This window comes from Oncorhynchus masou, chromosome 31 (assembly GCF_036934945.1).
Source record: "Oncorhynchus masou masou isolate Uvic2021 chromosome 31, UVic_Omas_1.1, whole genome shotgun sequence".
In the NCBI taxonomy this organism is placed as follows: Eukaryota; Metazoa; Chordata; class Actinopteri; order Salmoniformes; family Salmonidae; genus Oncorhynchus; species Oncorhynchus masou.
The window spans coordinates 22,433,183-22,505,271 of NC_088242.1; the positions used below are offsets into that span (position 1 = coordinate 22,433,183).

The 72,089-nt window shown below is 42.8% G+C and overlaps 1 protein-coding gene across 1 annotated transcript; it reads right to left on the reverse strand.

The window, feature by feature from the left end:
• Positions 1–939: 939 nt before the first annotated feature.
• si:ch211-216b21.2 (heparan sulfate glucosamine 3-O-sulfotransferase 3A1) lies at positions 940–53,575 on the reverse strand. Its single transcript, XM_064950379.1, has 2 exons — positions 52,446–53,575; positions 940–3,000 (listed from the first exon to the last, which is right to left on the reverse strand). Exons 1-2 carry the CDS (start codon positions 53,090–53,092, stop codon positions 2,379–2,381), a joined length of 1,269 nt encoding a protein of 422 aa, XP_064806451.1. The 5' UTR covers positions 53,093–53,575; the 3' UTR covers positions 940–2,378.
• Positions 53,576–72,089: the final 18,514 nt, after the last annotated feature.

A 72,089-nucleotide genomic window follows, 5' to 3' on the forward strand; every position in this document is an offset into this window, starting at 1 on the left:
AGTGTTTCTGAATAAGCTCACATAATAAGTTAACTAGCCTACACAAGTTAATTACCCAACATAAAATTCATATCAGTCAAAAGTCTGCGGTGTGTGTGTATGTGTATGTGCGTGTGGCTGGAGGCCAGCGTAAGCTATGGAGAGAGGGGGGAGTGTGGCGGGGGTACCTGTACCAGACAGGGGGAGACAGGCCAGGGCAGACAGGGAACAGCCCGCCGGGTGGGATCCAAGCAGCAGTGCAGCAGGCAACGGGAGTAGGTGTCACACCCACTTGGGCTGAGCTTTTACTTCGGGAGGCTGAGTAGGAGAGTAGGTGTTCAACCTTACCAGGCAGGTACGTGGTAGAGCAAATAAAAACATCTGAAGCGAAAAGCTTGGTGCAAAACCGTCGTAAAGTTGGCGTGAGTTTTGATATTCGCCAGACATTCGGGCCATCTAACATCACTAGCTCGCGAATGATTCCCTGAGATGTGGATATTCTACACAACATAGTAGGGAGGTTCCCAGTCATTACAATTACCTTACCTACCTCGTAACTCACCACATACACCACTCATTATTGTTTCGCCTCACGCAAGTCAACAAAGTCAGGTTTTTCTAAAATCTGTTAAGCCTCATTTATGCCCTCTGTATGTATGTACACAATGCAGGAACTCAATTGGCTTCACAAAATGGCAATCATGCATGCCTACTTGTGTCAAGTTAATAACTGAATGGCTAATCACGTACTCTATTTTGCTATGAATCTATGAAGGATCGCCATTTTGGGTAGCTCGTTGTTGTTCTTGTACTTTGAAGCTACAGTACAATACTCTAACACTGCAACCTCATAGGAATAAATCTGCATGTACTTTAGTCCATTGAATACCTGTTTTAAAGCATAAGAACAGGCAGAATGGTGATGATAAAAAGGATTTCACAAATGTCACTCACCAGATGTTTATATAACTGTTATCTTTTATTAATAGTGTGCTTAATCAATCCAACATGAATTCAAATTAAATAGACACAATCATAACAGTATGTATGTATGATAAAGACGGATGGCAGATTGCATAAAACCTAAGGTTTATGTTTCCCACTGAACTCCTATAGAAAACACTGACCATGATTAAGTGTCCCTTTGAGACACATCTGCTTTGAGAAAAGAGAGGATCTTTTGGAAGCTTACAATACAACCAGGCAGATATAAATCAGAAACACAACTTCACCATTGTGCTATAGCTCTTCTTAACACAGAGAGAGAGACCACCATCCACGGATGCCTCCGAGGCAAGGAAGGCAGACTGACATCAACTGTATTCAGTTCACAAGGAGGCATGTCGAAGAGGAAATTTGAGGAATCATTTGGATAGGCCCACTGGAGGTCTCGTTATAACATTAGTTGAGGAGTTTCTGTTGATGATACAACAGCTGACTGATTATCCATCCAAATGGCACCCTAATCCCTATGGGCCCTGGTCAAAAGTAGTGCACTATATAGGGAATAGGGTGCCATTGGACACATCCAGTAAGTGCTATCTTTGCTCTGTCTCTTGCGCTACACTGTAATTCAATTAACTCCATTAAATTAATGTGGGGAAACTACCCTCGGAATAACAAACCCTCACAGGATTGGAATTGCAAGCTCAGCGGGAAAGGGTGTCGTAACCGCATCAATGTAATGTAAAGAATATACAAATTAAAATGAATAACTTGACAAAGCAAAAAATATGTTGTACAGTATAAAACAAATGTAACTCTCTAGAGGCATATACAACATAATATGAAATAATATTATCAGTGATGAAAGTTATTCAAAATATGTATATTATATACTGCATGTGTACATCATCTTAAATAAATAACATGTATTTATTTTTTCAATATTTTCTAGAAAAAATGCAAAGCAGCTAGGTTTGCTTTAAAGTATGGCATAGAACCACTCAGACAAGACTGTATATCCAACGTCTCTCTGTGCCATTTCAAATAACATTTCAGTAACACGACTGCATATTTGTCTTCTGCAGCACTGGATGGTTCCAAACAGAAAACACTTCACTCTGATAGTGCTGGTAAAACCTTGTAGAGATGTAGAGACAGTACCTACAGTATCTTTCTGTATTGGAACCACCACATGAGGGTCAATCCAGCTCTATGCATTTTATTCAACCAGCATCTTGTAGGCTGCTGATACTGGTTTTGAGGCAGTTCAGATAGAGGAATACGTAACACAGTGAAACATATTGCATATCTGGCTTACCAGTAAGAGCAGATTAGGCTACTTTCTTCTCTCTCATTGACAAATATAGGCTTAGTATTGTGGATGTCACACAGTAATTTGGTAGTGTCAATAGTCCTCAGTGTTCTCCACTGACCATCCAGTACTTGAGGCCCAGTCAATCGTCCCAACCAAATATCTGTCCTGTCATCTGGTAGAACTTCATGTTGAAAGGTCTGTAGAAGTCCCGTAGCCTCTGCACCACCTCAGGGTGGATGTTGGGGTGGGTCCGCCCTTTGGTTTTGCCCAGGCAGTGGGGTTTGCTGCTGCCCTCAGCCTTCTTGAGGCAGGGGAAGCCCTTGGTCTGGTTGAAGTAGAAGTGTTTGTCTGTGATGATCCTCTTGAGTCCCAGGAAGTCCTGCACCCGGCCCAGCTCTCCGGCCGGGTCGCTGATCAGACGCTCTCCGCTCACAAACAGGATCTGACCCATGGGGAAGTACTGCAGCCAGTTGTCCAGGTGCTTGGCATAGATGCCGATCTGGATGGCGCTCCAGGATGTGTCGATGAGCCCTGTAGTCCTGTTTTTGAAGGTCAGGCTCTCGAAGGTGGGAATGTCAGGCTTCTTGGACAGCGTCTGCGTGTAGTCAGAGATGGCCCTGGTGACGGGGTCCCGCACCACCACAATAAGCTTGGTGTCCCGGGACATGGCGGAGATCCGGGCCGGGGCCTCTCTGGTCACAAAGTAGCTGGGGGTCTTCTCCATGGTGATCTGGCCCTCCAGGGTCTTGGGCATCAGCTCCCTGAGGAGAGGAGTGTAGAAGAAATGGATAGGATAAGAAGCAAATTAATGACGACATATAAACTTTGACAATACATAATAATAATAATACAGCTCAAAACACACCAAATGTGAGACTGAGAAAATACAAAACACATGTAACACTTTATTCCTTAGCAGGCGGCTATAGTATGTTGGCCAGCTTTACTACTATCCAGAGAAGCAAGGGTGGAATGTACAGCATCACATCAGCACCTACACTCAACCACTTCTCCGAGAGTATTGACAGTTGTGTAGAGCGAGGGAATGGATGTCTCTCCAAGTGTTTCCTAATGCAGCCAAAGGGCTACGGAAACCCAGAGATCTTCAGAGAAAATAAAAAATACTTTGTAATGATAGAGTAACTATCTTTGATCGCAAATGTCATTGTTGTGAATTGATAAACAGGCTGTTCATAAAATCCAAGCTTTATCATCTTCCTTAAATAATTCAGCGCATGCCTAGTTAAATAGAGGTTAAATCAAATAAAACAATTCAGCAGTAGGCTATCTCGACACAGAGCGCACCCCGAGTATAGCGTTGTCAAATCATACAAACATTGTATCGTCAGTCATAACCTCCTTCAACGAATGACAGAATATCTGCTATATTTGGCAAAATCGAGTTGATGATCTATACAGATAGCAGATCAGCTCATGAAAAACAAGGATATGAAGAGAGGAAATAGTTTAAGGCATCTTAAACTATACCAACTGTTTAAAAAAATCCATATCTACTGTACTATCATCCCGTTTGTTGACCACACATTCTCTACCGAAGCTCTCATATGGGCAGCAAATTGGCCTAAGAGACATCGCAGAGAATCGTGGGACACGTTATACCGGTATTTTGACATGCATAGGCGAGAGACATGCTTTGATAATGCATTGCAAACTATGGATTACAGAATAAAGTTAGGAATTTTCAAGCGAGACAGGAGTCAGGATTTTGGATTTCAGTGGGAATGGGACTGGATATAGAAATAGCTCTAGGAAAGGAAAGTTGAATTCTCCCTCATGCCTCTCTGAGTTGTTAACACAACAGATTGAATGTCTGTGACAGAGATGCCTATGTAGTGAATTGTGCGAAGGCCTATCAAATGTGTGACTGTCTGAAGAGTCACAATGACTGCTCAAAGAGGCACACACGTTTATAGTCTATACTCTAGGTTTCCTTGCAGGTTTTATTAATTGCATTTGGGTCGTGTGTGCAGTTGTTCAGTGTCAATTACACGTGTGCTTTGAATTAATGGTGACTTTGTGTGAAGTAAATATGAAGTAAATATGCTAGGCTAAATGCTTCTATGCAAACAACCTGTTCGGATAATGTTATAACATTTTGGCTAATCTGCTGCTGTGCATGTTATGTATTTTGTGGAATTGCAATAGTGCGACATTGGAGGAAAACATTTGAAGGGCCTAATTTCCCAGGTTCTGTCATTTCATTTGACAGTCCCGTGATCCGGTTACCCATGTTAATCCCAATAGCGCACTGTACCGCTTGTAAAAAAACAACAACAACATATTAAACCTATGTTAACAACATTTCCTCAGCAGGAAAAAACGATCCTTCTTTTGTGAAAATCCGCAGTGGAACAATATGCTTATAAAGCTTACCTGGATCAGAATTTGGAACGACATCTAATAGAGTATTTTAGAACCACGATTTGATTCATTGCTGTCTGGATATAGCCACATGTTATTATTCATTAGATATTGAGAAATTACAAGTGTTAGAATTGGAACGCATAACATTTTGATAATTGTTAATTTTTTGTTTCAATATCACATTTATTGGACACTTAATTTGGAAAAGAGAAATCATATGTGCGGCAGGATAGCCTCGTGGTTTGAGTGTTGGCCTAGTAACTGAAAGGTTGTAAGTTCAAATCCCCGAGCTGACAAGGTACAAATCTGTTGTTCTGCCCCTGAACAGGCAGTTAACCCACTGTTCTTAGGTGGTCATTGAAAATAAGAATTTGTTCTTAACTGACTTGCCTGGTTAAATAAAGGTAAAACAGAAACATAGTAATCAAAGCAGTCAGAAAGGCACATTTTCCTAAATGTGTTGGACTATAGGGGTGTGTCCAAATGGCACCCTATTCCATCATTTGGAACACATTTTCAGAAATTAAATCCCTGTGATAAAAGAATATCCATCAATTTCACCTCAAATATTTATAGCAAAAAAGTTCAACTGGGCAGGCAGCTCAGCCATAATATTTGGTTTAACGTTTTCTTTGGCAAAAATGTCATCTGTGCGGGCGCGTTTTTCACTGAGAACTGACACACACACAAACACACTGAGGCGAGAAACAGGCTAATCTTTTCGGTCATGACACCCCACCTTTCCTGCCTCTCCCCCTCTCCCCGATGCCCTGAGTTCCTTCAGGACAGTGACCTGAACCAAAGCAGATAAAAGCAGCCCATGAATCATTAACGTCTCCTTCTCCCCGACATTTACAGCCTCTGCAGAATACAGCTTTAAAATTCACCAAAGTACAGAATGCACACTTCAATTATTTATCCTAGCTCTCTCTATCTCTCTGCTGGTGCAATTCTGCTTAAAGCCCAGTGTATGTGTGTATGTGTGTGTGTGCTGACAAAGTCGCCTACCCGCGCTGCTCCCATGGCAGACGCAGTTTACTGGCCGTGACAGAACTACTGAGCTGTATGAGGGGAGGGAGGAGGGCTCAGCCTCTCTCAGGTCCCCTGGCTGGTCAGAATGGGGAGGAGGGGAGTAGGAGAGGAGGAGAGGGATAATGAGAGGAGAGGAGGACAGAATGAGGGTTATGCTACTCATCTTTTCAATCTCAGGCTCTTTATAAAGCGACAAATAGCAGCAAATAGGCCTCAGCTACCACCATGTTGAACAAAATAAAAAATACACAGCTGTCCACTGCCAACAAACTTGTCCTTTTCATAATGAGATGGGCACCACCGTCTTTCTGCCTCACGAATACGCAGGTAAACAATCATGCTCCGTTTAACCTCCTTGCAGCTAAATGAGACAAGAGGCATCTGAGGTGCAACTAGAGATATGTGTTTCTCAGAGGGAGAGGGCTTCTGAGAGACGCCAACTGTCAGACTGCGTACTGGATGAATTTACTACGCAATGCTTCTCTCCAAGATTTTCTTCTTGCACTTATACTGGAAAAGTAGATATACAGTACCAGTCAAATATTTGGACACACCTACTCATTCAAGAGTTTTTCTTTATTTTTACTATTTTCTACATTGTAGAATAATAGTAAAGACATATAAACTATGAAATAACACATATGAAATCATGTAGTAACCAAAAAAGTGTTAAACAAATCAAAATATGTTGAGATTCTTCAAAGTAGCCACCCTTTGATAACAGAGGTGCAGTTAATTGCCGATTTCTGAGGCTGGTAACTCTAATGAACTCTAATAACTCTGGGCCTTTCTTTCCTGTTGCGGTCCTCATGAGAGCCAGTTGTATCATAGCACTTGATGGTTTTTGCGACAGCACTTGAAGAAACTTTCAAAGTTCTTGAAATTTTCCAGAATGACTGACCTTCATGTCTTAAAGTAATGATGGACTGTTATTTCTTTTTGCTTATTTGAGCTGTTTTTGCCACAATATGCACTTGGTCTTTTACCAAATAGGGCTATTTCTGCATGCCGCCTCTACCTTGCCATAACACAACTGAATGTCTCAAATGCATTGAAAAGGAAAGAAATTCCACAAATTAACTTTTAACAAGGCACACCTGTTAATAGAAATGCATTCCAGGTGACTACCTCATGAAGCTGGTTGAGATAATGCCAAGAGTGTGCTATCATCAAGGCAAAGGGTGGCTATTTTGAAGAATATCAAATATATTTGATTTGTTTCTACATGATTTCATATGTATTATTTCATAGTTGTTATGTCTTTACTATTATCCTACAATGTAGAAAATAGTACAAATAAAGAAAAACTCTGGAATGAGTAGTTGTGTTCAAACTTTTGACTGGTACTGTATATGTAAATATCAAGTCTGAAAACAGAGGATTTGGTTTCACACAAAACATTACCACCTTCAATTTGGGCAATGTCTTCCACCTAAATGTGTTTAAAATTTTCTGCCAAGATCTATACAGATGTAGGAACTTAATTTGAGCCAGTTTGCTAAATCAGGAAAATAATCCTGCAGCAAAAGGAAATGTGAATTATTATGTGGATTATAATTAATGGACATTTTTGTAGTTCAAACATTAGTTCAAAAATTTTAAAGCTACAATATGTCACTTTTTGGATGACCTGACCAAATTCACAGAGAACTGTGTATTATAGATCTGTCATTCTCATTGAAAACAAGTCTAAGAAGTGGTAGATCAGTTCTATGTGCACTATTTCTTTGCTTCACATTCTTAAGTTTTGTTTTTGTGTTTTTAACTTTTGTTTTTGTACACCAGCTTCAAACAGCTGAAAATACAATATTTTTTTTATGGAAAATATATTTCACAGCGGTTTAGATGGTGCAATGATTCTTCACATGATACTTGCTTGTTTTGTCACAAACTGAAATTAGGAAAACTATTCGAATTTTAGCAACCAGGAACTGGTGTAGAGATTTCTGCATAGTGCATCTTTAAAGTGGAAATCAATGGTTTATGGTGCCTCTTCTGCCTTTCTAGGCCCAGCACAGAAGTACAGGGGTGCAGATGCATCCAGGAAAAGAGCCTGAGCATCCTGAGTGACTCTAACCTGGCAACCTCATGTCACAAGGTCAGGGCTACCATGGTGACAGACAGAGAGACAGGAAGTGGGTTGATAAGGCAAGAAGTAAGCCAACACGAGAAGGAAGTGTTTGATGGGGGTAGGGGGCTACAAGGCTCTCCTGTGTTCTGACATTCGCACTGCACCCCCAACATTGACTGACACCTGACCCCAGTCCTCTCAGTGTCAATGTGAGGCAGCACACCTACAGCTGTATCAGGGGGGGATAAGGGGGAAAGGAGGAGGGGCTAAACTGCAGGGAACAAGCTTTCTTTCCATTCACATTATCTCTGGTCCATCTCCTTTACAGGCAGGGCTATCACCCTGGTTTATGGTCTGCTCCCCTCGGAGGTGCAGAGTACAGGAATGAGACTGTGGTTCATTGAGGTTATCCACCAGCTCCTCAACTGAAGCATCAGATATAGGCACCCTGAGCCCAAATAGCCCTGGTCAACAGTAGTGCACAGTGTAATATAAAGGGAATAAAAGGGAATTTGGAATGCAACCTTTGTGGTGATTACAGTAAGAATAGTATAGGTCCCCTAACAAATATAGTCATGTGAACAGACACCTATTAGCCATAACCATGTTCCTCTTCTTCTACAAAGCAGATCTTTCCAGATGTTTCGATGAATATTTTAGAGTAAGGAGGATTTATATTTTAAATAGACTCTGCAATTCTAAAGAAATAAAGACATCTCTAAATGTATTCCTAGGGAGTGCAGACTGAGGGTTGAGTGGGGAGAGAGTGTGAAGTTGAACCCAGATAGATCCATTCACAGGTCTGGGAGGACAATAAATCAAATCAAATCAAATTGTATTGGTCACATACACATGGTTAGCAAGTGTTAATGCGAGTGTAGCGAAATGCTTGTGCTTCTAGTTCCGACAGTGCAGTAGTATCTAACAAGTCATCTAACAAATTCACAACAACTACCTTATACACACAAATGTAAAGGGATGAATAAGAATATTTACATACACATATGGATGGGCGATGGCCGTGCGGCATAGGCAAGATGCAGTAGATGGTATAGAATACAGTATATACATATGAGATGAGTAATGTAGGAAATGTAGACATTATTAAAGTGGCGTTTTTTTAAATGACTAGTGATACCTTTATTAAACCAATTTATTACATTTATTAAAGTGGCCAGAGATTTGAGTCTGTATGTTGGCAGCAGCCACTCTGTGTTAGTGATGGCTGTCTAATAGTCTGATGGCCTTGAGATAGAAGCTCTTTTTCAGTCTCTCGGTCCCAGCCTTGATGCCTTTTGCCCCCGGTGATGCGTTGTGCAGACCGCACTACCTACTAGAGAGCCTTGCGGTTGTGGGCGGAGCAGTTGCCGTACCAGGTGGTGAAACAGCCGAACAGGATGCTCTCGATTGTGCATCTGTAAAAGTTAGGAGACAAGCCAAATTTCTTCAGCCTCCTGAGGTTGAAGAGGCTCTGTCTGTGTGGGTGGACCATTTCAGTTTGTCCGCGATGTGTATGCCGAGGAACTTAAAACTTTCCACTTTCTTCACTACTGTCCCGTCGATGTGGAGGGGGGGGGTGCTCCCTCTGCTGTTTCCTGAAGTCCACGATCATCTCTTTTGTTTTGTTGACGATGAGTGAGAGGGTAACTTACAAACATCACACTCCAAGGGCCCTCACCTCCTTCCTGTAGGCCGTCTCGTCGTGGTTGGTAATCAAGCCACGCAGTCATGGCCCAGGAGCAACAAACCGCCCTTGCTGTCTCTGCCTGGCCAGTTCCCCTCTGTCCACTGGGATTCTCTGCCTCAAACCTTATTACAGGATCTGAGTCACTGGCTTACTGGTGCTCTTCCATGCCGTCCCTAGGAGGGGTGCGTCACTTGAGTGGGTTGAATCACTGACGTGATTTTCCTGTCTGCGTTGGCGTAACCCCTTGGGTTCGTGCTGTGAGGAGATCTTAATGGGCAATACTCAGCCTTTTCTCAGGATGGTAAGTTGGTGGTTGAAGATATCCCTCTAGTGGTGTGGGGGCTGTACTTTGGCAAAGTGGGTGGGGTTATATCCTGACTGTTTGGCCCTGTCCGGAGGTATCGTCTGATGGGGCCACAGTGTCTCCCGACCCCTCCTGTCTCAGCCTCCGGTATTTAAAATGCAATAGTTTGTGTTGGGAGGCTAGGGTGAGTCTGCTATATTTCTCTGAGTATTTATTCGTCTTATCTGGTGTCCTGTGTGAATTTAAGTTTACTCTATCTAATTATCTCTCTCTTGCTCTCTTTTCTCTCTATTTTTCTCTTTTTTTCTCTCTGTCTCTCTCTCTTGGAGGACCTGAGACCTAGCACCATGCCTCAGGACTACCTGGCCTGATGACTTCTTGCTGTCGCCAGTCCACCTGGTCGTGCTGCTGCTCCAGTTTCAACTGTTCTGCCTGCGGCTATGGAATCCTGACCTGTTCACTGGACGTACTACCTGTCCCAGACCTGCTGTTTTCAACTCTCTAGAGACAGCAGGAGCGGTAGAGATACTCTGAATGATCGTCTATGAAAAGCCAACTGACATTTACTCCTGAGGTTCTGATCTGTTGCACCCTCTACAACCAAATCAAATCAAATTTATTTATATAGCCCTTCGTACATCAGCTGATATCTCAGAGTGCTGTACAGAAACCCAGCCTAAAACCCCAAACAGCAAGCAAGGAGTTTTTCCTAGCCACCGTGCTTCTACACCTGCATTGCTTGCTATTTGGGGTTTTAGGCTGGGTATCTGTACAGCACTTTGTAACATCAGCAGATGTAAGAAGGGCTTTTTAAATACTTTTGATTGATGGGTGAACAGGGAGTACAAGAGAGGGCTGAGAACGCACCCTTGTGGGGCCCCAGTGTTGAGGATCAGCGGGGTGGAGATGTTGTTTCCTACCCTCACCACTTGGGGGCGGCCTGTCAGAAAGTCTAGGACCCAGTTGCACAGGGTGCGGTCGAGACCCAGGGTCTGAGGACGCGGCTAGGGATGCCATCTGGGCCGGCAGCTTTGCGAGGGTTAACACGTTTAAATGTTTTACTCATGTTGGCAACGGTAGAGGAGAGACCAGGGAAGAGAGCAGAGAGCGGCTCTGATTTATGTGGACTATACAAGAGTATTTATTTCCATTCCAACAGGAACCGCATGCAGTTCTTTCTAATGAAACTTTATTGTCAGCTTAGGTGATGTAACGAACGAGGCACCTTCCAAGTGCCTGAGATTTACTGTGCTTCCACAGCGCTGCTTTGATGTCTTCTTCGCGCTGCTAGAATAGGACTACTCATACACACTGATGCATGACATACAGGCAGCAGGTTTCAGCTCGTGAAACAATGTGACTACAGAGCAGAACTGAATAAAGATATACATTATGTAAGCCTAACCTTTTTTTCTATTTCAATTTTGATGCTAAAACTAACATAGATATAGCGGAAAGTGGAAAGCAAATTGACGATTTATGGTGTCGCCCGAAGATCCGAAAAGTTAAATGACAAAGGTTGAGGGGTAAATTTATGAGAGTGCAAACAAATAACCAACATCGTTTTTATGGAGAAGGTACAGTATGTGCAACAGAACATGGTATAAACTGTACTCTGAGAGAATACACTCATATGGTTCTACTAACTAGGCAATGTAGCCTGCCAACACTCATTGGGGGGACCATTCCCTGTTATATCAGTCAATGAGTCCTTTGTAAGGTTGTCTATAAAAAGAGCACTTTGGCACAAGGAGTCTGATGCATCACGGCTTTCGTTTCCCCAATCCAATATAACAAAACTAGCAAGTGAGCAAATCCCTCTGCTTTATCCCATATGAATCAGAAAGGTGCTGGAGAATGAAAGGGTCTGGGGTTGGACTGGGACTAATATTTGGCCCAAATGAATGTGTGTCTGGGGACCTGTGAAGAAGGGGATCCCTCATTTACTTCTACAGATGTAGGATCTTACTTTGATTATTCTTTTGTTGCTGAGATTGACATAAATTCATTGAAAACCTGCTCTAACACAGTTATATTAACAGTATTACAGTTTCTCTGAGCCTCATTTTGACCAGCTAATAGCCTAACCACCAATATTATGGACTTTATTTAACCTTTATTTAACTTGGCAAGTCAGTTAAGAACAACTTTTTTTTTTTTTACAATGACAGCATACCCCGGATGACGCTGGGCCAATTGTGCGCAGCCCTATGGCTGGATGAGATTCAGCCTGGATTCAAACCAGGGACTGTAGTGACGCCTCTTGCACTGAGATGCAGTGCCTTAGACTGCTGCACCACTAGGAAGCCCTAAATGTTCAAAACCTGTAGGATTATTTTGCTGCGACAATACAGGTCAAATTAAGATCCTATATCTGTACATGTATGTCAATGGAGGTACATTATAATGGCCAAAAGGCTAGTGAAGTGGGCATCCAGGTCCACTTCTCCCCATGTAAAAGCCTTTGATTAATTATTCCCATCCAGTGTGGAGGAGGCTGACAGCCAGCCAAGCATGCTGTACATCCACTCATCCACTCCCAGAGTGTTTCCCACCCGGCCGCCGTGGCTGGTGTTGTGACCAGATAATCATCTGGTAATTGGCTGAATATTTCTGCTGTCTGCAGGGAGGGAAGAGGAGGGGAAGCGCTTGGCTCTATGTCCGCAGCTCTGCTCAGCAGCCATTTTCCAGGTCACTGGTCTCGAGCTGAGGTCAGGAGGGGGATGAAGCTGGGGAGGGGGGGGGGCAGTGATTTAGAGAATTGACTGCTGTGTGTGCTGGTATGTCTGCCTGCTCCTGTTCTCTGGGCTTGCTACTTTACAGCTCTGTCAACCCCTCTGGTAACAATGTAGCACCTCAACCGGCCCTGGGGCCAGCAAACGCCCCAGGCACTGGGACTGGGCTGGGCTGGGCTGGCATAGGAGATGTGAGAGGGGAGTTAATGTAGTAGGCTATGGTTTGAGATGGAGAAACAACTGTTTGTAGTCCACTGAAACATCAGGGATTCCAACTGTAATCTCTAACGAGTGACAAAATAAAAGGACAGGTGAGCTAGCTATATAATAGAATTACTCCCTGTTTCATTCCATCCCATGGTTATTTTTATATACTGTAGCTGCACTTAGTGGCAGTGGTTGGTGTAGAAAGTAAACTATGGTACTGGGTAACGGTTGTCACCAACAGCTCCGGTGGTGAGAGATCCAGCCATTTATCATGGTGGTTGGGGTCGGGGGATTACAGGTGTGAGACTAACCCCAAATCCTGCTCTCCGTTTGGGCTTAGTGTCCCTCCTCCTGCCCCTGTCAGCTCCAGAGCTCCATGCCCCGGGGATCTGTCTGTTCACCTGCTCTTTATTCCCATAGCGTATTTATAATCTCCCCTGTCCATTCCCCTCCTCTACTACTAACCCTCCTGTGATCTATATCTCAAAATCCCCCTGACTGTGTTACAAAGTCCACCCTATTCACTATATGGGCCCACAGGATTCTGGTCAAAAGTAGTGCACTATATAGGAAATAGGACTCAAACCTTAGCTTCCCCTCCCTCCCGGGGTCTACATTGCCATGCAGTGTAGCTGTCCAAGCCACATAGCTATTACTGATGTCCCCTCTGCCCTTTGGTAAACAACTTGAGGAAATTGTACGTCATTAAAGACAAATTAATTATCTCATTAGATTGCATTAGAGAGATATATTCTGCAGGCAGATCTGCTTCAAGTTGTGACACCTTGATTGTGGGTGGCTCAGTTCTACCAGATACGGTCCTTATATTGCTCATTTGAAATCAAATGTATTTTTTCAAGTGACTGATAGGCACTTTGAGGAAAACCAAATAATGTGTTGAAAGCGTTCCACAGGAATGCTGGCCGATGTTGACTCCAATGCTTCCCACATTTGTGTCAAGTTGGCTGGATGTCCTTTGGGTGGTGGACCATTCTTGATACACGAGGGAAACTATTGAGCGTGAAAAACCCAGCAGCATTGCGGTTCTTGACACAAGACGGTGCGCCTGCCAGCTGCTACCATACCCCATTCAAAGGCACTTAAATCTTTTGTCTTGCCCATTCATCAAGTTGGCATATTTATGACATTTTGGCCTTACCCAGAACTCCTTTAAAACTCCATAATGTTTCATCAGTAGGTGCACTGCCATAATACCGTAGTATCCCTTTAAAAAAATTGACAAATCCCCCCCCATTTCTTTTTTCATATACATGTTTATATTTTGCAATATTCATAAATTGTTTAAAACAATGGTATTGAAATCAAAATACTACTAATATTACAGAGCAAGCTTTAAAGCTTAACATGACCCAATGTTTTGCTTTGTAGCACCTACAGATTATACATTATGGAGTCTTAAAGGAGGCCCGGGTAAGATCAAAATGTCATAAATATGCCAACTTTGATTATTTCTCAATTATGCTTTTAGATGTAAATGTCAACTATATGTCAAAAATCCTTCCTCCAAAGGACCATTCTATGGATTCAGTTTAGTAAAAATATTTTGTTTGTTTTGTATGGAATCACTCACATGGGAATTGTGGGGGGGTTGGAGTGATGCATGGGAATTTTAAGAGGTCGGAAGTCATTTTGGATAGTGACACAATTACTAGATAAGAGACTCATCTCTTCCTGGGGAAAAAAGGGAGGACAGGACCTCCGTTAGTCTTTCCTCTGAGAAAACGACAACAAGGTTTTGATAAAAAACTATGTGGGGTCATGAAGGGATACCAGCAAGACTAGTGGGATAAAATATCAACATATTGGACAGCAATAACTGCTGAGATAACTGGTAAAGGGAAACAAATTGGTACAAATGTAGGATCTTAATTTGATCACTCTTTTGTTGCTGAGACTTTTCCTGCACCACAGGAAATGCAGATTAGCTTCATGATTTAGATAAATTCACTGAAAACCCACACTAACACACGGTTATATTAAAACTATTGCACTAACCGGCGATCAAGCGACATTATGGACTAAATGTTCAAATCCTATTTTGCGATCATATAGATCAAATGACCTGTAAGATGTAGGAAGAAACAGTCTGAGCACAGTCAAGGCAACGTCCTTCACTTCAAAGCTACAGCTGAACAAGCTCGGTTGTAGAACATACATTTTTTTTTAAACTGTTGTTAATCCCTTTGGGCTGGCTGTCTGACTACCAAATGAGCAAAAAAGAAACAGCTCCGTTTGCTCAGTTTGTCACCAAATTTAGAGGCATAACATAAACACACACACACTCCAAGGCTCAAAGTACCTTCTGGTGTCTATTCCCTCAATAATGTAAACTACTGCAGTAATCTAATAAAAAGCCAAGTGAAGCATAGGTTGCAAAACTGACATAATATATTTTTATATATTTAACTAGGCAAGTCAGTTAAGAACAAATTCTTATTTACAATGACGGCCTAAAGTGGGTTACCTGCCTTGTTCGGTGGAAAAACAACAATCTTACATTGTCAGCTCTGGGATTTGATCTAGCAACCTTTTGGTTACTTGCCCAACACTCTTACCACTAGGCTACCTGCCACCCCTATTCAGAGCACACCAGAGCAGAGAAAAGCACCATTGGAAAATCACCATTGTCAAATGGATTTCTGATTTTCTGCACCAGTTTAGCTAAACCTTCTGGGGTTGGGTTTTGTCTGGCTACCACCTGAAATAGAAGCAAGGAAAAATAAAACAAAATGTCCCACCCTAACTCAAAATATTAGAAAAGTCATAAACTGTGGAGGGATATGGAAGAAAATAGAACCCTATCTGTCCTTGAGCGGGGTGTTAGAATAATACCATGCATTGAAACAAAAACAGCCAACACTTAGTCATTTTTTTCTCAATTCATGTGCAAATACATTTCCCCACTCGGCGCTCTTGGTGCTGGTGAGAGCTGAGTGCTTTTTTGTCCCCTTTTCCTTCTTCCATATCAACTACCACCATGCGGTTTAGTAAATATTTTATAGTTAGCTTTGCAGTATGTTCTTCTAAATTCATCAACAGTGTTTTAAGCAGACCACTTTTCCTGGTGCTGAGTGTAAGTCCCCAGTTCATTGCGTAAGGGTGAAAATAAGGCTTATCTTTGCAGAAACCTGCTAGTGAATTGTTACTCACTATAACTGTTATAGGATGAGAGACAGACTGAGGTGGGGAGAAATAGAACCTACATTATACACTAGAGCCATCCCATTAAAAAACTGTTAGACATTGAACAATGGAAGAGAGCAGAGTCCACATTCCAAATTGCACCTTATTCTCTTTCTAGTGCACTTTTTTTTGGACCAGGGCTCTTGGTAGGGCTTTTGATAGGTCTCTGGTCAAAAGTTGTGCACTACATAGCGAATAGGGTGCCATTTAGGACGCAGAGGGAATAGAGGATAGAAGAGTCCCCCCAAGTTTAGTTCCTGTGGAGCGGGTCGAGAGTTTCAAGTTCCTTGGTGTCCACATCACCAACGAACTATCATGGTCCAAACACACCAAGACAGTTGTGAAGAGGGCACGACAACACCTTTTCCACATCAGAAAAACTGAAAAATAGTTAGCATGGATCCCCAGATCCTCAAAAAGTTCTAAAGCTGCACCATCGAGAGCATCCTGACCGGTTGCATCACCGCCTGGTATGGCAACTGCTCGGCATCTGACCATAATGTGCTACAGAAGGTAGTGCGTACGGCCCAGTACATCACTGTGGTACATAAACTTAGGTTGGAGTCATTAAAACTCGTTTTTCAACCACTCCACAAATTTCTTGTTAACAAACTATAGTTTTGGCAAGTCGGTTAGGACACCTACTTTGTGCATGACCAGTAATTTTTCCAACAATTGTTTAAAGACAGATTGTTTCACTTATAATTCACTGTATCACAATTCCAGTGGGTCAGAAGTTTACATGGCTTTAGAAGCTTCTGATAGGCTAATTGACATGATTTGAGTCAATTGGAGGTGTACCTGTTTATATATTTCAAGGCCTACCTTCAAACTCAGTGCCTCTTTGCTTGAAATCATAGGAAAAGCAATAAGAAATCAGCCAAGACCCCAGAGAAAAATGGTCAAAAGTCTGGTTCGTCCTTGGGAGCAATTTCCAAATGCCTGAAGGTAAACGTGCATCTGTACAAACAATAGTACGCAAGTATTAACACCATGGGACAATGCAGCCGTCATACCGCTCAGGAAGGAGACGCGTTTTGTCTCCTAGAGATGAACGTACTTCGTTGCGAAAAAGTGCAAATCAATTGCAAAACAACAGCAAAGGACCCTGTGAAGATGCTGGAGTAAACAGGTACAAAAGTATCTATATCCACAGTAAAACAAGTCCTATAATGACATAACCTGAAACGCCGCTCAGCAAGGAAGAAGTCACTGCTCAAAAACCGCCATAAAAAAATCCAGACTACTGTTTGCAACTGCACATGGGGACAAAGATTGTACTTTTTGGAGAAATGTCCTCTGATCTGATGAAACAAAAATAGAACTGTTTTGCCATAATGACCATCATTATGTTTGGAGGAAAAAGGGGGAGGCTTGCAAGCCGAAGAACACCTTCACAACCGTGAAGCACAGGAGTGGCAGCATCATGTTTTGGGGGTGCTTTGCTGCAGGACGGACGCTTCATGAGCGAGGAAAAGTATGTGGATATATTGAAGCAACATTTCAAGACATCAGTCAGGAAGTTAAAGCTTGGTTAAATTAAAGTAAAGTGGTGATCCTAACTGACCTAAGACAGTGAATTATTTACTAGGATTAACTGTCAGGAATTGTGAAAAACTGAGTTTAAATGTATTTGGCTAAGGTGTATGTAAACTTCTGACTTCAACTGTATATAATAGGCGGTGCCAGAGGAAAGCCCAAAACATTGTCAAAGACTCCAGTCACCCAAGTCATAGACTGTTTTCTCTGCTACCGCATGGCAACCAGTACCGGATCGCCACATCTAGGACCTAAGGGCTCCTTAACAGCTTCTACCCCCAAGCCATAAGACTGCTGAAAATCTATTCAAATTGCCACCGGACTATTTACATTGACACATTTGTTTTGTACACTGCTGCTACTCACTGTTTATTATCTATGCATAGTCACTTCACCCGTACCTACATGTACAAATGACCTCAACTAACCTGTACCCCCGCACACTGACTCGGTACCAGTGCCCCCTGTATATAGCCTCGTTATTGTTATTCTTATTGTGTTACTTGTTATTATTTTTTTACTTGATTTTTTTTGGTAAATATTTTCTTAACTCTTCTTGAACTGTACTGTTGGTTAAGGACTTGTAAGTAAGCATTTTACGGTAAGGTCTACACTTGTTGTATTTGGCGCATGTGACAAATAAAGTTATGTTTGATTTGTTTCCATTTGACTGGAGTTCAGCATCCACTGTAGAGAGACAGTAAACTTGCCTAATGCACTGTCCAAGTCAACCGAGGTCTCACACTGATCATTCTCTCCTCTCTCTCTCTCTCCTCTCTCTCATGGGGAAGCTGAACTAGGCTACAGTACATGAACTGAAAGAGCATTCAACTGAGTTCAGTGTGACTGAGGACTGACAAGTTCAATCCAGGTTTCATTTCTTTCAACTGTGACCCCACAACACCCTGAAAAACAAGCGGAACAAACAGGGATTGATTTAATGGATGTGTATAATATCTGGGTCTGTAGTGTATGTTTTTAGCAGGTTCTAAGACATGGGATGGACACACGCACACACGCACGCACACACGCACGCACGCACCCCCACACACACAACTTTTTAATAGTGCTCTGACCCACTTGTTCAGAGTTGTGGGGAGTTTAAGATGGTTGAGTGGAGGGAGGCAGCGGTACAGAGCTATGGGGATCAACTTCAGTAACAGCACTACTCTTCTGTCTGTTTCTTTCCGCCAAGTCAGTTTTTAGGGTCTCAGCGGCTTGAGAAAGATAAGACACCTAAAATGGAGGCTTAATGGCCAAGCTCATTTTCAAGGTATTGTATTTCCCCAGCGTCAGCTTCTAGGTGCTTCTTGTGCTCAATTAAAATATAAGACGTCACTCTATGCATAGTCAGGTCTAAAATGACTGGCACTGTTGATAAAGATGAGCAAAAAATGATGTATAAAATAAATATTACAAATACTGAGCTATATTTTATGGTAAAAAGTAATCATATATTTTATACTAATTGTCACGCCCTGGCTTTAATTATCTTTGTTTTCTTTATTATTTTGGTGAGGCCAGGGTGTGACATGGGTGATTTATGTGTTTTGTCTTGTCTAGGGGTTTTTGTAGATTTATGGGGTTGTGTTCAGTTTCGGTGTCGAGGTAAGTCTATGGTTGCCTGGATTGGTTCTCAATCAGAGGCAGGTGTTTATTGTTGTCTCTGATTGGGAACCATATTGAGGCAGCCATATTCTTTGGGTATTTTGTGGGTGATTGTTTCCTGTCTTTGTGTTTTATGCACCAGTTAGCACTGTTATGGTTTTCACGTTTATTGTTTTGCAGTTTGTTCATGTTTGAGTTTTCTTATTAAAACCTCTTGAAACTCCCCATCCCGGATCCGGGATTGTGACTAAGCCTCAGGCTCATTAGCATAACGCAACGTTAACGATTTCTGAAAATCGCAAATAAAATTAAAATAATGCGTTTGCTCTCAAGCTTAGCCTTTTCTTAACAACACTGTCATCTCAGATTTTCAAAATATGCTTTTGAACCATAGAAATTGACTAATTTGTGTAAGAGTATGCAAAGCTAGCATAGCATTTTGTGTAGCATGTAGCACGCAACATTTTCACAAAAGCCAGATAACCAAATAAATAAAATCATTTACCTTTGAAGAGCTTCTGATGTTTTCAATGAGGAGACTCCCAGCCACATACCAAATGCGCAGTGTTTCCTGAAAGCGTCTGTGTGTAGGAGAAATCGTTCCGTTTTCTACATTGCGCCTGGCTACCGAAACGAACCGAAAATGCAGTCACCTACAACGTGAAACTTTTTCCGGATTAACTACATAATATCGACCGAAACATGGCAAACGTTGTTTGGAATCAATCCTCAAGGTGTTTTTTCACATATCTCTTCATTGACATGCAGTTCATGGAAGCTTGCTTCTCTCTCTGTGCCCCATGGAAAAATACTGGCAGGTGACTTTTGCGCACCAATTTCGGCGCAGGACACCGGGCGGACACGTGGTAAATGTGGTCTCTTATGGTCAATCTTCCAACGATCTGCCTACAAATACGTCACAATGCTGCAGACACCTTGGGGAAACGACAGAAAGGGCAGACTCATTCCTCTTGCGTTCACAGCCATATAAGGAGATCATGAAAGACAGAGCCTCAAAAATCCTTGTCATTTCCTGGATGCCAAGTCATCTTGGTTTTGCCTGAAGCTCACGTTAAAGGGCACGCACAGAGAAGATATTTGTATTTCTGGACACGTCAGAGTGTTTTCTTTCGAACAGTAGCAATTATATGCATAGTCGAGCATCTTTTTGTGACAAAATATCTTGTTTAAAACGGGAACATTTTTCTTCCAAAAATGAAATAGCGCCACCATAAGTGTAAGAGGTTAAAGAACCATGAACTACAACCACGCTGCGTTTTGGTCCGCCTCTCCTTCCCAGGAAGAAATCCGTGACACTAATACATATGCTCGGACAATATATATATTTAACAAGGAATAAAAAATACTCTGAACAGATTCTGTATGGAGCAATGGTCTAATATCTCCCCCAATGACATTTTAGAAAACGTCTCAGTGTTGTTATCCTCACAAGGGGAGGGTGCTGGAATATTGATAACAGGGGTGCTAATAATTTTGACCCTCTCTCTTTTATTTATTTTAATGTATTTATTGTTGTGCAAAATACATTTTCCTAAGCAATTGTATTAATATTAAAGAATTGTTTAGAACAATTACGTGGCATGCATTCATTATAGTTCAGTATTTGTGTGATTTATTTGAGTCTTTTGCAGTCATCTTTATCAAGGATGCAATTAATTTTGGACCTGATAGCATATCCATTTGGATCCTGATACTTTCTTCAGCCTCTGGAATAGTAGCTGACATTTTATGTGGAAACCTCACAGAGATTGAGTTCCTCAAATTGAGCCTGTTACACAGAGGGAGAGTTTTTAATTTTACGTGATTTTCAAATAAAGTTGTGTCAAATGCATGGGAGCATAATTAAGTGGGAATTTGTTCGGAGCCAAAATGAAGGCTTAGTAGAAAGCTGTTCCTCTATAATTACCCATGACAAAAGGACACCGCTTCTGTCTCTTGGACCATTACCATGGTGATTTCCACCCCACTCAAATATTCAATCTAAACATTCCATTCCAGTCTTTGGTGAATGTATCTAACCGCCACTATAAGCTATCAGTGAAATATATCCTTTTTAAGCCAATTTTTTGCTCGCACAGATCGTCCATCCCAACCTCCATCCGTATGTTGCTGATGTTGACAGTTGTGAGAGAGAGAGGAAGAAAAAGAAGCAGTGAAGCGTCGGGGAAGCCCCACAAAAAGCTTGTGATTTATAAATATTAGAGCTAACTGAAAGTCTGATAGGAGATTACGCCTCTGTGAGTCAAGCTCTGTTTTCTCTAAAACCTCCCTAAGTGCATTTCTAGAATACAGCTGTAAATACAGCCGTAAAATGATGGGCTGGCAAAAAGACAATCCAATCCTCCTCCTCGTTCGTTTACAATGTGATGCACTCTGGCACTTTTACATCCACAGTAGATCTTTATATTGAGGAAATACAAGTCGTGTCCACTGTATGTATGCTGCTGTTTACTTTGCTGCTGCTGGACGTTGTGTTGAATGTTGTTGGGGGTAAGACTGTCCAATCATCTCTCATAGCTTCCTGTCTGACTGTGGCGGGGTTCAGTGTTATGTTTTCAGAATGATATGCATCAGTGTGGTTCAGTATGATGTGTTTCAGTGTGGTTCAGTGTTATGTGTTTTGTGTGTTTGTGTGTTTTCAGCCTTTCAGCCTCTTTGATCATCTATGTTTTAGGAGGTTCACTGAATACATGACTGGGGCGTAAGAGAATATAAAGTCTTGTTTGGAAGTTGAATCTCAATTCTGCTCCTTTTAATGGTTCAGTAGAGGGGTTTCTACCCTGGCCACTGCTCTGTGGTTCCTCTCTCCCAACCCCTTCCTCTATGATCTAATAGGTATTCCAGCGTATAGAGGCCCAATTAAATAAGGCCTTGTAAAATCCGAGATGATCGTTTCACTGCAGTTAGCAGCGCAAGGAAACGTGAGTGGACTCTAGAAGATGTCACACACAAAGAGCATTAGACGCTAGTTAAGTCTCTGGGATGTTCTTCATCTCAAGCACTACGGCTGTGTTTACCAGGTAAACCAACTCAAGCAGGATTTTATTAGCCTGGGTACCAGACCTGTTTGTACTGACATTCCACTCCTTGCCACTCCTTAGAGTGGAATGTCAGAACAAACATGTCTGGTACCCAGTCTAGGACATTATTACCAGACAAGTATAATTCTGTATAAAATGCCTCAATCAATGGTACAAAAAGGGAACACTCTTCATTGATTTGTCCCTGTTCATATACAGTTGAAGTCAGAGGTTTACATACAACTTAGGCAATTACATTTAAACTTAGTTTTTCACAATTCCTGACATTTAATCCTAGTGACAATTCCCTGTCTTAGGTCAGTTAGGTTCACCACTTCATTTTAAGAATGTGAAATGTCAGATTAATAGTAGAGAGAATTATTTATTTCAGCTTTCATTTCTTTCATCACATTCTAAGCGGGTCAGAAGTTTTACATACACTCAATTAGTATTTGGTAGCTTTGCCTTTAAATTGCTAACTTGGGTCAAACATTTCGTATAGCCTTCCACAAGATTTCCACAATAAGTTTGGTGAATTTTGGCCCATTCCTCCTGACAGAGCTGCTGTATCTGAGTCAGGTTTGTAGGCCTCCTTGCTCGTACGTGCTTTTCAGCTCTGCCCACAAATTTTCTATAGGGTTGAGGTCAGGACTTTCTAATCGCCACTCCGATATCTTGACTTTGTTGTCCTTAAGCCATTTTGCCACAACTTTGGAAGTATGCTTGGGGTCATTGTCCATTTGGAAGACCCATTTGCGACCAAGCTTTAACTTCCTGACTGATGTCTTGAGATATTGCTTCAATATGTCCACATAATTTTCCTCGCTCATGATGCCATCTATTTTGTGAAGTGCACCAGTCCATCCTTCAGCAAAGCAACCACAAAACATGATGCTGCCACACCCATGCTCCATGGTTGGGAAGGTGTTCTTCGGCTTGCAAGCCTCACCCTTTTTCCTCCAAACATAACGATGGTCATTATGACCAAACAGTTCCATTTTTGTTTCATCAGACCAGGGGACATTTCTCCAAAAAGTACGATCTTTGTCCCCATGTGCAGTTGCAAACCGTAGCCTGGCTTTTTAATGGCGGCTTTGGAGCAGTGGCGTCTTCCTTGCTGAGCGGCCTTTCAGGTTATATCGATATGGGGCTCGTTTTACTGTGGATATAGATCATTTTGTACCTGTTTCCTCAAGAATCTTCACAAGGTCCTTTGCAGTTGTTCTGGGATTGATTTGCACTTTTCGCACCAAAGTACGTTCATCTCAAGGAGACAGAACGCGTCTCCTCCCTGAGCAGTATGACGGCTGCGTGGTCCTATGGTGTTTATACTTGCGTACTTTTGTTTGTACAGATGAACGTGGTACCTTCAGGCGTTTGGAAATTGCTCCCAATGATGAACCAGACTTGTGGAGGTCTACACATTTTTTTCTGGGGTCTTGGCTGATGTCTTTTGATTTTCCCATGATGTCAAGCAACGAGACACTGAGTTTGAAGGCAGGCCTTGAAATACATGCACAGGTACACCTCCAATTGACTCAAATTATGTCAATTAGCCAATTAGAAGCTTCTAACGCCATTACATAATTTTCTGATATTTTCCAAGCTGTTTAAAGGCACAGTCAACTTAGTGTATGGTATGTAAACTTCTGACCCACTGGAATTGTGATACAGTGAATTATAAGTGAAATAATCTGTCTGTAAACAGTTGTTTGAAAAATTACTTGTGTCATGCGCAAAGTTGATGTCCTAACCGACTTCCCAAAACTATAGTTTATGAACATGAAATTTGTGGAGTGGTTGAAAAACGAGTTTTAATGACTCCAACCTAAGTGTATGTAAACTTCCGACTTAAACTGTAGTTGCAAATGTATGAAGAGTATCCTTACAAGAGTATATATGATAGTAAATTCATACTATATGTGTATGGCATTCACATCTGCACTACATTACATTATTTATTCAAAAGATTATTAACCAACCATTATGTTAGCCTACTGTGGTCGCTATCAAACCATGTGCACTCTCCCCATCCCCTTATAAACAGTAAACACATAATGATAAACTGCGTATCATTCAAACTCTGGCTTACCTACAATCAACAGTACTAAACTACTTTCTAACCTTCGTTGTATTCGGTTTTCACTTGCATCTGTTTGACATTCTAACAAGGACATAACAGTAGAACCTGGAATAGCTTGTCTGTGTCCCAAATGGCACCCTGTTCCCCATAGGGATCTGGTCAAAAGTAGTGCACTATATATAGGGAACAGGTTGCCATTAGGGATGCACATCATGTGTGTGTGTGTGTGTGTGTGTGTGTGTGTGTGTGTGTGTGTGTGTGTGTGTGTGTGTGTGTGTGTGTGTGTGTGTGTGTGTGTGTGTGTGTGTGTGTGTGTGTGTGTGTGTGTGTGTGTGTGTGTGTGCGTCAAATCAAATTGTATTTGTCACATGCACCAAATACAACAGGTGTAGACTTTACTGTGAAATGCTTACGAGCCCATAACCAACAATGCAGAGTTAAAAAGTAGGAACATTGCAGAAAAGAAATAATGAAAAATTAACACAATAAATAACAATAACGAGGCGATATACAAGAAGTACCGGTATGTGGTCAATGTGCAGGGGTATGAGGTAGTTGAGGTAATTGAGGTAATATTTACATACAGGTAAGGGTAAAAGTGACTAAGCTATCAGGATAGATACTAAACAGAGTAGCAGCAGTCTGTGTGTGAAGAGTGTGAAAGTGTGTCTGTGTGTGAGTGTGTGTGCGTGCGCGTGTACGTGCATGCGTGTGTGTGTAGCTCCAGGTTATAAATTAGACAGGGCTTCAGACTGCACTTTATCTGTTAGTCACATATGGTAGAAAGCTCAATACATTGACTCCATCCATCATTTGAATCCTCCTTTTCTCTGCCACAAGCGTGGTTTGGGCTACAGGCAAATCTGCTCATAATAATCAAGTTGTTGAACAATAAGTGTTAGCTATAAATAGTAAACACAAACACAAACCCACACACCACTACTGTAGTTAGCTATTTATGTTATATAAAAAAAATACTTTTACCCCTTTTTCTCCACAATTTTTGTAGTATCCAATTGGTAGTTACAGTCTTGTCTCATCGCTGTAACTCCCGTACGGACTCAGGAGAGATAAAAGTCAAGAGCCATGCATCCTCCGAAACACAACCCAACCAAGCCACACTGCTTTTTGACACAATGCCTTAACCCGGAAGCCAGCCGCACCAATGTGTTGGAGGAAACACTGTACACCTGGCAACCATGTTAACGTGCATGTGCCCAGGAGTCGCTAGAGCGCGATGGGACAAGGACACCGCAGCCGGCCAAACCCTCCCCTAAGTCAGACCATGCTGGGCCAATTTTGTGCCGCACCGTAGGTCTCCCGGTCGCAGCTGGCTGCAACAGAGCCTGGTCCAGGATCTCTAGTGGCACAGCGAGCATCTACGATGCAGTGCCTTCGACCACTGCACCACCTGGGAGGCCCGTAGTTAGCTACTTGACAAGAGGAAAGCTCCAGGGGTCCTGGCACCCAGAGATCTAATTGCAAAAGCCTGGGATTCACTAAAATAGCTCGGGTCTTGTAAAAGGAACCATTGTTCTCTTCAAAAGTTAGGAGAGGAGTCCAGAATTAGTCAAGTAGCATCCCAGCCTGGAGAGGTTGAGTAAAGGAGCTGCCAAGACTCCAAGACTGGTAAAGTAGTAGGTTACAGTTAATGGTTTATGCGTCTCAAATGGCACCCTATTCTCTATATAGTGCACTTCTTTAAAATAAGTGCACCAGATAATATATACCAGGTAACGGATCATAAACAAGATTCAGCCGAGTCCCGATTTTCTCTTGAGTGGATGGTCTGCGGGCCAGAACATAATTACAAATTATTTGTCAACTGCAAATTGACCTCAAGAAGCCCAAACAGATATAATATTTGACAAAAGCAGAATAATTTCAAACCTTGTATATAGGTCTACTTTGGAACAGATTTTCAAAACTTAAATCACTTGGAGCTGATGTGCTGGTGTTTTTACAGTCTTTTATGTCCAACAATAACCCTCTACCGCGCACACATTTAGCTTTTATTCATAAAAAATGTTTTTACATCCTATTTTTGGGAAGATTCATGCTTTCTGATCATGTATTAATAATATAAAAATATATTTTTTACTCCCCACACCCATCTTTTTTTGTGGCCTCAGGGCAACACTGTTCCATTAGGGTATTGAAACACCAAGGAAAATCTGATATTTTCAGTACAATTATTCAGTGAAATATAGTAGAAACAAGCACTCTTTTCATAAGAAGATATTTCATTGTCTCTGGAACCTGATTCTGGGGTCCGTTCTTCCTCACTGTCCTCAAGCTCACTGTCCTCACTATCAGAATATATGATAGTGGCGGCAGGGTAGCCTAGTGGTTAGAGTGTTGGACTAGTAACCGGAAGGTTGCAAGTTCGAGCTGACAAGGTACAAATCTGTCGTTCTGCCCCTGAACAGGCAGTTACCCCACTGTTCCTAAGCTGTCATTGAAAATAAGAATTAGTTCTTAACTGACTTGCCTGGTTATATAAAGGTAAAATAAAAAATATGATCCTAACTGCTCGATTAGGCTACTTTCTCTGATTGAATGTCAGTGGATATGTTGGCAAAAACATTGACTAAGGACATCATTTTACATACATGTGAATGTCTTTCATTGAGCACAATATTGCCCTGAAAAGTAGCCTAACTGCACAACGTTGCCTGAGGCATCAAAAAGAAAACTACATTTTTGAATATAAATAAAAACAAAATATGCTCAAAACCTATCAAGTACGCTTCTTTAAAGGTTCCTACAAGTAAATCAATTTTTCTGTCAAGTTGTCTCTATTTAAACATGCTAAATAATGTATCTCACACTATGAGTTCAAGTCGCTCCACTTCCTGAAAGAACTTCTGCACCTCATTGGATTGTCATCAAGTCATCACATATTGTCACATGTAGGAATAAATGTAGATTTTTTTTGCTCAGAAAACTTTCTTTTCTTTCAGGTTTTCTGAATGATAACACGATAGTGTAAATCTCCTCTGTGTATCATATGTCACAGAGCAGAGAGCATGCATGTTTCAATCCCACAGCAATCACAATGCAACAATAGATTCTAGATTTGATGATAATATGATATTGATAAGTGAGCTTTGTAGATGTAAATGCTAATATGTATCTAGCTCAACGGAAAAACTGTTGAGATAACATATTGCACATCAGCCCATAGCCCATCTGTTCGAGTTAGTGTTTATTGAGAGAGAGAGGGGGGCTTAGGGATGAGAGTCAAGCATCAGGCACTGCACAGGAGTGAGAGGTGTTAAACTGATTACACTGTCTTCATGATCTCTATGTTCTCTGTCTGTTCTTTCTCTCTCTTGCTCTCCCTTTCTACTTCCCTTTCCCCCTCCATCTCTCTATCTCTCCCTCTTCTTCCCCCTCCCTCCTGCTGTTTCCCTCATCCCCTCTCTCTCTGCCCCCCCCCCTTCCCCCCTCTCACTCTTGCTCCCCCTTCCCACTCTCTGAGCCCTGAGAATACAAAGAGGAACTGGCAGCATCACATCACACTCCTCATCTGTGTGCCAAAACACAGCAGGCACCGCGAGCCCTTACCATCCCTCACCCCTCTCTCTCTATCTATCTCTCTCCCTCCATCCTCCCACTCCACACCCTCTATCCCACCACTCCTCACCCTCCATCGCCCCACTCCTCACCCTCCACCCCCTCATATTCCATCCCCCTCTATCCCTCCACCCTCCCCTCCATCCTGCCATCACTCCTTCTAGAAGATGCTCTGGAGAGGGGTTCAGATTAGCATGTCTAAAACCAGCTTCCTATCGCTTCTCTCGACATAAACTCATTACACACACGACAGGCTTGTATCCTCTCTCTAGGTTTTCACCAAGCCACCGATAGAGAGAGAGAGAGATACAGAGGGAGAGAGAGACAGGGAGAGAGAGACAGAGAGATAGAGATGGGGTAATAAGAACGACTTACTAAAATGATTTATTCTGAGATGTAAATGTAGCTAGCATTGTATGGTGGGTTGCCAGTGGTGGGGGAGATGAGAAGGGTTAACGACATGGTCGGATGCACGATTTCCATTCTGAGCCCCCTGCATTATCCATTAAGTAAATAGCCCGGGGAAAATGGAACTTAAAGCACCTCGTTTCTTTCTGTCGAGGCAGTGGGAGCTAACGGCGCCGGCGCTGTGCATAACGAACAGGTGATTATGAAGTAAGAGAGCGGGGACCTTGCTTGCTATCAGCACAAGTTGCACACAATCTAATGCTAATAGTAAGTCATGTCAATAGAGGCAGAAGACAGGGAGGAGATGAGGGAGATGGTGTTGAAAGGAGCGGAGAGAGATGAGGTGCAGAACAAGTCTACTCTAGAATGTGGGTAAAATGACTCAAATGGCTAAAGCAGGGCTGGGCAGTGGTTGACTGGGCTCCAGCCCAACAGACAGACTCAATAGACCCTGCTAAGAACCTGGAAGCCCCAGCGCCCTGTCGGCATGCTAAACTGACCATGCATGCATCCCAAATGGCACCCTATTCCCTATGTAGGGCCATGGGGCTCTAGTCAAAAGTATGCACAATGGGCCCTGGTCAAAGTTAGTGCACTATATAGGAAATAGGGTGCCACTTGGGGCGTAGCCAATGTAACAGGAACAAAACCCCGCCTCCCCAGACCAAACCTAGACTGTAGGTAACCTCAACTGAGAGTAGGGTTTGAAACTAAGAGTGTAAAATAATATGGAGTGTAAGTAACAGCATGTGTAAATCGTCTGAGAAGCTGTTGACAATATGTGCTGATGTTTCAGCCTGTCAACCCGCTGTGAGATGGATATGGAAATAGAAGTGAATTATAGGGTAAGGCTTCATTGTTGTGTTCAGGGTTTTAGGGACATAATGGGCATCGTGTAGAGCTGAGGTTTTTCTCTCTGCAAACAACAGATAGACAGGATTGTGAGTTTCTCTGCAGACCTGCCACATAAAGAAGAACCCCCTGTAAAATAGCCACAAAAAAACACACAAAAAAACATACACTTTAGCTCTCATGCCCTGCACCAGAATCTAAAGGGTTAACCCTCGCAGCACAAATGAAATACAAATTGACAGGGTTCTAAACATGACATACTAGGCGATAGATGAACAGTTATCAGCATGAGGGATGTTTCCCTTCATTCCTATACCAGCAGTCCTGCTCTCTATTTCAGTACGGCGTTATAGAAGCAGCTAACCCCTGCAGCTGTCTGCCTGTGTTATCTGTCCAGTAACTAATGTCCTAATTCTCCCCAGGCTGTCTGATTACCAACCCAGCCCACACACACCCTGATCTCTGGTGAGCAGGTGATTGTACGTGCACGTACACACACAAACAAACAAACACTCGCGCATGCACACACACACACACACACACACACACACACACACACACACACACACACACACACACAAACACTCGCGCATGCACACACACACACACACACACACACACACACACACACACACACACACACACACACAAACACACACACACGCGCACACACACGTGCACACACACTGCTCCCTATATGTTGCCAGGGGGATGCTTAATGAGGCGTTCAAGAAGGAGGGGACAGCGTCTTGATGATTCATATTATCAATCAGGGTGTTAGTTTTCCATTTTTCACATCGATGTAATCATCCTAAAATACATTAACATTGAGGAGAGTCATAATGTGTGAATATTTTCAGTGTTATTGAGTCAAACTCTGCCAGCCTTGAATGACTGATGCGTCTTCCATACCAAAAAGTGTACTCCCATGCCATGAATAAATATGCAGCATCAAAACTGCTATTAGAAAGAAAATGTATGTGGATGAGCTGGGTGGTACCAGATCATTGGAGGAAAATGAGGATACCAAGTAGAGCTCGGGAAAACAGAAACAGAATGCATATCCCCATTAACACTATTCATATTCATGACAAATGAATTGAACGTATGACAAGCCGCTTTCAGTCCCATTTAGATACACATTAGTGTTCCATCCTTTCAATAGTAAACACTAAACATGCAGAATGCATACACTATTGGAACAAGTGCTTCTGGGTAGTACCTTGCATGGTAGGCTTTATCTGTGGTGTGCACCTCTCTGATTCAGAGGGGTTGGGTTAACTGCGGAAGACACATTTCAGTTGAAGGCATTCAGTTGTACAACTGACGGGCTCTAACTGGACAAATAACGTCCAGGCCGGTGGTAAGTCTTTGGGATTGTGTGCATGTGTACATGAGTGTTTACGTTTGTGCTGCTAACTAGCTGTGCATGTGTTTGTATAGTATGTGCCCTACTGTGTGTATGCACGCCCACGTGTGTACTGTATGTGTGCCTTTGTGAAAGTGACTCAATGAATCTTTTAAAGGTCACCTCTGCTATAATGTGCATTGAGGTAATCACCAGGGAGAGATAGAAATTAACAAGGGCCCTACAACATGAGCAGGAATACCACAAAAGGTTTGTGGGCTAGGGAAAGCCTTGTGGGTTTAAGCCCAGCAGATCTCTGTTAAAGTAGAAGCCAGTTGGATAGCAGAAAGAGAAAATAAATTGAACACCATAAACAGGGCAGTGAAAGGAACTGGTGCTGGCTAAGTGGAAAATAATATGATGTAATGAACGGCCAGTGAAGCAGTGTGTGTGAGTAGGGGATGAAGGAGTGGCAGGTATCATGCTTTGGGGACTACTACTGCACCTGAAACACTCGTCTGACTATTTGGCTAAGATGAGTCCTCTCTCTCTCTCTCTCTCTCTCTCTCTCTCTCTCTCTCTCTCTCTGCGCTCTCTCTATCTCTCTGCGATCCACATATTAAGGATTTTACACCAATTTGGTCCTAATGGACTTTCCTCCCCCAAAAAGTTCTGGTTGTGAGTAAAATGTTGAATTCTTATATTGTGATAATAACAGGCAAACAAATCAATGTTTGGGGTGGAGCTTCTCAAGACGGACCGTCCGTAATGAGATAATGTGAATAATGGTGAATGTTCTAAATCTAAATAAACCATTGATTGGTTAATCAAAGCTCAATTACAACTCAATAAGGTGTGAAACGATACAAACACAATATCAAGGACTGACCAACCATGATATCACAATTATAGTTTAACCATATTTTGAGGCTCTACTGTATTTGTTTACATTTACATAGTTTACAAACATTGGAGTAAAATAAGCTTATATTTTGGGTTCTGATGGGGTATGACAGTTAAACGAACTGGTTTAAGTTCAAGTTAAAACATTAATTTATTGGTCCAAAAATGGATGTAGCAATTAAGGATTCTAGCTTTACAGAGGTCCAATGAGAGGCACATTTTTTTCACAGAAAAATGCACAATTACATTTCCCAAGACCCTCACTGCTGATAAGCAATAAAAAATAATATCTCTCTCCAACCACTGTAATATAAATGTAATAACCAGCTATGAAAAAATCTGCTTCATGACTAAAGATAACAATGCAAACTCAACAATTTGATTAAAAATATTCAATTTATTATTGCAAAATAATTGGATTTAGACTTTTTTTTTTTACTGTAAGCAATTCTACAGTTACCAAGGAAGTGAGAATAATATATTTGACCTCGGCCAAGTGATTTCCTGGCTTTTATTCAGTTACTCATTACTCACTCCTAATTTCCCTTAGTTTCCAATATGAAACAACCCATTGGACTTTCATACAGAGTAACTATATATGCTGTTTGACACATGGGGAGTGTTTGTAAGAATCTTTTTCCATTTCTCTCCTCCTCCATTATAATTCCACAGAAAGGGGTACATTCCATTTACTGTCAGAGAGAAATACTTATCTAAGAGATAAATAGACAGACAAATAATGAGATTCCTTCCCTCCTTACGTTCTTCCCTCTGTGATAGGGAGTTGGTTATTAATGACCCTCGGACAAGGCCTTGCTGAAAAACCACATGAATTTCACATCAACACGTGAAGTGTTCCAAAAACATATCTTCATATGATCTCATGTGAAGTTAATGTAAAGCAACATGTGATATCATGAAACTACACATGTGAAAAAGTGATCACATGCGAAGTGAAAAAACAAAAACGTGAAATTTCATGTGAAATCATGCGATTTTCCACATGTGAAATCATGTGTTTTTTCTGTAAAGGGATGCAAGGGACAATGCAGAATTGTGTGTGTGTGTGTGTGTGTGTGTGTCGACGTGAGGAACGACCAAGGCCCTCAAAGTGTGGGAACAACATGGGAACAGCAGTGGGGAGCCCTGAACTCTCATTTGCGTTAATAAAACTTCTCTAAATTGTTTGTGTAATGAAATTAACATCATCAGGGCCGGGGGGGGACATCAATTTAACAGATAAGCAAATTAAAATAAATCACTTCTGATGGTGACCCGCCGGCCGGTTGCCGTCCAGTAAACAACAGGGAGGAAACAGGAAGCAGGAAGCCATTTTGCTGAGCGATTAGAAGGGTCATAAATCGTCATGACCCAACCAGCAGCAATAAATACTATAGTTTGTCTATAGTCTGTCCTCTCTTCAGGCCTCAGGACAAAGGGAGGACTGCTATCACAACTTCCTCATCTGAGATGAACAGGGGGGGCCGTACTGTGTTGGTCTCGCACGTATCACTAAAACTTACTAGGACTTGACTAGGCCGTGACCCATGAGGGCATGACACAATTAATGAGTTTACAGTACACAACATAATTATGAGGTAAAGGTCTATTGATGGATGTAAATGTGTGAGTATACAGATTGATGTCCTGTCCCCACTGTTTTCTTAAGGTTTGTCCAAGTAGAGACCAAGAGGACGCCATTTTGTGAAGGTGGCATGTAGTATGTGAAGTTTCCCCAAGGTATAGATCAATGATCAGTTTTCCCTCCCCCAATCCTAACCTTAACCATTAGAAGGGACAATTTTAAACTGACCCAAGATCAGTGTCTAGGACAACTTCACCCTACACTGTATTTGTTTCCTGGGTGGGGAATTCTGAGATGTGTAGGAGGGAGTGGTGGACATGATCACAGCATGTAGTGAATTGGTCGCGTTCCACATCTTAGGCGAGGCGACGCAACAACCAAAGGTTGCCTGCCACGTTATCGACTGTGTCATCGATTGACAGATTGCTATAAGATATGATGTGGCTAGCTGATAATTAAACAACTATCCAGGCGCTGTAAGATCTGTCAGGCATCAGCAATGTCTAAGCTCTGGAACATGGACAATAATGCAGCTCACCTAAGTGGCTGAAGTAATAATGGATGGTGGTGTGTTTGTGTGTTTGGGGAGGTGGTGGTGGGTGGAATTGTGGTGGGAGTGTGACACCCTGTCCATAGAAATCTGTTGGTTGGGGCGTGATAGTGACTAAGGTGGGTCATCTAGGGGAATTGTATTTCTATGGTGGCCTGATATGGCCTGATATGGTTCCTAATCAGAGGCAGCTGTTTGTTGTTGTCTCTGATTGGGGATCATATTTAGGTAGCCATTCTCCCATTGTGCTTTGTGGGATCTTGTCTACAGATAGTTGCCTGTGTGCACACCAGATAGCGGCATGTTTCGTTTGTGCTTTTGTTGTTTTGTTCGGTGTTCATATTATTAAAAGGAAAATGTACGCCTACCACGCTGCACCTTGGTCCATTCCTTACGACGACCATGACAGGGAGCCACTACAGATCAGAATTAGAGTTGATAGGCGGAAATGTGTGAGATGAGAGAATGAATGGGACACAAGAGGGCACATTTGGAGATTTTACTACAAACGTGATTTATCTGTCATTCTCAAGGTGTCCAGTGTCAAGAGGATGCATAAAAACCAGCTCATAAAAACGCCCTCTCTTCCTGTCTCTAGGGGTCAGCACCTTAGAATCATTGTTTTACAATCAAAATAATAGAATCAATATCAGCAGGGATATTCAAAGGATTTTCAGGTGGTTTAAAGCATTTGATGTCGAGACACAAGGGGTCAGGAAACGATGGAGATCGAACACAAAAGAATAACAAAAGAAAATGTATTTCATGAGTTTGCATGTGTTCTCCATGACAACCAACATATTATGGACCACACCATTAAGCCATGTTAGCACTAGTCAGTGCTTTATTAACTGGCAGCTAGTTTCAAAGGGACAACTAGCCTACACTTAATTTCACATAATGATCATGCTCACTTGAACTATAGAACGACAATCTGTACAGAGATAACATTCCCCATATTCATTATTTTTTCCCGAAAGTTTTTTTCTCTTCATTTCTCTGCAGTATCACAGCCAATCCAAGTCTTGCGGTCTGATCCGAGCTTCATTCATCAGCATGCAAATCCTCATCTTTAGGAGAAAGCAGAGATGGAGAGAAGCTATAGCCCAATTGCACTGGAGAAAGAACCTCTTTTGTTCTGAAACTTTGGAACATTGAAGATGTTCCTTCTCTCTATCACCGTCCAGGTACAGCTACATGCTCTTGTGACAGCAGCAATCTCCCCATGCCTCAGCCTAATGTACAGTCAGGGCTAGTTACATTAGCAATTACAGTGTTCAGGTTAAGATTAATTGAATTACTGGGTGGCTTCCCCCATGCTTCACTGTGGGCGTATCAATCACTTCCTCGGAGCCAGATAGACCCTGAATCACCACACACACACACACACACACACACACACACACACACACACACACACACACACACACACACACACACACACACACACACACACCCACACCCACACCCTCTATCCTCCGATCCTCCCTACTTCTTTATGCAAAATGGCTGGGCCGAGCTGCTGCACTCCATCTATCAATAAACTGGTACGGGGGTGGTAGACTCATTGTCAAACACTTTCCATCTCTTTCATCAAGCAGCAGTATGACACTGGTGGTAGTCAGTAAAGAGCGGCCATATTTATTTACTGTATCCTGCAGAGAAAGAAATAATACAAAGTCTTAAGCAGAAACAGAGCTGTTGTGATTGCAATCTTGGTTGTGTGAGTGAACGAATGTATGCGATATGAATAGTAATATTAATAGTAAACGTAGCCCTATATACAAACCTCTCACTGACATACAGAGCCTTCAGAAAGTATTGATACCCCTTGACTTGCCACATTTTGTTGTGTTACCGCCTGAATTCAACATGAATGAAATAGGTATTTCTCTATCACCCATCTACACACATTATAGTGGTGAAAACAGAATGTATGAATGTTTGCCCGCGAGATCAGAATGGTTCACAAGAGGCCACACACAATACCCCATATTGACAGTGAAAACATGTTGATAGAAATGTATTGAAAATGAAATACAGAATAGCTCATTTACATACACACCCCTGAATAAATACATGATAGAATCACCTTTGGCAGTGATTACAGCTGTGTCTTTCCGGTTAAGTCTCAGAGCTTTGCACACCTGGATTGTACAATATTTTCCCATTATTCTTTTCAAAATTCTTCAAGCTCTGTCAAATTGGTTGTTCATCGTTGTTAAGTAAATGTTGTTTAGTAAATGTTTACTCCTGAACTTATTTAAGCTTGCCATAAGAAGGTGGCTGAATACTTATTGACTCAAGACTTTTCAGCTTTTCATTTTTTTTTTAAATTATTTTGTAAAAATATAGAAAAACATAATTCCACTTTGATATTATGGGATATTGTGTGTAGGCCAGAGACCAAAAATCTCAATTTAATCCATTTTAAATGCAGGCTGTAACACAAGAAGATGTGGAAAAAGTCAAGGAGTGTGACTACTTTCTGAAGGCAGCGTATCTCATTTGACCCTACAGTATAGTATTAGAGATGTGCGGGGGGTTAACTTAATCGACATCCACGTCTTTGGCGCCCGGGAAACAGTAAGTTAACTGCCTTTCTCAGGGGCATTATTACAAAGCACTCAATAGGGCAGGGTCCCAAACTGGCGGCCAGCGGGCTGCATTTGGTTTTATTTCTGAGCAAATGTCATTGTTGGACACAAAAGACAGTAAAAACACCAGGAAATCGTCTCCAAGTGATTTTAATTCTGGAAATCTATTCCCAAGTATTCCCACGCATAATAGAGAGACGTGTGATCGTAGACAAATGTAAGCAAGGTTTGAAATGTTATATCTGTTTGGGCTTCTTGCTGTCAATTTGCAGTCTGCAAACTATGTTCCAGCCCCCGACCATCCGCTCAAGTAACAATCAGCCCGCGGCTGAATCTAGTTGATGAGCCCTACCAATCAGCCCGCGGCTGAATCTAGTTGATGAGCCCTACCAATCAGCCCGCGGCTGAATCTAGTTGATGAGCCCTACCAATCAGCCCGCGGCTGAATCTAGTTGATGAGCCCTACCAATCAGCCCGCGGCTGAATCTAGTTGATGAGCCCTACCAATCAGCCCGCGGCTGAATCTGGTTGATGAGCCCTACCAATCAGCCCGCGGCTGAATCTAGTTGATGAGCCCTACCAATCAGCCCGCGGCTGAATCTAGTTGATGAGCCCTACCAATCAGCCCGCGGCTGAATCTAGTTGATGAGCCCTACCAATCAGCCCGCGGCTGAATCTAGTTGATGAGCCCTACCAATCAGCCCGCGGCTGAATCTAGTTGATGAGCCCTACCAATCAGCCCGCGGCTGAATCTAGTTGATGAGCCCTACCAATCAGCCCGCGGCTGAATCTAGTTGATGAGCCCTACCAATCAGCCCGCGGCTGAATCTAGTTGATGAGCCCTACCAATCAGCCCGCGGCTGAATCTGGTTGATGAGCCCTACCAATCAGCCCGCGGCTGAATCTAGTTGATGAGCCCTACCAATCAGCCCGCGGCTGAATCTAGTTGATGAGCCCTACCAATCAGCCCGCGGCTGAATCTAGTTGATGAGCCCTACCAATCAGCCCGCGGCTGAATCTAGTTGATGAGCCCTACCAATCAGCCCGCGGCTGAATCTAGTTGATGAGCCCTACCAATCAGCCCGCGGCTGAATCTAGTTGATGAGCCCTACCAATCAGCCCGCGGCTGAATCTAGTTGATGAGCCCTACCATAGGGCACTTAATATGACTGACTGTCTCTTATACCAAGCGGACGTATTTTCTTTCAGTCCCGTACAGTAATACAATACGTATTGTGTAAAACACATGTTTAAACAGCTGGGTTCCTGCTTGAGAGAAACTCAGGTACCTCTTTTAGAAACCACAAATGTAATGATTCTATGATGCTTCTGTTCTATGAAATGTCTTTCAGGACAGATTAAACTCCACTTCGTCTTTCTCTCCTCGTTCTCTTGCTACATTATTAGCCCATGACTGCATCCCAAATGGCACCCCTGGGATGCAGCCCGTATTAGACAATCTGCAGGGTTTCTGGCCAAGCAACTACAGCACTGCCAAACCCTAATCTCCTGCAAGTTCTGTTTCTTTCACAAAAGTCCTCTCTACCGTTCTTTACTTGGCTTCTGCACATTAGACGGTTTTAAATGAGACATCAATCAGTAAAACAGGCAGGATCAGAAGGTTCGCAACTGATTTGATGGTAGTCCAGGGTGAGCTGAATTTCAGTCAAAATGAAAACAGGTTTATTGTCTCCCCAGGATGACTGATACAGCTAAGTACAGCAAGGCGAACCGGTTTGAGTGTGTCAAGAACTGATTTTTCACGCTCAACCATTTCCTGTGTGTATCAAGAAAGGTCCACCACCCAAAGGACATCGAGGAAACTTGACACAACTGTGGGAAGCATTGGAATCAACATGGGCCAGCATCCCTGTGGAACGCCCCGACAAATTGAGGCTGTTCTGAGGGCAAAAGGGAGAATATCAATGTACTCAATATTTGGAAGGTGTTCCTAATGTTTTGTACACTCAGTGTATATACCTACAGTACAGGTTCTGTGACAAGACTTACTCTACAAGAGTCTTCCTTTAAGGTTTATCTCTATTGTGCTCACACATTAGGTAGAGGTTGTGCGGTGTCTGTCTGTCTGAGGTATAGAGTGTGTTCATCTTCTCTCCATGCTCTGGCAGAGTCTGGTCTGCAGACAGGAGCAGGGGAGATCTAGACTCTGCCAGAGAGCCTGTTTGGCTCTTCACGTGCCCCTCTGGAGCAGGAGGGGGAAAGGAAGGTTGGTTTGGAAACATTCTATCGCAACATGGACGGCTGCAGATAACACACACATGGCAAGTACGTCAGCATTCAGGCTGCCGATCGAGCAGGGAGGCTAAGGGGAGAGAGGTAGAGAGCAGGGAGGCTGAGGGCAGAGAGGTAGAGAGCAGGGAGGCTGAGGGGAGAGAGGTAGAGAGCAGGGAGGCTGAGGGGAGAGAGGTAGAGAGCAGGGAGGCTGAGAGCAGAGAGGTAGAGAGCAGGGAGGCTGAGAGCAGAGAGGTAGAGAGCAGGGAGGCTGAGAGCAGAGAGGTAGAGAGCAGGGAGGCTGAGAGCAGAGAGGTAGAGAGCAGGGAGGCTGAGAGCAGAGAGGTTGAGAGCAGGGAGGCTGAGGGGAGAGAGGTAGAGAGCAGGGAGGCTGAGGGGAGAGAGGTGTGGAGCAGGGAGGCTGAGGGGAGAGAGGTAGAGAGCAGGGAGGCTGAGGGGAGAGAGGTAGAGAGCAGGAAGGCTGAGAGCAGAGAGGTAGAGAGCAGGGAGGCTGAGGGGAGAGAGGTAGAGAGCAGGGAGGCTGAGAGCAGAGAGGTAGAGAGCAGGGAGGCTGAGGGGAGAGAGGTAGAGAGCAGGAAGGCTGAGAGCAGAGAGGTAGAGCGCAGGGAGGCTGAGGGGAGAGAGGTAGAGAGCAGGGAGGCTGAGGGGAGAGAGGTGTGGAGCAGGGAGGCTGAGGGGAGAGAGATAGAGAGCAGGGAGGCTGATGGGAGAGAGGTAGAGAGCAGGAAGGCTGAGAGCAGAGAGGTAGAGAGCAGGGAGGCTGGGGGGAGAGAGGTAGAGAGCAGGGAGGCTGAGGGGAGAGAGGTGTGGAGCAGGAAGGCTGAGAGCAGAGAGGTAGAGAGCAGGGAGGCTGAGGGGAGAGAGGTTGAGAGCAGGGAGGCTGAGGGGAGAGAGGTAGAAAGCAGGGAGGCACCAAGAAGAGAGTGTGTTGTTTTCATGTTTAAACAGATGAATAAGTAAAGTGGAGAGGAAGAAAGCAACAAGACTTCACTGCAGAGGTGGTTAAGGAACTGTGGACTTGTAACCTTTTGAGGAGTCATTATTTAACTGACTAAACTGCTGTTAATTTTGACAGGCACTCCAAAAACTGGGCCAAAAAGCTGGACATATTGGATGTGTGGCAAAGTCATTTCAGAGAAATGTATTACGGTCAAAACGGAAAACAGAACACTCAAGAGTTGAGGGCTTCCTTCTTTTTATTAGTTCCCAGGCTTTCCAAAGATCTGGGTTCTCCCCCCGCTCTCCCAATCCTCTTTTTTTCTCTTTTGTGGAAAACACGTCGGACGGCTCCCTGTCCTGTGATAAAGCTGTTGCCTGTGTGATGGGAGAGAGAGATCCATCATGCTAAGGCAGAGGCTTTATTCCATCATTCCGCACCATTGAGGGCTGTAACATGCATGTACTCTGCATCACGCATCATTTAACCGGCCTTCTCTCTGCCCAAATAACACGGTTTTGGCTCACCTCAATCTGCAACAATATTGTGGCTTTCATGCTAAAGCTCTAAAGAAATGATCCATCTGCATACATTTTTTTCAGTACTTTTGTGATTTGTTTAGTGGAGAGACCGTAGAGACCGTGCCAGTAGCCTAAAACCTGAACGCAACGGTTCTCAGTACCAAATGATAGGTTTAAGATTTCACGTTGTTTGTGGAAGAATAACACTTTACTCCCATCCCCCTTGGGCTGCCAGAAAAAACTGAAACACCAAGTAGAAGGTGTGGTGGTGGTGGTGGTGGTGGTGGGGGGGGGCATAAATGGCAGTCAGTGAAATTACTGACATGGGTCCTTTTCATTCAGACTCATATAAAGTGGATGCACTAACTTATAAGAAAAGTGCCTTAAGGAGCAGTAGGAAAGCTCTATAATGTTAGAAAACCTTACATTGCAAGTTTCCACAGAGGGAGCTCAAGGAGAATAAACGACATTGACATTCACAAACGTTCGCTGAAAACTGATAAATCACTATTGTTCTTTTTAGGAGTTACACCTATTGCCTTACAATGGAGCAGACTTATAGGCAACGGCTAGAGAGGTCTAATGTTGGGATATTTTGCATATTTGGCCTTAAGACATGATCAAAATTGCTTCAGTAAATTGCTTCAGCTCTATAACATTTCAAACCATAGGGGAGAATTGCAGGCCTTGTGCATTTGTAGGCCTAAACCAAATGGTTTTGTAATCTGAATCCTTGAGCGGATACTGCTTAGTACTGTTACTAATACCCCATAAAACAAGAACAACAGCTGTTTAACGGAAGTGTTCTTAAGATAATAAAGGGACAAACAGGTTGCGGCCTGACTAGTGTGGACGCAAAACTCCAGAGCAAATAAACAACAAGCAGAGTGTAACTCCATCCCCAACAATACCATCTGCTGTCTGCTGTAGTGAACTCTGAACTCTTTTGGGTGGTACATTCTGTGTGAAGCCATCTAGGTGGCCCTCGATGACCTAACCCTAACCGTGATCAATTACCTTTCTTTCTACAGGCTCTCAGTAAAGCTCAGCTCACCAGACCTGGGTTCAAATACTATTTGATATACTTTTAAATACTTTATCTGTGCTTGATTGAGCTTGCGTAGCTTAATGAACCAATTGAATAGTCCCAACACAGCAAAACTACCCATCTGGCACTTCAGGCAGGCTCAAGCAAAATATCAAATATCAGGTCTGCAGCTCACCATGGTCCCTGGTCGGTGAGGCTTCGGCCACTTGTACCAAAGTTACCAACTAGACCACCACAGGAATGAATGACAGACGGACGGACAGATGCAGGCCAACAGACAACAAACAGGTTGTTATTTTGGGTGCCTCGGTCAGTCAGGTGAAAACATCAGGTGTGAACGTCTGGGGAATTCAGGAGGTGTCTGAGGATCACCCTGCACCTGCTGCCTGACCCCATCTTCCCATCAGGGGGAAGATTCCCTGCATGCCAGGGGGCAGCTGCTGACAGCCAGTACCGTGGCCCAACCGACCGCACCTCCTCCCTCCCCAAACTACACTGCCCTCCCCAACCTTCCCCACCTCCCCCTCCCCAACCTACCCCGCTACCCTGTATGGGGACCTCCTAGGGTCAGCTGCTGGGGTGTGTAAGGGTGATGGTGGGGATCGAGTGCAAGTGTGTGTGTGTGTGTGTGTGTGTGTGTGTGTGTGTGTGTGTGTGTGTGTGTGTGTGTGTGTGTGTGTGTGTGTGTGTGTGTGTGTGTGTGTGTGTGTGTGTGTGTGTGTGTGTGTGTGTCAAGGGTGAAATTAAATCTATTCATCAAAAAACGATTTAGTTAACTGCAATATAATAATTAATAAACACATTTTTCTTAAACAACAACTATACTAAAACTACTATCTTTGACTCCAAAACTGAATTAAATAAATACAATACAAACCATTATGAATTATGTTTAAGTTTTAGTTTTTTGAGGGGCAGAAATCTAATGAGGTTTCAAGCTTTTATTTCTGATGGAGCTTCAAGCGTCTGAATCTGGCGGGTCACATTGAGATGTACTTTAACATGTAACCTTTCACTGCACTGGGCTAAATCAGGGTCACACAGAGTGATTCTTAAATAAATCTACTTTGAAACACAAGTATACACCTCACACACATGGTTATGGACTTCAAAAAAAGAAGATAGAGGAAATGTATTACGTAAATTACAAAACTATGAAATAACACATATGGAATCATGTAGTCACCAAAAAAGTGTTAAACAAATCAAAATATATTTTATATTTGAGATTCTTCAAAGTAGCCACCCTTTGCCTTGAAGACAGATTTTCACACTCTTGGCATTTTCTCAACCAGCTTCATGAGGTAGTCACCTGGAATGCATTTCAATTAACAGGTGTGCCTTGTTAAAAGTTAATTTGTGGAATTTCTTTCCTTCTTAATGTGTTTGAGCCAATCAGTTGTTTTGTGACAAGGTAGGGGTGTTATACAGAAGATATCCCTACTTGGTAAAAGACAGAGTCCATAGTATGGCAAGAATAGCTCAAATAAGCAAAGACAAATGACAATCCATCATTATTTTAAGACATGGAGGTCAGTCAATCCAGAAAATTTTAAGAACTTTGAAGTCTCTCTTTGTGAGATGTAGAGTAGGTAAACAGATGATCATCACATGTGTGGTTCCCACCGTGAAGTATGGAAGAGGAGGTGTGATGGTGTGGGGGTGCTTTGCTGGTGACACTGTCAGTGATTTATTTAGAATTCAAGGCACATTTAACCTGCATGGCTACCACAGCATTCTGCAGCAATACACCATCCCATCTGGTTTGTGCTTAGTGGGACTGTAATTTGTTTTTCAACAGGACAAGGACCCAAAACACACCTCCAGGCTGTGTAAGGGCTATTTGACCAAGAAGGATGATGGAGTGCTGCATCAGATGACCTGGCCTCCACAATCACCCGACCTCAACCCAATTGAGATGGTTTGGGATGAGTTGGACCACAGAGTGAAGGAAAAGCAGTGCTCAGCATATGTGGGAACTCCTTCAAGACTGTTGGAAAAGCATTCCTCAATATTAATAACATTCCACCCATGAAGCCACAGGGTAATTTGACTGCAGGAAAGGGCTACAGGTAGACTCAGCGAGATTTCATTGCCCCGAGCAGCACCGCAGATATTGGGTGCATTTGAATGGTAAAGACTTCAGACTAACTCTCATGTACCTAACCTCATAACACACACACACAAACTGAAATCCTAATTAGAATATTATGTGTGTACACAATGTACAACCATTTAGTGAGAGAGAGACTCAAATATATAATTTACATAAGTATTCACAACCCATGAGTCAATACTTTGTAAGATCATTTGTGGCTGCGATTACAGCTGTGAGTCTTTCTGGGTAAGCCTCTAAGAGTATTCCACACCTGGAATGTGCAACATTTGCCCATTATTATTTTCATTTTTTTGTCAAATTGGTTTTTGACAATTGCTAGACAACCATTTTCAGGTCTTGCCATATATTTTCAAGTAGATGTAAGTCCAAACTGTAACTCGGCCACTCAGGAACATCCACTATCTTCTTGGTAAACAACTCCAGTGTAGATTTGGCCTTGTGTTTTAGGTTATTGTCCGACTGAAAGGGGAATTAATCTTCCAGTCTCTGTTGGAAAGCAGACTGAACCAAGTTTTATTCGAGGATTTTGCCTTAGCTCAATTCTATATTTTTTTATACTAAAAACAGCAGTCCGATTACAAGCATACACCTAACTATGCAGCCACCACTACGCTTGAAATACAGAGAGTGGTACTCAGTAATGTGTTGTATTGATTTGCCCCAAACATAACACTTTGTATTCAAGACAAAAAGTTAATTGCTTTTCCTAATTTATTTGCAATATTACTTTAGTGCATTTTTGCAAACAGGATGCATGTTTTGTAATATTTTTTATTGGCCTCATGGTGAAATCCCTGAATGGTTTTCTTCCTCTCCAGCAACTGAATTAGGAAGGACACCTGTATTTTTGTAGTGAAGGTGCATTGATACACCATCCAAAATGTAATAAATATCGTGACGATGCTCAAAGGGATATTCAATGTCTGTTTTATTTTTATTTTTTACCTACAGTATCTACCAATATGTGACCTTCCTTGCGATGCATTGGAAAACCTCCCTGGTCTTTGTGGTTGAGTCCGTGTTTGAAATTCCCTGCTCAGCTTACAGATAATTGTATGTGTGTGGTACAGAGATGAGGTAGTCATTCAAAAATCATGTTAAAACACTGTAACTTATTATGTAACTTGTTAATTAAGCAAGTGTATATTCCTGAACTTATTTAGGCTTGCCATATCAAAGGGTTTGAATAATTATTGACTTAAGACATTTCAGCTTTTAATTTTTCATGAATAATTAAAAAACTCAGAAACATAATTCTACTTTGACATTATTGGGTATTGTATGTAGGCCAGTAACCAAATATCTCAGTTGAATGCATTTTAAATGCAGGCTGTAAGAAGGGGCGTGAATACTTTCTGTAGGCACTGTAGGTTCCAGTCTGACCATTTTTATCCCCTGAATGCAACACACTTAGAAAGGCTGTGACCAACGATGGTCACAGACTTGACTAAAGTGATCCGCTGGAACGCACCCATTGAGATGAGCATGATGCAAGACTTTGCTCTCACACAGTCACACAGATTACCTGCACAGGTGCGCTTCACGCTGCTACAACGTGGTAACTACGGGACTGAAACAGTGGAAATGTTGAGCCTCGCGCTTCAGCTCTCCTGGTTGACCCAGAAATGTACTATTTACTATCTACGTATTTAAACCTAACCTAACCTATAACCTGACCCATCACCTTATGCATTACTGACCCACAGTGACAAGAAGTGACAATCGAAAAACACAACAACTATACAACTAATAAATGGCTCCTAGCCTGCCACACATTACGCTACTATCTGTCCCGAACACTAAAACTGAAACTAAATAATATCAAAATGAAATAGAAATGTTTTTATAAAACTGAAACTGAATAAAACTAGTAAAGCAGATGTGAAAACTAACTGAAACTAAAAAGAATTTCAAAAGAAAATCTTAGTCTAATAGAAATAAAAACACAAAACTATAATAACCTTGGTGTGTGTGTGTTTGTGTGTGGTGATGGTGGGTTACATTCCTCCAGTGGAAGGTGAGGGGCCCCTTGTGTTACAAGTACAATTATACTCCATGATAATCACTTTCACAACCCTGAGGCAGTCAGGGTCTCATGCTCAGGAGCTCTCTCTCTCTCTCTCTCTCCCTCTCCCTCTCTCTCTCTCTCTCTCTCTCTCTCTCTGGGGGATCGGGTTACCACCCTGTCCAGCACTGTTCTGGGTGCTTCAATGCAGCTTCGTGTTTTCAGTAGTGCACCTTCAAGTAAAATCTGATAAATCAAAGTGAGTGTATTAAATGTGCATCAAACACCTTGGTACCAGAGAGTTGGTGTACTGTACGTATGAGAGAGAAATAAAGATACAGACCCACTGGGCACAGACGTCAATTCAATCAACGTCTATTCCACGTTCAATGTAATTTAATTGAAATTATGTGGAAACAACGTTGATTCAACCAGTGTGTGCAGTGGATTTTTTTGCCCATTTTAACTCATTCGCTCCGTTGAAAACTCTGAGAGGAAGAACATGTCATAGCTGGACTCCTGGCCAAGCCAGATCAAAGCAATGTTGACTGCCAGTGGTACACTGGGGGGATGCATACAGCGTGGATGCACGCACACACACACACACGTCTCTTTGTTTGGTAGGGTTCTGCTTTCACATGACAACCAGCAGCACACACCACAATGAAGGCTAACTAATGAACGTATGAAATATGAATAGTTGCAAAGTCATCTACTGTAAAGGCATTGCTTCTGTGTGCCTGTATAGACTTTGCTATAATGGAAAACTACAGAAATTCCTCACACTACTCAAGGGGTCCACAGTAATATAGCTAACTGCTGGGATGTTTCTTCTCCCTACCAATAAGCTGCCAGCCTTTCCTGTCCACGTGTCCTCCAAACCTCTTCACAGGGCCAATGACGAGTAACATGTCTGAGAGCAACAAACAAGGCAGCACTCTCAACTCTGCCACCCACTTAATTGACACCTAACCCTGCCAAAATATGAACAACTTGGAAGTGAAGCTCATGGAAAATGCTGGGAATTTAAACCACTTTTCACCAACAGTTCTGACGACTGAGTAAATTTATTTTCTTTGTGCAACTTTTCATACATGGAGCAGCATCAGCGAAGCTATTTGGCTGGATGACTAGACTCATGTAGGAAATAATGATAATCACAAAAGAGTTTGAAAATTAATGTTTATGGTATTCATATATGGGACAAGATCCAAAATATTATTCCAAATGTTTACATCTGGATCTTGTAATGTATGCCTGGCATTTGGAGTACAGTAAAAACATACTTTGATAGTGTCTTTCCCTACATCCACATCTGACGGCCTCTCACCACAGGCCACTACAGAGACAGGGCTAGCCAGAGAAACAGAGAGCAGCACGACAGAAAATCCACAAAGAACCGTTCTCTATGGGTCCCGACTGGGTCAATGCTTTTATTATCAGAACACTTTTAGTACCATTACTTAATTTCCTGTCAAATACAGCCAGTTCAATAAACAGGTAAATGCCCTAATTTTACACAAAATTCTATTTTTTGGAGCTGAGCTTTTTCATTCATAATTCACTCCCTTGTGTCTTGTTTTTGGTACAACATACTTTTCATGCAAACAACTGAATCCAAAATAATAACATCTATTTTTCTTGTAAGACTTGGCTTAACAAGACAATAACATGGGTTTCTGGAAATATACTATGTATAGGATGGATGATGTGTTGGCAGGCAGGGACCTCAGACTGCTAGTCTGGTACAGGTCACATGTGTTTTTATGAAGGGCAATTAACTCATTAGATGGTTTGGTCTGGCCTAATCCAGCCAGTCTGGTGATGTCAGACAGCGCACCCCCTCGGACCCCTGCAGACCCCGCTCAACCCCCACTCACCCCTCAAAATCCCCTGGCCTTGACAGGTGAAGGCTGGGTTAGAGGGTAGAAGGCTGAGCTAGAGGTTAACCCTAGTAGGTCCCAGACATAACGCTAAACTACCATCAACACGGACCTTTCATTACATCAGAGTGTTGTCGGTGACCTTGTTCACTTGGAGTACATCACATTTCCACAACAATAGCTTGTCGGGTCAAGCATGATTGTCTCGGTACAAGGTAGAGAGATGGGTAGTGAAATGTAACACTGAGCCGCTGGTTTCCTGTTTAATGGCTAACAATGTAGACCTAGAACTACTTCCTGTTTAATGGCTAACAATGTAGACCTACTGTACAACTACTTACATTGTACACAGAGAGGCAGATATACACACATGTAAATGCATAAAACCTACATTTTACCCAACGTACTACAAGACTAAAAGATAATGGTTTGTTGTACAAATTGCATTAGTACAACTTTGGTGTGGATCACATTTCACTTTGCCAGGGGAAGGGAGATACACTGGTTATGCTGAATTCGACACTCCAAAAACTTGGTGAAAGTTATTTACAACTGTCCAGTGGCGACCCGTTAATCAGGGCAGGTTGGGCAGAGACAACAGTTTTCAGCTGTGCTAACATAATTGCAAAATGGTTTTCTAATGATCAATTAGCCTTTTAAAATGATCAACTTGGATTAGCTAACACAACGTGCCATTGAAACACAGGAGTGATGGTTGCTGATAATGGGCCTCTGTACGCATATGTAGATATTCCATAAAAAATGTACCGCTTCCAGCTACAATAGTCATTTACAACATTAACAATGTCTACACTGTATTTCTGATCATTTTGATGTATTTTAATGGACAAAAAATGTGCTTTTCTTTCAAAAACGATGACATTTTTAAGTGACCCCAAACTTTTGAACGGTAGTTTACATATCATTGAGTTAAACAATAAAGCTGCATACAAACATGGTCTCTTTATTGTTTTCTTGAGTAAGGCAGCTTCAAAATGCAGGTGTTTCAGCCTAGCTCAGTGCTTTCTTCTGGTGGTGGGGTGAGCCAGCCAAACATAGGAGCATTGCGTCGTGATTGGCTGAATGTTCTGTCACTCATCGGGACACTACATCATCCCAAAGTTTATATCCTTAGTAAGGATAGACATCCAAAATTTCAGCCCTTTGGGTCCTGCCATAGAGTTATATTACAAGGCTCAAGGTCATTGACCACAGATAAAATGACGTCAAATCATGTTATATGTACAGTACCTTTGATTGGACTGATCATGTCAACATTTTATTATCAACGTCTTTATTTATCCTACGGTTCTGACTTGGTGTACAGGGGAAAATACTGTAAGAGCAGCCCATGTTCTGCATTCTGTCGCTGTACATTTCAAAAGTGCTGAACACATATATTGACTACTTCCATCGTTGCTCGCTCATTAAAGTAATAAATAATAATAATAAATTACGTAATACCTCTTATCTGCTCATCGTTCCCTTTATGCCATAGTTTGATCATCTCAATTGTCACATTTGTTTAACCATATCAGCTTTGTTTTTTAAAAAGGCAGTAAATGAGGCTGAATGAATTGTTTCACTCCCAGACAAGGCTCCGCTGATAGCCAGGTGGAGTGGTGGTAAGGATTCACTCCATTGTGATGGAAAGAAAGCTCTGCTGTTGGGACAGCTTTATGTAGGCCCTAACAAATAACTGCTTATCGCCGTTATACTGCAATTAATATATTGTTTAGTGTTGTGCAGTGTCTTTTTGAGATTGCCCCACCAAGATTTACATACTAAAATCGCCACTGCGACTGTTGGATATATTACATAGAAAATAATATGAAAAATGCAAATAATGACAATATATCTTGGTAACTTCTACAAAAACAGTGATAACTTTCCGTAGGGACTTGGGGGCAACAATATGTCTGTCTATGTTTCCACTGGGAAAGCAGGAAAACACAGACGGATGTTGTTGATGCCACGTCACATTAGGACTTAGAAGTGCTAAACTATGTCCCCCACACACACATTCCCATAGACACACAGAAACACCCCGGAAACACACACACGTATGTACATACGTATGCTCGCACACACACACACACACACACACACACACACACACACACACACACACACACACACACACACACACACACACACACACACACACACACACACACACACACACACACACACACACACACACACAGACAGGCCATAGTGATTCATGTTCAGTCCACATATCGGCCATTACTCTAAACAAAGACTCTAAGTCCCATGAGACGGATGCCTCTGCTCTCTCTGCCTTTAACTATTCACAGACACACACACACACACACACACACACACACACACACACACACACACACACACACACACACACACACACACACACACACACACACACACACGCACGCACGCACACACACACACACACACACACACACAAACACACACTAATGAAAAGAATCACGTAATTCCAGGAAATTGGATGCAGTGATTAGCTATAGAAACCAGGGCCTTGTTTCCCTCTACCACCGAGACCGCCTTTCTAGAACCAAAACCGTTTTCTAGAATTGTGAAACAATACACAAAAATGACAAGTAGCATGAATGAATAGCGCCGGACCGTTCTCTTGTTTGTTTTCTTAATGCTTAGCCATTTGCACAAATCCATCACATTGTCATGTGTGTTGTATAATCTGCAGATTTTTGGGCCATTCCATGCAGCAGTACAAAAGACCAAAAAAGAGAATGAAAAAAAAATGCCCAGAGCTTGACAGCTGAAGCCCAGATTTAGAGGGTTTTGACGTCAAGTGAATGAACTCCGAGTGCACTGCAGTTCAGAAACACCATTTCGCTTCCATTAGCGTTTGACACTTCTTGAATAGAGGGGAAAAGAAACTTCACATACTTCAATCAAACTAAGGCCTAGATTCAATCAGATCAGGCATTTACTGGCAACAGCAAACAGCCGCATAGCGGTTCTGGAGGTTGAACTGCGTTGGAGCCGTCAAATTGGTGAGCAGCTGCTCTTGCGATCATTGTCATGAAGCCACACCCACCCTACTCGCATTAGAAGCTCAGAAGGAGAAAGCGTAGGCTATAAAGAAATGACATTCAAATTGAAAAATCATTCAACTAAATAATGACGGTTCCTATCATCATAATAGAGGTGTAGATTACATCTCCCATTCCACTGTTTTAACTTGTAAACAAGGCTGCATGGGATTTCTCTTAATGCAACTCCGTGCAACCAATGGTAATGTCCACTTTAGGTATAATACCAGGAGCCGCTTATGGATTTGACAGCTCTAACACAGTTCCACCTCTACCACCGCCAAAACAACCAACTAAGACACCTCCGAAACAACCGCTAGGTGGATGTCGGCTGATTGAATCAAGCCCTATGTCTAAATGAGAGGGCTACTTCCTATCAAAAGCATACACACAGAGGTTATTAACGGTTCAGCAACAGCATTCCACTTCCGTTTGCGTGTTCGACACTTCTTGAGTAAAACAACAAAGTTTCACACACTTCAATCACGTTCAAGTCTAAATGACTGCGTTAAAGTGTCCACACACAAAGACTATTAATAAAGGGAGTCTCTCTCAGACTTCCTGGAACAGAGTTGACAGGAGTGGACCTCTACACAGCAGATGCACTCCTTCAGACTGACTAGTCAGTCACGTTGTTGTAACCCTTCTTGATTTCTTCTGCTCCGGCCATTTTAATTCAAGGGCCCATTCCCCATTTTAATGGAAGGCATTAAGTGTAACAGGCCCCGAGGTTGAGTTTGTTCGGCTAGTCCTTGGAGCTCATGGACCAAATTCCATGTAGAAGAATCTTGGCAACTCCTCAGGATAGATGGAACCCTCATGGATATACACTCCCACAATGGATGAATAGGTAAACAGAAGGGTGTGAAAGAGTGATGGCCAAAAGAGAGAGTGTTCACGCTCACAGAGGCACAAAGAAGGAGGTGTCTGTGTGTGGGGAGAGGGTATGAGAGCTAGGGTATGAGAGGGGGCTGAGGCTGGATGGGGGCTTTGAGGGAGTTAGGAGGAGGGGGCCCGGGTGAGAGGAGAAGTTTCTCCAAGCTTTTAGAGTGAACTGCATAGTGTTAACTCAATCAAAAGGTGAATCAAACCTCCTGAGACACTCAGGTAACCCTTTGTTATAATCCTAATCCTTCTTAAAAACAGAGCTGCAGTGTCGGCAATGCCCCATTACACACAGACCCACTGAGAGGGAGAGACATGAACCCCCGAAGAGAGAACACACACACGCATGGCGTACGCACAACCACACACACACAAACACATAGGCACGCATACAACCACACACAGACATGGACGCACGCACAACCACACACACGCACGTGGGCGTGTGCACAACCACACACACACAAACGTATGCACACACAACAACGTGAACCTACTGATCACAAATTCATATGCTTGAACATAAAGAGAGAGAAAAGTGGGATAAAATATGGTAACTCCCAAAGAAGAGAGGGGATTGAGGGGGAGAGAGTGTATGTCTGTATTTTTGTGTATTTAGAGTTTGTTGAGAATATTTATTTTAGGTCAGACATTGACCCTACTCCCGATGCATTTAAAGTGCTTGTCACTTTGGAAGCAAGGCGGTACTTTGCTTGTTATCTAAATCTGGGCCTTTTCAATATAATACTTATTTGTATCTCCCCATTCAACTATTGGTGATGTTGAATAGGCCTATGAAGAACAATTCGATTTTTTATATATGTTTATATTTGATAATTAATAATTACAAGATAGCAATTAAGTTTATTTTTTACATAAAAAGTATTCACTTTATTTTAAATGCAATGTAAAGTGTCATAAATTACGATAATACACTAATATATTTCTTTAGGATTTTGGGGAGATACATTTTATAAGGTGATATTGTGGTCTGCCATGAAACCTGGAGAGAAGCCGATTTGCCAAGATACATTATGAGTAAATAAAATATGAACTTATTGATAAGGTTATTGAGAAGTTTGGCTACTTAATCATGTAAACTATCGTTACAAATTAATCCCCATCATTGGTCTTAGAAAAAGACAATAGCCTATATAATTAGGTAGGAAAAACATGTCGTTAGTCTAATTAATATGTCATAATTACGCAGTGTTAATTGTAGGCTAAAGAAATGCATTTGTTTAATCTTAAATTAGTATTTTCTTAATATCAAAAATACTCTAAATATCCAATTAATCTATAGTGAATTATAGGATATATTTAGGTGTTATGAGAGCTCTCCCACAACTTTGACACTGGTTAAACAGTTGAATAAAGTAGCCTATAGGGCACCAAGTTGTCCATGATTTACATGTAAATATCTTTGTTTATATCCTGTATATTATAATGAAAAAAGGATCATATACTGTAATTAAAGCCCCTTCCAAGACAAAAATGCAACAAAGTAATAGAAAAGAAGTGTGCTATAAAACTTGGTCCGTTGAACAAGTGTTGCCAGAGAGAGGCACTGGCGGTGCACAACTTTGAAATCAACACAACAGCACAACTTTTAAAACTTGTTACCAAACAATATTTCACTCTGCACTGATGAATTTGGGAAAGTAGAGGCATAGGCTTATCATAATCTAAGAATAATACTACTGACAATAAGCCCACTACTAATAAAAAATAACAATAATACTAATTTCACTTATATTTAATGTATTTATTTAAACATTCACCTGTACCACTCCAGTCCATTCTCGTAGTTGCGGTCGAAGAAGTGCGGTTCGGCTCCCACAGCTCGGATGTCTGGATGCACGCGGAGGAACTCGAGCAGCGCGCGCGTCCCTCCTTTCTTTACACCGATGATCATCGCCTGGGGAAGCTTCTTGGTCCCGTCTCCAAGCGGACTGAGTTTACCAGTACTCCCCGTCTTCACCATAAACCGAGGTGCTAATCTCTTCGAATAAACTATATCACCCAAAGAAGGCTGCGTATAATGCGACAGTTCTCGGTTCTTTTCGTTATCACTGTCCACCTGATGTCCCGGTTCGTACAAAACCTGTCCGGTATCAGCATCGTTGAACCGGGAGTACTCGGAGGCGCGTTTAGCATCATCGGCGCTCTCGTAGCTCAAGCCCGGCTTGGATCCTGTGGTCCATTTCTGTAACAGTCTTTTCCTCCTCAGCGACCTCAAGTCGTGTAGTTCCGAGGCGAAGAAGCCCACGACTTGGCTGGATGCTTTCACCGGCGTGGGCATGCTGCTGCAGCGGTCCGTGAGGCAGTGGAGGAGGTACAGGGAGGTGAGGAGAGAACACAGCATGACCACGAATTTCTTGAAAATGCCTCGGGACAGGGGGTCCGAATAGACTCGGCTAAAAGCCATAACGGTCCTTGGGTCTCCGGTTCAGAAGCCACAGCCATGCTAGGCAGACATTGTCGGGTCTTGCCATTAAGAAATAGAGGGGACAGCTCCTAGGCTACCGGAGCTTGCTCCGCATCCACCAGTGGATTAGACCTTGCACGCGGCTCACTCAAAAATAACACACATGTGTCCCAGCGCTCGAGCTGTTAAAGTCCTTATAATAAATAATATTGTAAGTCTACTTCAACGTCAGAAAACAGTTGAATACGCAGTGCAATTCTAAATGTCAATGGATGGCTCTCCTGCATTAAACCAATAATGTATTGCCAAAACAGCATTGTCAGTACTCTAACCACGATGAGTATACATGTAGACTGTTTGTTGTTTAAAATGACGTTGCATAAATTCAGCACCTTTATTTCATTTTAAACACGTGGCAGTTGTATCAAACTTCTGTATGACTTCAGAGAGGAAGATGGACATGTCTTCATCAAATTAGAGTGTGTAAACGTTTTGCAAAGGTATGTGAGAGGCATGTCAGGATCCAATGAAATGGCAGTAGGGAGGGAGCTTTGCCCCAAACCTGCCTTGCCTGTCGATGGCTGTCACACACACACACACACACACACACACACACACACACACACACACACACACACACACACACACACACACACACACACACACACACACACACACACACACACACACACACACACACACACACACACACACACGCACACACGCGCGCGCGCACCTGTTTGATTAACTCTTTGTTCAAATGTTTCTTAGTAGGATTATATTAGTGTAGTTTACCCTTATTCTGAAGCTAAAGTGCTTTTTCACTGAGTCAACCTCAGAGCCATCACTCTCCTTAGATATTCCGTTTCCCAACAGTCACACACGTAAAGTCAACCCTCTCTCTGCCTCAGGCCACCTAAGAAGATGGCCTCCATTGTAAACATTCTTTCTCTCTGTTTTATAACACAGAGCGGAACAGCAGAAAGTAAAATAATGATAACGGGCACATTATTTCTTTACAAGTGAACAAGAACAGAACCAAATGTTTCACATCTGCTGTCATCCTTTCTGTGTATTAGCATGAGAATGTCAGGGCAGTGCTTCAATGCTGCACAGCTCACTGGTTGAGAAAGAGGACAGAGACCACAGAGGCTTTTATCACATGGCCGTATTGCTACTGCCAGATGTCCCCATGTTCAGGACACAATACAGGGGGCACCCCACATTTACCAAATCACACCCAATGCCTTTCTACCTCCCTAAAGGACTAGAGGCGATAGGAGAGTTCTCTCCAGCCCTCTGTGCTGCCCAGCAGACCCCCAAGGGTCAAATATTTCACATCGATGGAGGAATGCAACGAGAACGAGAGTAGAAAGATATGGGTCTCTAAGCTGTCTTACCCTATACAGTTGTTCCTTCCTTCGTCAGGAGTTGAGTCAAGAGTTAGACACACATATTTCATCAGAACAAGCAATCAAGTAGCTTTTCTGAAGTATTAGCGACTTAGTCTGTGTGATCCGGGGTGTGTCTGTGTAACAACCATTTGGAGAATGTTAAATGTTTGTGCAAGGAGTGCAGGGATACACATTTTCTTCAAACACAAAAAAACAGCATTTAGAGTTTAATTATACACCCAGACTTTGGTGCTTTAGCAAAAATGTGCAAACAGTCTAGAAGGCATGTAAAAACGAAATCCCACTTTCATCTTCGCCATTTATCCAAATGACTGTACTATGGTTACATCGACGCAGCCTTGTTGGAATCTTGGATGCAGAGTTTAAAGGTAATGCAAAACACAAAGCTGTTTATTACCCTCAGAACATAATGACACTTTACTTTGCATACTGAATCAATTCTAAGGGCACGGTGAGGCAAAGTTAACACTGTCCACAGAGAAGACAAATACCAAAATCATAGAATAATCTGTCCTTGATTGTTGTTATAAAGTTATATTGAAATATGTTTTCTAGCGCTGTAGATTTGGACAATGTTCCACTCAAATGTACTACGTATTAACAATGAAACCTTGGTTGCTCCAACATTTCCTTGTTCGAATGATTGAATTGGTCAAGTAGTCTGGGTACATAAGGAGACTAGGTGTGTGTCCAAAATGACACCCTATAGTGCACTACTTTTGGACAAGGGACCATAGGGCTCATGGTCAAAGGTGGTGCACTTAATGGGCCTTGGTCAACAGTAGTGCACTATATAGTGAATAGGGTGCCATTTCGGATGCAGACTGGGCGTCTCAGTACTGCACTTCATTGTCAGACAGCTTTATGCTCTGAGGTTTAGGAACTGTTATTGCTGCAGTTTTCTGGACTTGGAAATTCAAGGCTGTAAAACAGAAATACTAATTTCGTCAAAATGTTGGGACTCCCGGGTGAGATTCGGACGTGGTCAGAAGAAGTTTCTATTAGAGGTTATGTTGTGAACTTGTGATACAATATTATTGACACACAGCATCATTTAGTCTGAGGCCAACACAGTACACACATTGTTATATGAAAATAGTACCCTTAAACACTTTTACACATGGACAAAGTTGAATTCTGATTTATAATATGTTCCCTGGGGTGAGTTATGATTAACATAAAAAACTTTCCCCACAAGCTCATTTTTCTTCTTCTCTCTGGCTGAAACAGAGCAACTCTTTAAAAAACAGCAAGCCCTAAAAACGTCACATTTTTATGTGAATTGAAGTGGCATCAGCCACTTAAGAGCTCAATTAAGAGAGTAAGTAAGAGCTAAATAAAAGACAGAGTTAAATGCCACCCAGTGTGCAATGATGTCATACCCTCCTCAGCACCCAGTAAGGAACTACTTTAGATTCTCTGAATGGTGGTTGAAGCAGACGTGGGTTAAAATACGAGTTGAAATCCAGAGCGATTTACAGTAGTGAGTGCATACAGCTGGTTTTGTACTGGTCCCCCATGGGAATCGAATACACAACTCTGGCATTGCAAGCGCCATGCTCTACCAACTAAGCCACACGGGACGTCGCAAGCACTGTCAAGCCCAGCTAAAGTATTCAAAATGATTTCAAATAGTACTGGAACCCAGGTCTGGATTAAAATAATATGCTCCATGGAAAAATGAAATCCATCATTCCTGATACACAACATATTTATGATGTGATATACTACCTGTGTGTCCTCGTGGGCAGGCCTTTTGCATCAGCCTTTTGCATAGCTGAATATTGTAGGATTAATTCAATGCTTTTTCTGTAGAGACAGGGAGAAAACGTATTTGGTTGTATATACACAGCTGTGGGCCAGTCATTGAGGTGGTGTTTTTAATATCATCATCCTGGCCTGGAAGGGTTCCTATTAAGTAACCACAGAAACACAAATAAATCCAACTCTTAATCAGATTAATGCTCAAGTGAAGTTTGTTGTTCTGCCGTGGATTTCTCTAATGTCTAAACAAACATTTGTATCCGTGAACATTTGAACAATACATCAAAAACAATATTATTCATCTGTAAGTGAGTTATCTTGAACGTTTGTTAATGTTTGCTGTGTGTGTGTGTGGGCGGTCAGCACTAGGCAAGGGAGTATAGAGAGGCTACTTGATCAGGAACATTCAACTTTAGATTGGAAGGATATGATGGAGTTCCGTGTCACTACGGCTGTGTTTATATAATGGGATCCACCCCCTTTTTTTTAAATCACCTAAAATGACATACCCAAATCTAACTGCCTGTAGCTCAGGCCCCAAAGAAAGGGTATGCATATTCTTGATACCATTTGAAAGGAGACACTTTGAAGTTTGTGGAAATGTGAAAGGAATGTATGAGAATATAACACATTAGATCTGGTATGTCTATGTCCTGAGAAATTTTCTTGTTACTTACAACCTCATGCTAATCGCATTAGCCTACGTTAGTTTAACCGTCCCGCGGGTGGGACACCGATCTGTAGAGAGCCTTAAGAGGTTTTAAACAAGCAGCCCATTTCTGATATTTCACTAATTGGTCTTTTGACCAATCAATTTAGCTTTAAGAAAGATCTGATGTAGAAAGATCTGATGTGGTAAGATCTGATGTGATTGATAAAAAGACCAATAGTGGTAAAACACATCAGAATTGGGCTGTCTGTGTAAACACAGCCTACTTCCCATGGATACTAAAGGTCCATAGTTCATCAATATTAAGGAGACATTGATAAAGATCTAGAATGTGTCATTTACATGTGTTTGCATGACCTGTATCACAGTGTCACGAATGCCATGAGGAATGAAAATAAATATTTTATGAAGCAAAGTACCCAGCAAACTTTGTCAGATGAATAAGGTTAATTAATTATTCCCAGTGTTCTGATTGGACAATATCTGGATAATATCTAACTCACTCTTGCTTTTACATAAACACACGTTTTCAAATCTAACATTCAAATCTCAGTGTGTCTGGAGTGTGTGCGTGTGTGTCACATTCCTTCCTCTAAGAGGCAGCAGGATGCAGAGGGAGAGAGAGAGAGAGAGAGCGAGAGAGAGGAGAGAGAGAGAGAGAGAGAGAGAGAGAGAGAGAGAGAGAGAGAGAGAGAGAGAGAGAGAGAGAGAGAGAGAGAGAGAGAGAGAGAGGAGGGTGCGGCTTAGGTAGTCTTTGCAGCACGGAGGGCCTCCATATTTCCAGGAAGCAGGACACGGTTGAAAGACAGGCTGGTTTGAGTCGCAGAAGTTTTTTATTTTTTATTTTTTTACCTTTATTTAACCAGGCAAGTCAGTTAAGAACAAATTCTTATTTTCAATGACGGCCTAGGAACAGCGGGTTAACTGCCTGTTCAGGGGCAGAACGACAGATTTGTACCTTGTCAGCTCAGGTTAACAACACATATGGTATATTATATATCAAAACAGGACAACAATCGTCAAAACCAATCTCCAAATGCACGTCCAAACGTCACTGTGACTTTGACTTTACTGTCTCTCTCTGCAAAGTGCGAAACATAAACACATGAACTTAAAACGTTCTACATGGGAGTTCCTAGAATATCACTGAAGCTGAATTACAATATTCTAAACAACTAGCCTATACTTAGAATAACAACCTATTACTTAGCCTAATAGCATTGCTCCCAAAACATTCGTGATTGAAATGGTATATGCACAAACCAGGGTGACCCGCCTACGTTTGGCCCCTTGTCAAAAGTAGTGTACTATATAGGGAATAGGGTGCCATTTGGGATGCATATTAGGTTGCTGCCTTGCTTGGCCCAACTCAGCAGGGCTAAAGATAGAGATGCAGAGATGACTCTTGTATCATTAGATAGATTGCACTCCTACTTAAACAAATACATCGATATAAAATGTCCACTCTAAGACTGCTAAATAGCTAATCAAATGCCTATCCCCTGCTGCTACTGGGTTTCATGTATCCCGTTGCCTCGGCACTTTAACCCTACAGTATGTGTACATAGCTACCTCAATTACCTCGTACCCCTGCACAACAACGTGGTAATGGTACTCCCTTTATATTGCCATGTTATACTTTACTCGTCATTGTTATCCGTTCACTGCATATTTATTCCTCGTGTCACTATTTCTTTATATATATATGGTTTTAATCATGAGCTCTCTTATTGTTGAAAAAGGACCATTTTCACTGTTAGTCCACGCCTGTTGTTTACGAAGCATATGACAAATAACATTTGATTTGATTTTGACCCCAGTACTTTATCTGGTAGAGAGAGCCAGAACAGAACATGGCGACACTGGAGGTGATGAGGTGTGGTGGTGGTGAGTGATATCAGATGGATCGTGACGCCTAAATGGCGCTCATTTGATGGCGCTCTCTGATGATGCGTCACATGCTACAGTACTTCATTATAGTGAAGCTGGACAGCGCTCGTGGTTCATTAAAAAGCAATATGTGGAGGTGTGATTGGCCATTTCCTGCAGATAAGTATCTCCTCATACATTTAAAGAAGACAGCCGGGCTAGACTGGGCCGTGCATTCTCTTCAGCTGCAATGTTAGGGTAATAATCTAGTTGCTGCCAAACTGAATGTGAATTAAGAATGTTTTTAATGGAGACAGGATTTCTGTGGTATTTCAAGGGCTAGGGACTGACTGAAAACTAGCATATTTTCACGCTGTTTTGTCTCATAGGTAATGAATGAAGCCCAAAAAGGATCAATTTAGGCAGTAATTTGTTGAATCAGGTGTTTGTCTTCCTAAATGAAATGACTGCATAGCGTCACTGTGGCTCAAGAGTAGTGTTGAATATCGCTGGTCCGGTGTGTAACATACAGCTACACTATTCATGCTGGGTGAAGATCGTGATGTATGTAAGGTCATTTATGAAATATCATACAATATGTATGGACATTGCATTAGTGTTAAGACAGCTGTCTTTCCCAACCAGAACAAAAGTCTAACCCAACATGGACGACATCTTGTGATTAAGCCCCATTACAATAACATTACATACATGATCTTTCCTTAGTTGGACATTGTCTTTTCTCTCTTAACTGTTTTCCTATGACCTTCAGCAGTGGCCTGAGGTGTTCAGGTGAAGTGTAGCTTTCACTGGTAGGCCTAAACCGAGGTGATAGACCAGTCAATCCCAACCTCTCTGTTGATGACGGACACCTGAGAGTCCAGACAGGCGCCAAGACAAACACACTTCTCAGTCTGTGTGATTATTGGGCCACAGTAAGAATAATTCCCTGTGAAAGCAAAGACAGGAGACTGAGGGAGAAGGGCCGGCTGCTGTCAAGCTGAAGGACTTGAACGTGTCAGATATGATATATGGGTAGAGGAGAGACCGGGGTCTGGTGCTGCTTTTTTTTGCAGGCTCACCCACCATCCCCATCCTCCCCCTCTCTCCTCCTTAATGAACTATGTGAGCAGCATGTTGCCTGTGATAGAGATCTGTTGCTGGACATGGAGGATATTGCCTTACCTCTGGTGAGTGGTCCATTCTGAATCAAATCAATCAAAATCTCCATTTCCAATATAAGAAAAAGGAAAGAACCAGTTATTGCTCTATAAGTGAGAGTATAGGATCAGAAGTCAGTCAGAGGTGTATGGGAAGAGTTTACTTCCCTATACTGTTGCTTTCTTGTATGTCTCCCCAACTTCTGTTAGTCAGAACTGTGTAGAAAGTCTATGAAAATACATTATACTCACTTATTTTTTCTACCAGACCTTTTTCCTTTTCCTATCCCTCTGTCTCACACTCTGGAGTCGGCTGTGAAATGTAGTAGCTCCTCGGTCAGTCATTCATTCAAGGAGGGCAGGTCTCCAGTTTGAGGGAGAACCTGGAACGCTGGAACAGAAACCCCACTCTGCGAAAACACCTGAGCTCTCTCTGTCTCTGTGGACACACTGAGGTCATGAGAACAGGGTTGATTGGCAGTGTGTGTGTCTGAGTGTGTCTGGGGTGACGTCTGGTTGGATAGCGTTACAACTGGTGTCGTCAGGCATAAGTCAACTGCTGACTGCTGTAGAGTTCCCTTGTTGCATCCATTCTACATGGGAATTTGCCTCCAATTCCTGTCTAATTCAAATTTGTAAAATTGTTTTGGTTTAAAGGACCTTAAACGGATAGACACATATCTAATGAAATAACGTGTGGTGTTTCTAAATATTTTCAAACAGCATGGTTGTATATCTGAAAAAACCTATAACTCCATTACTTAATTACATTAGTGAATGATGTGGCCGTTGATATGTTAGAAGCTGATGTGAAAGAAATTATGTTCCCGGAGGTCATTTTTCATCATCGTCAATTGGGCAATAAACTCACTATCTCTTACTGGCTGATAAGCGTCCCCTCACCCCATCTTTCATGTTTAAGTGTGAAGCCCGCAAACCCGTTGCCTCTTGAATCCCACTCACAATATTTACACCCTGGAGGATCCGGCCTGGTCATTCGGAAACTATGTAATGAAGACTATTTGTTAACGTCATCATCTGTGGTCTGGACATAAGTTTAGCCTTCATTTATTTACGTACTGCTAGAGACACCAGAAGTCTAATTAAATCTCTGCCTTCAATGAATGACTTGTTAATATCATACGGAGCGTGAAAGATACCTTGTTAGCTACAGTGCATAATCAAAGGGCAGTGACAGATTATTCCAGCTATATGTCTGTGAGGCTGAATGGGGCTGCAAAGGGTAGAATATCTGTAGTCTTGTTGATTGTCTCTGTGGCCAAGATACTGTCCAAGATACTGTCCAAGATGTCCCACTCCAACCAGGCTTTGAACAATGAACACATTATCACTCGTCAAAGACAAATCCCTAAGCAAATACTTACATTGTATGTTAGAAGGAAGTGTGCCAATTCATTTTTATAGCATCCACTCTACTGTACGTGTACATCTTACAGGTATATAAATCTCCTCTGTAATTGCTGCTCAGACACCAATAGGGGTAATTTCGACAAGTGCAACTGTCTCAAGCAGTAATCCTGACTATGTAACAAGTGGTTTGAGTTATACTGTAGACTAGATACTGTACCTCCAGTAGGCTGGGATAAGAAAGAGGCATAATTTACCCTGCCAGCCTCAACTTGCGTGTCATTACAGGAGATGAAAGCCACTTGACACTGCATTGTCATTTACAGTACATTCCCCAGTACAGTGCTGATGGGTCTCCTAGTGACTCATAGGCCACAAGGGGAAACTGTTTGGTAAATGCATAAACATTTAGACAGGGCTGTCTCCATTGAAATGTGGTGCTTGGCAGATTGATTTCTAATAATGTATTCTTATTGTTTTTAATGTAATTTCACATTCTGATCATACAGCATTAGTTTTGGTACTTTATGTTTGTTTGCTGAATGTAGGATAAATGCTGTGGATGTGTATTTGATTGTTTTAATTGAATGTTAATCCCTTATTTGCTTTGAATTGATCATAAAGAAACAGTTTCTTGAAATTCAAGAAAGCCAAAAAAAGTATTGATGGCCGGCATCCAAACCACTAATAAATGAATCCATAAAAACCAAGCTTTCAATCCAACAGTGAGGCCATTTGAATGGTTTCATTTGAGTGGTAAGACTACTGCTTCTCTTTGTGTCTGTAATCATTTTTTTCAGTAGAGAAGTAATCACAATACAAAGTAAATAAGGACAGTCTTACTTGACACTTAAAAACTCAACATTGTAATTCTGCCCACCTTCTAAACTCCATGGAATTCTGCCCACCTTCTAAACTCCATGGAATTCTGCCCACCTTCTAAACTCCATGGAATTCTGAACACCTTCTAAACTCCATGGAATTCTGCCCACCTTCTAAACTCCCTGGAATTCTGAACACCTTCTAAACTCCATGGAATTCTGCCCACCTTCTAAACTCCATGGAATTCTGAACACCTTCTAAACTCCATGGAATTCTGAACACCTTCTAAACTCCATGGAATTCTGTCCACCTTCTAAACTCCATGGCATTCTGCCCACCTTCTAAACTCCATGGAATTCTAACCACCTTCTAAACTCCATGGAATTCTGAACACCTTCTAAACTCCATGGAATTCTGCCCACCTTCTAAACTCCATGGAATTCTGCCCACCTTCTAAACTCCATGGAATTCTGACCACCTTCTAAACTCCATGGAATTCTGAACACCTTCTAAACTCCATGGAATTCTGACCACCTTCTAAACTCCGTGAAATTCTCACCACCTTCTAAACCTTGGAATTCTGCCCACCTTCTAAACTCCATGGAATTCTGAACACCTTCTAAACCTTGGAATTCTAACCATCTTCTAAACTCCATGGAATTCTGAACACCTTCTAAACTCCATGGAATTCTGCCCACCTTCTAAACTCCATGGAATTCTGTCCACCTTCTAAACTCCATGGAATTCTGCCCACCTTCTAAACTCCATGGAATTCTGCCCACCTTCTAAACTCCATGGAATTCTGACCACCTTCTAAACTCCATGGAATTCTGAACACCTTCTAAACTCCATGGAATTCTGACCACCTTCTAAACTCCGTGAAATTCTCACCACCTTCTAAACCTTGGAATTCTGCCCACCTTCTAAACTCCATGGAATTCTGAACACCTTCTAAACCTTGGAATTCTAACCACCTTCTAAACTCCATGGAATTCTGCCCACCTTCTAAACTCCATGGAATTCTGCCCACCTTCTAAACTCCATGGAATTCTGAACACCTTCTAAACTCCATGGAATTCTCAACACCTTCTAAACCTTAGAATTCTGCCCACCTAAACTCCATGGAATTCTGCCCACCTTCCTTCTGTTCAGGAGACCTTGCAGAGAGTCAGGTGGACCTCGTAGAGGGTCGGGGTGTGACTGCTAAACCTATTAACGGATGTTATTCCCTGTGCCTGCAGAGCAGGAAGTGAGGACACCAGGACATGGAAACACACACACACACACACACACACACACACACACACACACACACACACACACACACACACACACACACACACACACACACTGTACACACACACAGACACACGCACTGCATTACTCAGGCCCTAGTCCACTAGACAGATGTGCCTCCCCTGACTGTAGAAACAGCCTCCACATCTGGACGAGCAGTTAGGTGTGTAGAGGTTTCCCAGGACCCCTCTATGCCCCAACCCTATAGTCCCTTCCACCTCCGCACGCACACACACACACACACACACACACACACACACACACACACACACACACACACACACACACACACACACACACACACACACACACACACATACCCCCATGCATGCACATACACAAGCACATACACACAACACCACACTCATGTGTTCCTGCCCTGCTTTTTCCATTCTCTGCCCGATGGGGCAAACGTTATACATTCCACACACACACCTCACCATAAAGCTCCTCACTGAAACAGATATCCCTTCTCTCTCGGATGAGCTGCCAGGAGTAGAGGCAAATGGGAATACAACATGGAATCATAACCCACCACCTCAAATCAGTGCTACCTCCCACGAGACAAGAGGGTGATACAATGTGAGTCTGGCCAAGGTGGTATAACTCTAACTCCCTTCTACATGTAATGAGAATGAGGAATGCAGATGTCTTCTGACGTGATACAGGGTTTCTCTCTCTTAGAAAGTGCTAATTACTGGAATTATTTAGTTTGAGTCCCATATGGCACCCTATTCCATATATACTGTAGTGCACTAATTTTGTACCAAGACAGTTCCTTCTCTTAATTGGCTTCTCTCTTTGGAGATAACCACCTTGCTACATCAGTTCTTGTGCAGGAGTAACCATACTCCTTACAGTCTACAGATGTGGCCCACAAATATTTTTTTCTGCAGTTGTTAATTGCTACCCAGGAACCCAGGAGGAAGAGAGATTGCATCCCAAATGGCACCGTATCACATATATAGTGCACTACCTTTGACCAAGACCCCATAGGGCTCTGGTCAAAAGTAGTGCACTATAAAGGGAATAGGGCGCCATTTGGGATGCACATCTCTATTTTACATAGAGACCGAAAAGCTATCATTTAATGAGAATTTTTTTTTCACTTTCCCTGAGCTGAACCCTATTGGTTCTGTCTGTGACTGTGTTAGTTGAACATTCTCCCCCCCCCCCCCACCATCAACCCAGCATCCTGTCAATGCCACCTCGTTTTGATGTTCAGATAGGTCCTTGCACCACGGCCGCCGCAATATGACACAACTAATGTAGACCAGGTCTTTAATGACACCCAGGAATATATTACCCAGCCAGGACATAATAATAATGGAGAAGCATCAATCAAAAAGGGCCTGTGCATACATTGTGTAATAAACCTTATCTCTGCCTGACACAGGCAGTCTGTGACTGCCTCAGCCTGCCATGGAAAGGGAGTTCGGCTGAATTCCAAAGGACACCCTATTCCCTATGTAGTGTACTACTTTTGACCAGAGCCCTAGGAGCCCTATGGGTCCTGGTCAAAAGTAGTGCACTAAATAGAGAGTAGGGTGCCATTTGGGACAGTGGCTCTGTGTGCTGCCATTGCAGCTCCAGTTAGCAGTGTATAAATATGCTGTTTAAGAGTCAATGACATTTTAATAAGGTAAAGCTGACAGCTAGCTCAGACTAGGGCTCTCACAAACACCCAGGTTTCATAAAGACCTTGGCTTCGAAAAATAGGCTAGGAATAATACATGTGTGTAGAATGGTGGATTTAAGAACAATGATATTGTTTCTCTTTGAATATCTATGCCCCCTCCAGTGTTCACACACTCAAACATACACATACCCTCCAAACTGTCAGCCATAGACTGTTTACCCCTCACCCCCCCCTACCCCCTTCTAAATATTTTCCAAACAGGCGTTAACTGGGTTCAGCTGCGAAGCTGTTCTGGCTCTCATCTCCACTTTCCATATTATTTAGAGAGAGGCCTTCTTGTTGCATGTTTCTTTTCTTGTTCTGCTGACTGTTCTCACCAGCCACCAGCCACCTCTCAAAGTCCTCATTGTGCTCTTGAATGGCAGGGTGATGTCATTGGCTCCGGAACACCTGGGAAATCCTTGAGCTTATGATGTCAGAGTCTGTTTGGACAAGGCTTTTCATAGACTGTCTCCCAAATGGCACTCCATTCCCTATATACTGCACTACTTTTAACCAGAGGCCTATTCCCTATATACTGCACTATTTTTGACCAGAGCCCAATGGACCATATGTACTATACAGGGAATAGAGTGCCATTTGGGACACACCTGGCTGCTTGGCGGGGAGCCTGCGTCAGACAGACTGGTAGAGGACCTGTTTGTTAGCTGTGATTAATGGTGGCACCAGCTGGGCATAGCCTACTGTATGGGTACTAGTGTTAGATTATGTCCCAAATGTCACCCTATTCCCTACATAGTGCACTACTTTTGACCAAAGCTCATAGGGCTACATAGGGTGCCATTTGGGATGCAGTCTTAGGTTAGAGAGCCAGAGCCAGCAATGTTTGAAAGTACTGAAGTTGTTATCCACCCAATGGTTGAGTTAATGGAGCCCTATGTCACTACAGTAGCTGCCACTTTGTGGTGTTGTAGATGTTCATCATCTGTATTCCGTGTTGGTTAACTCAATCAGTAACACACCAGTTATTATGACTCTACAATACAATTCAAGTGATCATTAGAATCCACTCTGGACCCCTATAAATCATCCACCCATGTCTGTGTTTCCATTCCATGATGTCAATCAAATGTAATGGCTACTGTCACTGGGTTGGAGGCAGCCAGACAAGGATTAAGTCTTGTTTTTTTTATTTAACTAGGCAAGCTAGTTAAGAACAAATTCTTATTTTCAATGACAGCCTAGGAACTCCTTGTTCAGGAGCAGAACAATAGATCTTTAGCTTGTCAGCTTGGTGATTCGATCTTGCAACCTTCCGGTCACAAGTTCAACACCCCTATGGCTCTGGTGGTGCTGAAAAAACATCAGATCCACACACACACGCACAAACCCAACCCAGACCATTCAACTTGCAATGCCAAACAGAACAGCAATACCTCACCAACAACACTGACAGTCAGTTACAGCATCTCTGTTTGAGCTCTCCAGAGCCATTGAATCAACCAGGATTTGAATGATTATTAGTAGTATGTTTGTCTGGGTCCCCTGTACCTTCGGAAAGAATGTAGTCCCCATGTCACAGACTGAGCATCAGAGGAAATAGAAATCATTTCTGATAGACTAGTCTCCGTTTTACTCATGGTATGAGTCCCAAATGGCATCTTATTGGGCTCTGGTCATTAGTAGTGCACTATATAGGGAATAGGGTGCCATTTGGGACAACACATAAGATTTTGGACAGCCTTAGCACAAGCAGCTCATGAGCCTGGCGTATTCAGAAATAAAGAGGAGTAAAGATCCCCCTACCTTGAACCTGTGGCTCACTGTCTCTCTACTGTCTCTCTGCTCTGCTGCATTCTCTACATTAGAGAGATTAGCCCATTGGCCTGTTGATGTCATGGGTAGTGTCTCAAATGGCACCCTATTCCCCATAGGTCTCTGGTCAAAAGGAGTGCACTGTATGGGGAATATGGGTGCCATTTGGGTCACAGACATGTTCAATTGGCTGTATAGTATTATGTCCTGACTTCATAGTGACAGAGATAAGCTTGGACTCAGACTTGACTGAATGTCGACTGGAGAGATGTTATGTGAGCCATTGTTTTTGAAACAAAGTTCTTCAGCATGGCATTTCACAGCGCCATGGTGTCAGACAGCTTTGGCTAATACAAACATTACACAGCTGTAGTGTCATAACTAAAGTACTGTAAGCTCACCTATACAAAAATAGAAAATCATTGGTTAGACGTATACTTGAAATGGCCCATGATGCTGCTCCTCCTTCGTGTCTGTAACAGTAACAGAAAGTCGTCCTGATTTGTAAACGTGTAGTTGCCACATCTCATTGGTAGGTGACAGTCAGTCCCCTGATAAGCCTTGACTAGACAGGATGAATCCCTGCCGAACGCTTCAGACAGACACCACACCCAAGCCAGGCACCCAGTCCACACATCCCCATACACAGCTGTCACCTTTCCTGTAATGAATGTACTGTTCTGTCTCTGGGTGTGTCAGCAGCTATAATATAACACATTCAGGAGGTGACTCTCATGGCATAGAGGCCTTTGATCCACGAAGAGAGTACAATCCTATCTTTAGGAGATTCAGTTTAGACAATTAGCACCATCTTTTTACAGGGATGTTGTGTGCTCATGTGAATAGCTGTGACTACCGGCCTATAACAGTAGTAGCATTAGACCAAAAAGGAAAACAAAACACACTTCCTGTCATACTTGGCAACATATCGTACACATAATCTCAACATGTAAGTCTTTAAAAAGTATTCCAATATAAGGTAAATCAAAACAAATCTGTGACGAAATTTCCGCAGAAGACGAGACATGATATGAAATGTTTCATGAGAGGTAATTTTACCAACAATATTGGTAGACAGCAACGGTTGCACGGATACACGCTGCTCCATCACTGTTGCTGGTTGGTTGTGACCCATAACCTGGTTAAACCAGACTGAATGCTCTCCTCTGTGGTGAACACAACATTCAGTGTGGTTCAACCAGGCTACATGACCCAGGCAGCTTCACATTAAACGCACGTGACTGCCCGACTGCTGCTATACGCAAACAAAACCCAGCTCATTATAGGGGACTGGGATAACAGGGACTAATGGAGGAGGGTGTGGTGTCAGATGTGCAACCCTGAATGACCCCAGTGCATTGTGGAGTAAACTCTGTCATTCTGAAGCCCTCAATGTCCATTAAAAGGTTTTTAAGTGTGGCTGTGTTCCGTAAATGCATGTGTATGTGAGCTAATGACAATGTATACACTGTATTTACGTGTGTGCTGTAAGGGCACCACAGTGATTTAGGAGAAGTTTCCATTGTGATCTCTGTCCAAATCTTTTATTGCTTTTCTGAACCACTTTCAACACTTATCGAGCCCTATTGAAAACAGGGATATAGTACAACAGCACACAGCCGGTCCAGCTCAAAGTGTAGTGATATGGCTGCCCTCTACACATGTCAGCTCTCCCTAAACAAACGTGAAAGCTTTCCATGAAGACTGCTGCTTCGTGTCACGTACAGCTCCCACTCATCACTGCCTATCGGCCTACGGTCTTCTGTTGGGTTCTCTACTCTCCTCTTCTCCTCTCCTCTCCTTCTCCTCTCCTCTTCTCCCCCCTCTCCTTCTCCTCTCCTCTCCTCTTCTCCTCCTCTCGCCTTCTCCTCTTCTCCTCTCCTTCTCCTCTCCTCTTCTCCTCCCCTCTCCTTCTCCTCTCCTCTTCTCCTCTCCTTTCTCTGCCATACTGGAACCAAGGTAAGCTGGTCCACTCCTCCCATCTGTTAAAAGTAAGGACTCCAATATTAGTCAAGGGAACATCACAAATGGCCTCCTGTTCCCTATATATTGCACTACTTTTGACCAACACCCTGGTCAGTAGTAGTGCACCATTAAGGGGATAAGGTGCCATTTGGGACGCAAACAAAATCTTTGATCAATACGCAGCATATTACATGCCAGCTTTGTGGGTTCAGAGCCAGCTAATCCCTGACATCCTAAATGAGTACCTGCTTTGTTAACCTTTGATCTGCGGCGTTAGGACACGCACCGGCCCAATTACACCCCTGGGTTTATGAGAGGGCAACAACGTGCTCATTGAGACACAGAGGGATTTGGGCCTATTTATTACAATGCAAGGGTTGTTTCGGGAGACTGTCAGCACAGCCGAAACATAAGGGGTTGAGGGATTAGAATGTTAAAGGACAAATGGGGTGGTGTTAATTCATGTATAAAAGCATGTATAGGGTTGAAGGGCCTTAAAAACATACCACCACCACTCCCGTCACCACTACCATCACCACCACCACCACCACCGCTACCATCACCACCACCATCACCACTACCATCACCACCACCATCACCACTACCATCACCACCACCGCTACCATCACCACCACCATCACCACTACCATCACCACCACCACTCCCATCACCACTACCATCACCACCACCACTACCATCACCACTACCATCACCACTACCATCACCACCACCACCACCGATACCATCATCACCACCATCACCACTACCATCACCACCACCATCACCACAACCATCACCACCACCGCTACCATCACCACCACCACTACCATCACCACCACCACTCCCATCACCACTACCATCACCACCACCATCACCACCACCATCACCACTACCACCACCACTACCATCACCACTACCATCACCACTGCCATCATCACTACCATCACCACCACCATCACCACTACCATCACCACTACCATCACCACCACCATCACCACTACCATCACCATCACCACCACCAATACTACCACCAGCACTACTGAGATTTCAGATACAATGTTTGTGGTTTTGGTTTCTGGCAATAGGCAACCGTATGGCCCCTGAAATTAGATACCCTAGGATAGTACTTTGAGTACATAACAGCGCTTTTGATTGGAGTAAATTCAGATTTATGTAACAGATGGCTGTTAGTGGTCTGCTCTGCACTATGATTTGGCTTTGTCTTGCGCCTCTTCCCGAGGAGTGGCTAAGTTTCCACCCTGACAGCTAGGCTGCTATGGTACTAGGACACCCAGGGGTACATTGAGCTGTAATGGGCAGAGAAGTGATGAACTCTCCCCTCCCTGACAGACAGCCAGCCAGCCCCAGTGTTGGGGTAGTGGATGTGGGGGAGGGGTAGAGGGGGGTTGGCATGGGGATAAATGTTCACTAGGGGCTCAGTCAGTCAGTTGGAAGGATAAGGCTGTAATAGGAAACCTCTCCAACCCACTGTTAAAAAATGTCAAACCCCCATTTATAACCAGCCACATTTGCGGGGAGATTAAAAAAGGCACAGAAGACCCAAAGCACCAATTTCGTTTCTAAAACTCAATCCACCAGCAGAGGGATTTGCATAGCTAATTAGAGACAGTGCCACTCCGTCTCTCTCCTCCTCTCATCGTCCTCCTCCGTCTCTTCCTTTTCTGATGGAGCTCGACTTTGTAGTGACAGCAAAGATAGGTTGAGACTTGCACAAAGACCTTCTGAACTTGTTTTTATCTGGCTAAATAAAACACCATGTTTCCAATGTAAAGTATTACTGTAACCGGTCTTCCTCAGTCAATGTCAGCTTATATGTTCCTGGTGTTATGTTATTGGATATGCAAATACATTTGTGCTGGCCTACATTTGTAGCCGTGCATGTTCGTTTTCTGTTGTCATGGATTGCTTGTTTGTGTTGTGTCGTAGAGACGTTTTAAATGTCACATTGTGTGGGTTGGAGCAGTGGGATTTGACAATGATGAGGACTGCCAAATGGCACCCTTATAGCCTATTAAGTGCACTAATTGTAACCAGGGCCAAAAATTAGTGCACTATACAGGGAATGGGGTGTCATTTGGGACATGACTAAGGTCCTTCTGTCTTCTGGCCAACTACACATACTGCCTGATTAGCTGTCTTCTAAGATGAGCCTTATGAAGAAATACTGTATGAAAGTCTTTAACTGTTCCTCCTTCTCCTACTCACTCACTCACTCACTCACTCACTCACTCACTCACTCACTCACTTACTCACTCTGTCTCTCTCTCTGTCTCTGTGTCTCTCTCTCACTCACACACTCTGTCTCTCTCTGTCTCTCTCTCTCTCTGTCTCTCTCTCTCTGTCTCTCTCTCTCTCTCTCTGTCTCTCTCTCTCTCACTCACACACTCTGTCTCTCTCTGTCTCTCTCTCTCTGTCTCTGTGTCTCTGTCTCTCTCTCTCTCTGTCTCTCTCTCACTCACACACTCTGTCTCTCTCTGTCTCTCTCTGTCTCTCTCTCTCTCTGTGTCTCTCTCTCACTCACACACTCTGTCTCTCTCTGTCTCTCTCTCTCTGTCTCTGTGTCTCTCTCTCACTCACACACTCTGTCTCTCTCTGTCTCTCTCTGTCTCTCTCTCTCTCTCTGTCTCTCTCTCACTCACACACTGTCTCTCTCTGTCTCTCTCTCTCTCTCTGTCTCTCTCTCTCTCTGTCTCTCTCTCTCTCACTCACACACTCTGTCTCTCTCTGTCTCTCTCTCTCTCTCTCTCTCTGTCTCTCTGTCTCTCTCTCTCTCTCTCTGTCTCTCTCTCTCTGTCTCTGTGTCTGTCTCTCACTCACACAGTCTGTCTCTCTCTGTCTCTCTCTCTTTCTCTCTCTCTGTGTCTCTCTGTCTCTGTGTCTCTGTCTCTGTGTCTCTCTCTCACTCACACACTCTGTCTCTCTCTGTCTCGCTCTCTCTGTCTCTGTGTCTCTCTCTCACTCACACACTCTGTCTCTCTCTGTCTCGCTCTCTCTGTCTCTGTGTCTCTCTCTCACTCACAAACTCTGTCTCTCTCTGAGAAAAAGAGAGAGAGAAAGAGAGAAAGCGACAGAGACAGAGAGAGCGAGAGAGACAGACAGACAGACAGACAGACAGACACATCCACCAATTGCAAGAGTGAGAAATCAAATATATATCCCCCTATATATGGAGTTTTCTGCAGACCTTCACCTC

What these genes read in the sequence shown, in the direction of transcription:
- si:ch211-216b21.2 (XM_064950379.1), bottom strand. Translation starts at nt 53,092, where the DNA reads ATGGCTTTTAGCCGAGTCTATTCGGACCCCCTGTCCCGAGGCATTTTC. An exon ending in AATGGACTGGAGTGGTACAG is followed by an intron (nt 3,001 to 52,445) that starts GTGAATGTTTAA and finishes TCCTCTCCTCAG; the next exon opens with GGAGCTGATGCCCAAGACCC.